Raw genomic sequence first — 60,000 nt, forward strand, 5'->3', positions numbered from 1 at the left:
CGTTCATACATGACAGTCAGTGACCACAAATGACCAGTGATGAATAGCCCAGTTGTGGTACTACTGACCTAAAAAATGGAAGGAAAACGTTTTTGACATATGCTCGTTTCTCTTTCAGCCTCAGGACTTCAAACACACGCAGTCCTTCATGCTGTGAGGACCCCGCCTTCTTTAAAAGATATCAACCCCGTCTGTCCGTCCGTCCGTCACCGTGGCAACACTGGACATTTTCTTTGACAAATGAGCTGCCTGTCCCGAGACATGCTCTAGGCCTAGATTGCACACAACACTCAACACTCCAAAAAAAAACAGGACAGACAAAAAACAAAAAAACTATGCCCCTCCTCGCTGCTTTGCTCTATGGGAAATCTTTCCTACGCCTTTTCTCCCAAGAAAGTTCTATGGCACTCTGCTGCCCTCTGCTGACGCATTCATGAAATTACAGCTCTCCTCCCAAACCCGTGGAATTACATCCTACACAACTATTAACGTCCTCCCTCTACTGGCCAAAACATGAACTACCTACATCTACTTTTACCAAAGACTTGAAACATGGCACCTGAGAGTACTGTGTGTCTCTCTCCTAGTCCTATGACTAGACATTGATTCTCTATAAAGGGACAGTTGTGTGTTCAAGGGAACCGTCACATGACATTGTGTAGTGCCATAACCATTGGAGTGCGTCCCAAACGTCCAGAGTGGTGGCATCCTCCCTCCTGTCCATTCCTTCTTCTTCTGAAATGTCTAACACGCAATGCAAATTCATAACAAGGCATCCATCACATTACTTCCCTGAGAATTGAGAAGCCACTTTGACCTCTGGTCCCTCCGCTGTGCCTCCGTGGTCTCTGATACCCTGTGCCTTTGAAGAGTCGTCGTCCCGTCGTCTATTATGTAAAAGGGTTATTTTGTAAAAATATGTTTGCCTTGCTTACTGTGTTCTTATTTTTGAGCTTAAGTATTCTTGTGCTACTGCGTTTTGTTTTGAATCAAAATGGAGTGTATGTTTTTTTTAGGGTGTGTGTGAATGAATGGGTTGCTGTATAAGTTTATTCTTTCTAAGATCGTTATTAAAGATTTTTTTATCAAAAAATGTTTGCTGGATTTTGGAATGTGCAGATTGGCATGTCGAAAAGGAGTAAATGATCACTAGTCCGATGAATCCAGATGTCATTGTGTACGCAAGGAAGGTTGAACATGGTCTATCAACACCAACACACAGTGACAGTATAATAATACCTTCACTGATTTACAGTATAATAATGCCTTCACTGAAAACAAAACCTCATTTAAATCCAATATCATTTATTAAATAATACATTATAGAGGTGACATGTAGGACAGCGACTGGATCATTGTCAGTGTTCACTTGGCCGCCTCCTCCAGCTTGGGCTCTGAACAAGAAAGAGAGAGGGGGGGGTCATGAATGATTGTTAAAAGACATGTTTCAGCTATATAGGGAGAGAGAGACATATACAGGACAGTATACATTAGAATAGTTTCCGGGTAACCACTCACTATACCATGTCATATACAGAACTAAGGATAATAAACATGTCAGCCGAGCAAAATAAGGCCCACACGCTTATAACAAACCTGTGAATTTGAAGTTGGGGAACTTGATGAGGTCACCACCCCCGTATAACCTCTCCAGCTTGGTCATCTCCTCTGCAAGGTTCTTCTGGTAGACGGGGCCTCCATCAACGATACCACCTGTGGACCTGGGGGTGAGAGAAGAGAGGGAGGGAAGGAAGGAAGGAGAGGGGAGTTTGATGTTAGAGAGAGAGAGAGAGAGAGAGTGTGTTGGTTATTGAATCTGTCTTTGTAATACACATTTCTCAGCCACTGAATAGCAGCCATACACACCATTACCATTCAGTCACAAATGGCCAATCTTGCAGAGCCAGACAGTGTCTCTGAATATCGTAAATTGAACACGGTCGTTCTCCCAACACGTTCTGCTGAAGGACTGTTAGACTCATCCTTCCCTACTACACCACCAGGAGGACCCCATGAGCACTGAGTCATGGGCAGGTCAAGGATATTAACGTGATTAAGATCACGCTAGAACATTCAATGTCGACAGAAACTTGCGTCCTGTTTACATACTTACATACATCTTTCCTTTGATGCGAACTCTGATAATAACATATGATTTAATCGTTTAAACAAGCCTTTCACTGCATTGCTTTCACCTGTCAAGTCTTGTCAGTCAGACCAGTGGTTTGTTTCATCGTGGAAGGAAGGATGCGTTTTTAGAAATATCTAAACAAGGATTCAAGGAGGCCGGTCAGGTGTGTGGTTGTTGTAGTGTGGTGTGGCACTACTCACTTGCTCTTGACGGTGTAGTCACGGATCTTGTCCAGGAACAGCTTCTGGACGGGGTCCAGGTCGGTGACCCGGTTGAAGGCCACAGCGGACAGACCCAGGTTCCTGCGCAGGGTCAACGACATGGCGGACCGGAGCAGGGAGGACAGGCGGAGCAACCGATGAAGTGCCATGATGCTGTCAGATACACAGAGAGAGAATGACAAGTTAACAACGCTCATGTATATACTAGGCTGGATGGATCAGCCAGCTGACATGTCCTGCTAGCGTGGTGTCAGACACTGCGTGAGCTTAGAATGATCAGGTTCTATCTCCGTTTAGAATGATAAGGTTCTATCTCCGTTTAGAATGATAAGGTTCTATCTCCGTTTAGAATGATAAGGTTCTATCTCCGTTTAGAATTATAAGGTTCTATCTCCGTTTAGGGCAGTTCAGAGATATTGAGCGTCAAATTTTTTACATTCCATTATGTTCTGTGAGATGGAACCTTTGTATTTTATTAATTACTAACTAAAAAATGTCAATTTTAAGAATAACACCACACAGGCATTAATAAACACCTAATGGATCAGATTATGTAAAAAAAACTCAATTTTGACAAAAATGGAGATAGAACCTTATCATTCTAACGTCACGACTGGCTCCTCCACCTAGCCGCTGTGGTTGCTAGGAGGATAACCGCTTAGCAACCTCCTGCTAGTTTCTCCATTAACTATTATATGGATCTGAGGCGAACACAACCACAGGAGGTTAGTTGTTACACCTAGTTACACTGTGAATGAGACATAGCTACACGGTGGTTGACTGACAGGCTAGCCGGCTAGCTGACCTGATCTGCCCCCAACCAGCCGCAGGATGTCATATATCATCTCTTTTGTATCACTAAACACCAAATCAGTGATGCTACATGAATAGGACCCACATACAGACTCGCCGTTAGAAGTCATATAAAGAAGAAAATAATATAAACTTAAGTTGTCGTGATTCATGAAGAGCGCCGCTCACCTTGGGTTTGACTTGTAAATCCACACAGAGCGATCACATCCAGGGTGCGTTCCGAAATACGCTCTGGAAATATGATCAGCACTCGTGGAATGCCTCTTGTCCAATCAAATGACTAAGGTCCCGTTATGACGTTGACCCAGTGTGCGCTCCGGCGCTCTCAGAACAGATTTACGAACGCAAGCCCCCGATTTAATGAACCGCGTTGGATTGTGGGTAGCTGTGATGGCTCGTGTTCGCGGGCGTCAAGAGCGCGTTTAGTCTGCGCATTGCTGATCTGGTCTCATGCTGTCGTCCGTGTAATTAGACTCCTATGGTAATGGTATGACATGTAACAACCCAGAGGGCTATATTGTAGTGTTGTCATTAGCTGAGGTGCTGTGCTGTCTGTCATTGGCTGAGGTGCTGTCTGTCTGTCATTGGCTGAGGTGCTGTCTGTCTGTCATTAGCTGAGGTGCTGTCTGTCTGTCATTAGCTGAGGTGCTGTCCTGTCTGCCTGTCTGTCTGTCATTAGCTGAGGTGCTGTCTGTCTGTCATTAGCTGAGGTGCTGTCCTGTCTGTCTCTTTGCTGAATGGGAGTTTCTTGTAGGAAAACTCAAGACAGATTAAACCCAATTGAATTGTATAACAATAGTGAGTTTTCCCAGCGGTATAGTTGTGGGGTGAGGAAGAGGAAGAGGGGGGGTTAAACTGACCCTGGATCTGCGCCTAAGGAGTGTTCATTCAACCACCCACTACGACTCTACACAGGATGTGGTAGGGACTAGAGAGAGAGAGAGAGAGAGAGAGAGAGAGAGAGAGAGAGAGAGAGAGAGAGAGAGAGAGAGAGAGAGAGAGAGAGAGAGAGAGAGAGAGAGAGAGAGAGGGAGAGACTAGGACTGGAATGGTGGAGTATTAATCACTTGGGAGGGAGTTTCAATTGACACATCAGACACATGACTCACCAACAACGCAATCACTGGTGTTTATACAGACCACACTGAGAACACCAGATAGAAGCTATGGTGCAGAGGGAGGTGGTGGTGGTGCGGAGGGAGGTGGTGGTGGGGGGGTCAGTGAAGACATGCCATTGAAAAAAGCTGTGTGCTGTAGTCAGGGGAATAGGCTTACACTGGTTGCAACAGCTGGCTTACTCAGAGTCTTGGAGGTCCTTGAGTGTTGCTTGATAGTCTTGGGGTGACAGTATGTTCATAGGGCGATACTCTTACAGAAACAGTGTGCTTCTAATGCAGACTGTTAGCTCCAGAAGGACTGCAGGTTGCTGTAAGTATACCAACATGTTGAGTGGCCCATTCACAATAATCCAAACAAGAATAGATGAAGGATGAAGGTTTAAATCAAGGACAACTGACCTACAGCTCAGCATCCCTTGGCTAGCTGTAACATTACCCTCAGAGCTACGCTCCAAGTTCTCACAGGAGCGGACGAACATCAGAAGCTGTCGCAGCGCTTTGATTAAATCATGTCTTTTTAAAAATGACAGCGCCTGCCTTTAAAATTCAGTAGCAGGCAGCAGCTCCCGGCCCCATGGCAGTGAATTCCAAAGTAGTAGCTATGTTGTCTCGGTTTCAAACACCATACTATAGCATGCACACTATGTAATTTATGTTTTAGAACGACATTTATCAGTTCAAGTAACAGAAATGATGGCTACATTTCTGTTCGAGCTTGTTAAAAATACTGACTCTGAAATATTCTGGGGAAAAAACTGTTGATATAACTACAGCAAGTAGGCGCATGCATTGCATCTCCGTGACTCAGACATGAACTCAATTAACTCTCAAAGCTGAGGGGTGATGGTAAATGTTTAACCAACACCGCCACCTAGTGGGCATCGCAGGCTATGACCGAAAAACAGTTGATGCCTCTGCTTTGCTTTCTTACTCTGGATGGACGACTAGAAGTACAAGAATGAGGTATAAGGGGTGGTATTTGTTGAAATTAGTAGTTTATTGTCGTTTTAAGGTCAAAAACAGCGACAACATAACAGGACAACTATTTTACTAACAAAATAAAACCGAAAAAACTGAATAATAACAATAATAACAATAATAATAATAATAAAAAAGGGATGAAAGCGAAACACAACAGTCACTCCTCATCATTACTCCTCAGCGTCATCGAACTGGCCGTCCACGATGCAGCCGACGAGGCGGACCCTGGGGATCGGGCGGACGTGGTGGCGCGCTGGTCTGTAGGCATAACCTGGCAGGCGGAGGTGGGGCTCGGTGTGTTGCAGGCTCCCCGAGCCTCCCCGGAGGTCGAAAGACACCACATCCTCAGGGCCTATGGGTGGGACGGACAGGGTGGTTGTGGGGTGAAATGGTTGTGGAGGTGAGGTGGTTGTGGGGTGAAATGGTTGTGGAGGTCAGGTGGTTGTGGAGGTGAGGTGGTTGTGGAGGTCAGGTGGTTGTGGAGGTGAGGTGGTTGACTATGGGTGCGTTCGTAAATACGCTCTGGAAATCTGCTCTGGTTTTTAAACTGAAATCAGTTAATTTCCGAACGGTCAGAGAGCACAGGGCGTATTTATGAACGCACCCTATATGACAGTGAGTGTATGACAGACAGCACCTCCTCAGGGCCTACGGGGTGGGGTGGTTGACTATACCAAAAAACAAAGTGTCAAGAATCCTGAATCCTAGTTGGCTATGAACTACTGAGGAGACTAGTGTGACGGTGCTGTTATAAGTGAGGACATGGTGATACACCAAACAGTCCTGTGATTGGCTCTATGGTTAAACAGTATTGGTATTTTATGCCATAGACGGCGACCCTGGAGCAATTAGTGGGGTTCAGTGTCTTGCTCAAGGACACCTCGACACGTGGCCAGCCGGGGGTTCGAACCTCGTCGACCTCGCGATCATTAGACGCCGGCGGCTCTACCTCCTGAGCCACAGCAGCCGCCCCGACCCGCCCAGTAGTACATTAGTAGGGGAACTCTCGTGACTCCTGTCTTACCGTAGGGATCCAGTCCATACAGCCCCGGTCGGTAGTCCGGGGGTGAGAGGTTGCTCGTCTCCATGTCCCAGTCCTCTTCCTCGAGAGGGGGCGCGGGGGGGTTCGGGGCTTCAAGTTCAGGGTGGGGCGGATCTATTACTCCACCCCCACCCCCACCCCCGCCAGTCGTTACCAACTTCTTCCTGAATGAATGAATGAATGAATGAATGAATGGTCTTTATTGTCATTGATATAGTACAGGTACCAAACAACGACATTTGGGAGGGGGGGGCTCCCCTGGTGCTAGGAAAAAAAAACTAAAAACAAGAAGGGAAAAGAGCTGGTTTACATAAATCTGCCGCTCCTGCGCCGCCACCAGTGATTCCTCCATCTCCTCTTCTTCTTCTTCTCCGTGGCGTCCTTTGGCGGTGCGCTGGCCAGGCTCATAGGGTCACTGACTGTCTGGGGCATCCTGTATGCGGCTGGCTCCATCCTCCCTCACAAGACTACTGTTGGCCTAGGAGACAGTTGTATTTCAGCTAGTGCTGAGGCACAAACATGTACATTTCAAGCCTGCAAACTGTGACACTTTAAATAACGTGAAAAAATACTTTTGTGCAATATGACAACCCTAGTTGACTATCTGTGCAGTATAGTACAGTGGATTGTGTACATAGCCTTTATTTATGTAAACCAGCTCCTTACCTTCTTGTGATTTTATTCTTTTTCTAAAAGTTTTTTTTTTTTTTTTTTTCCTAACACCAGGGGAGCCACCCCTCCTAAATTTCGTTGTTTGGTACCTGTACTGTAGCAATGACAATAAAGTCCATTCATTCATTCATTCATTCATTCAGCGTTATTCACACTTTTGACTTTGTTGTTGTTTTCTACTTTATTGTTGTGTCGGGTATGTTTCTGTCAAAGTGTGAGACGACCAGGGGACGTACAGTTGTGATAAACCCTCAACATCATCATGGATTTAATAGGTGGGTAGCTAATCCCTAACGCAAATAATAGACCCATCAGACAAGGTGGGAACCACCACTACTTGAGTCTCTGTAGTAATGTAACCACTAGCCACATTAAAGCACCTCTTTACCTGACAACTGCGACATGAAAATGTGTTGAGACATTCAGAACCCACCATAAACTTGGTGACATTGAGAAAATTCGTTGTATTTTTGTGCCAATGGTGGCACAAACGGTAGTCTACTTTATGCTGTGACATTTTTTATTTCTTTATTTTATAAAAAATGTTACAGATATTTCAATGACCCTAGCCAACAGGTCAAAGAAAACATCCTAGATTTGAAATGCAACTGTCGATATATAGCAACATAGCAACATATAGTCAGTTTCACTATGTTTCAATTTAAACTTTCGTGGGAATTTTTGGGGGATTTGCTAATCTATACATTTTTGGAAAGGGCATTGTATGAGGAATCAGAAAATATATGTTTCCAATTTTGCAGGGGATCCAATTAGCCTATGGATCCTGCAGAGCAATGGCTGCCTGTGCCCATATACTTTTTTATTTTTTGAAGAAGAAGAAGAAGAATACAAAAAATAGCTTTGTAACTACAACCATTTGATTCCTTGACCCTGAAAATGTAGGTTTAGCAGTTAAAATCAATGTTCTAGCTTATTTAGAAGCCAAGATATTACAAAACGTGTATTATGGCGGCCATTTGGTAAATGCCAAGTAGGACGCCTTTCAGACATTCTGTGCAAATGGAAACATATATTTTCTGATTCCTCATACAATGCCCTTTCCAAAAATGTATAGATTAGCAAATCCCCCAAAACATTCCCACGAAATGATATAACAAACCTGACTAATAGCAACACACTGACATTACAATGTTTGCAATAATGGAGTTCGCTACATGCTAATACGCTACATGCTAATTATCCTCCGGGTGCTGCTAATTGACTGAATCATGCCCAACTGATTAAATTACTTCTTAGTTTAGTAGTACACGACTGGACCACATCCCACATTAACTTATAGTGTCCAACCGTGACCACATACGTTTGAGTTCCGGAAATATGCATTTAGAAGAGCTAAAACGGACATAAACGATTGATAATTGTTGAATTGTTCGTGTGCTTACCTTACTTCTCTGCCTCTCCCTTGCTTGGACAGCAAACGCCAACCAGTAGGTATGTTGTGCGAGTGTCATCCACTAGGGGGCACTGCTCTGACATCCTTGACCCATGACCCTAATGACCCATGACCCCAATATTTCAATATCATGAAAAACGTCATAGTAAAACACACACACACACACACGCAAATATTGACAGTAGAGCTTGGCTTGATAGTGTATATCCCCACTGTGCTGGGTCGCCTCCACACCTGGCACCACAGGGGCCCGTTAATAAGACTGCTGTCTGTGGATTAGTTCGAAAAAAATTTGTCCAATACAACGTTGTAGTTGTTTAGTACAAATGGGGCAGCTAGGTAACATTAGTCCTGTATCAGAGTTGTGTTGTTGGGTCTTGTAGCAGGGTTGGGTTAGCTATAGCAGCTAGGTAACATTAGTCCTGTATCAGAGTTGTGTTGTTGGGTCTTGTACAGTTGCTCAAAATGCAGATAAGAGAAAGTATAGGCTAATATCAAACAACAATCCTAGAGATGACTAACTCAAACGTACGCATAACTAAATAAAAGCAGGCCAACTAACGACAGCTACACGCCCTCAACTGGGAACATAAAGGATAAATGAATTTTGCAATCGAACGTGTCCTACAGCGACAGCTGGTCGTGCAAATCAGGTTCTGGGAAGATTTTTTTAGCTTTTTTTTTTCATCCTACCTCTAGTTTTGGTTGAAATTAGGTCGTTGTTTTGAGCGCGCATGCGCGTGCACGCGGGAAAAAATCGCGCCACTAATGTAAAAATTCCTGGAGGAAACACTGTACAGCCATGTTGGTACAGCCATGCGTAACGGCGAAATCCTGTGGGCAGAATTAATTCCTACAATATGTTGGTAATTGATGTGTATAAGGGTCAATGACGTGACGCCTACTTTTTCTGTCCAACTGAATTTTTTACCTTAAAAAAAACATCAAAATACATAAAAAGATAACATGTATGTCTAATACCTTCCCCATATACATACCCACTCTAACTTCTCCAAACATTTTAGTTATTGGTAATTTTTCAGCTATCTGAAGTGTCAAAACATCATCTGGGGCGACCGTCCAGCCTTGACTTATATTTGGACAACCGGTTTAAAATCACTTAAAATCAATTTAAATATATCCCTCGCCCTATTTGGCATAATTTCAAACATGTTTTACATTTATTGACAAAACTATGAAGCATTTGCACATATATTTCGATCATAATATACAAACGAATGTTGTCCGAATATGTTCATTTTATGAAATATCATCTCGGGCGACTATCAAGAAAACACAATTGTGGGACTTTTATTTTGAAACCACCTCAAGGACAATGACTTGCCAAGACTGGGTAAAGTTCAGAAATGCCTGAGGGCTCATTTATAAAAATGTACTTGAACGTCATCTTTAACTTGCACGTAAGCACATTTTTCTAAATGGACGTAAGCATTATTTATAAAACGGGCTGTGCTTGTTTAAAATTGCGTAGGTCTGTCATACGTACTTCCGTCTATAAATAACAAATATACTTGAAATTGAACGCAGGTGAATGAGCTTTGTATTTACGCCCTGTGATAGCGGCTCAATTATAGAGGCTGAATTAAGCCAAGTGCTATAAATAGGCTTGATTGAGGTGTTGAGCAGCACCTTTGACGAGTTCACACGATGGTAGACAAACAAAAGAAGAGAAACTTTACTGAGGAGGAGATCGACTGTCTAATCAGAAATAGACGCGCGGTCGCAAACGCACGCCCCCGAATTCCCCCGATCACATCAGGCAGGATGCGGCTGAAGGAGGGCTGGGATATACCCGACCGCCTTTATCACGCCTCAATTTAGAATGATTACACCATACAATAGCCTAATGGCATATAAAGGAAGACTGAAATACAATCATAAACATCAGTTCCCTTTAAATCTTGAATTAAACTAATTTTCTCGGCTGATAACAACATTGTTAATTTTATTACGAGCCACTTTCACTTCGCATGAATTACAGTTTAGTAGGCATTAACGTGTTAGAGTGCGGCTCACATGCCTGTAATAACTTTGCATAACTAGTAGGTAATGTGCGTATGTCAAGTCAAGACCTGACGTAGAGCTACGATCGTTTCCACTGTCAAATTGACTCACGTTGAAATTTTATGATTCACTATTTTGACATGGTTTTCTACGTACGCCAAGGGTAAGATCACATTTTATCCATATTCTATAAATGAGGCCCCTGGTGTTAAAGAAATGCCTGCAGTTTACCATGAGTCTGGTCACAATGATTACATGGTCATTGGTCACAATGCAATGAGTAAGGAAAATGAAATGGCAATACAATGGGGAAATAAAGGAACGAAAAGAAAATGGAAGTGACAAATGAGAATGAAATGACAATAGCAAAGACAATGAAATTACAGTAACAATGAAATGGAAATAGCCTAGTTTGTTAAATGCTGATGTTCCTAAACATTGTTTTAATGTAACAAATGATCCACTGCTCCAACCAGCCTGTGTTGTAGGTCATATATGGGGAACTGATACAACTGTGTTTAGCGTTGATTTCATCCATGCAACTATGTTGGTGTTTATTGACTCTATAGAACAGTGTTGGTGTTTCATTTTTATTCCATACATACAACTGTTTACTTTTTATTGACTGAAATTGTTAATCCCTGTTCAATGTGACTACCAGGGTCCACAAAAGTGATGCTACTTAACCCTCCTTCTCTCTCTCATAGATTGACAAAACCAAAGAGGAGATGACAAGGACATGAAAATGGACATTTGTGAAATGTTTGTTCTTGAAGAAGTTCCTGAAGCATGTAATGTCCATTGCACTTTAACTTTTTAAATGTTTAATGTTTTTAACATTTGTGATATTTGAATGTTCCTGACGAAACTTGTAGCATACCATGCGTTTCACGTTTTAAAACTTTTTAGTTCTGTGATATTTGAATGAATTGAAGAATATTTTTGACTTGACCACTTGAAAAGATTGTAATAAAAACTTTGTTCAGTTTTCTTTCGTCTGAACTGTATTGTGAACATTTCAAATAGACTTTTAACTGTCTGCAGTTTTCTCATCATTTGGGGCGACCATCTGTCATGTGGGGTAACCAACGATTGGCAATAACTGTACTAAATTCAAAATAGAATATCCATCAGTTTTGGCTCAAATATTAATCAACTGTATACCATGCTTAAGTGGATATTATCTGTACACATTTTAAATCAGTTTTATGGGTTTTAGAGCAAAAATTGTTATTGTAACTGCATTACAAGGGAGACACTGCCATTATAGAATAAACTTGTCAAATCGTGGTTCACAAAAAATGAAAGGGCACACAAGCCTGTCTTTCTTAAACTGTTTATTTAATTACTGATACTTGTTAAAATATTAGTAATGTTGAGGAAATATATTAATTTTTAGATAAATTACGGTCGCCCCAAATGAATTTTTGTAAGGCTGTGTCCTATTAATTCAACTTTAAAAACACAAAAATCTCTTAATTTTGAGTTTTTGCATAAATGTATATGTACACTATACATTCCAAATGTTTGAACAATGGCCAAATATATCCTTATTTTTAGTATTTAAAAATTGGCCTGTTCAAAAGTCTTGACCCATAAGGATTCTTAATGAACTCACCGACACCGCCCCTGGTGGCCCAGTCTCTTGACCGGGTGCACGACCGCTTGGTCTTGCTCTGGCCGCTCGACCCGTCATTTTAGGGTTTGGTTAACTTAACACTGGAGTGGAACTGGAAGAAACATACAAATTAAACTTCTCATTCTACAATTTTAACATAGCAAAGTTTGACATGACTACCACGTGTACATTTGAAACACAATTAAAGACCGTCACGAGCACATGTCGGGACCACAGTCGTGACCACATACTGGCACAAAGTGCTGCTGCACCAAAATTAGTGAAACACTTAAACGAAGATCACAAAACCCACTTTGAGAAAATTAAAAAACAATGCAACAAACTATGCAATCAGGTAATTACCATGACCAAATCTGCTAAGAAAGAATACCTCGATAACAAAATCGAAGAAAACTTAAACAAACCACGTGACCTTTGGAAGCTACTTAATAGCCAACTAGGTTGCAGTCAAAAACTCAAAACCAGGTCTACAAACATCAGCATAAAATCTGGAGATTCTCTCTTTACAGACAAGCTGGATGTGGCTAAGTGCTTAAACACTTTCTTTACAACCATAGCCACTAAATTAGTTAACAATCTACCACCCCACTCAGGGCGTTATGGTGTAGAGCACATCCGTGCGTTCTACAATTAACTGGGTGTACGCAAAGATGATTTTAAACTCTCCATGGTGTCAAACGATGAGGTGTTTAAAAAGCTAGGCGCTCTACACTCAGAAAAGGCCACGGGCCATGACAATATTCCAGCCAGATTTCTAAAAGACTCAGCTGCCTCCATTACCCCAATCATCACCCACATAATAAACCTCTCCATCAAACAGGGACACGTCCCCCTTGACTTTAAAATAGCAAGGGTAACCCCACTGTATAAAAAAGGAAGCAAATTAGACCCAGGCAACTACCGACCTGTTTCTATTCTTAATTCCATCTCGAAACTTATGGAAAAAATAGTTTATGAACAGGTCGATAGGTACCTTACGGAAAAAAATCTGATATATGAATTTCAATCAGGATTCAGAACATCCCATTCCACTGACACATGCCTTCTCTATTTGAACGACCACATCAACCATGAGGTGGACTCGGGCAAGTACTGCGGCATGGTCATGCTGGACCTCCAGAAGGCCTTCGACACAGTAGATCACCACATATTGTTAGATAAACTGAAAGCAATTGGGTTCGATAGAACATCGGTGAGCTGGATGCAATCCTACTTAGAGGGGAGGGAACAGGTGGTTAGTGTGAACGGAACACTGTCCCCCCCCCTCCCAGTGACCTGCGGCGTTCCACAAGGAAGCATATTGGGACCTTTACTGTTCCTAATATATGTGAATGACATGTCATCAGCATGTAATTGCAATTTGTTCCTGTTCGCGGATGACTCGGCTCTGCTGGTCTCTGACAGGGACATATTGCAGGTGGAAAAAGCGCTAAGCACTGAACTGAGTAGAATCTGCATCTGGCTACATCTACTGGACAATAAAGCACTTATAAGACATGTTATTGGGAAATGTTATTGAGAGATGGGGAAATGTGACTTGAAATATCTGTCATATTCATAGACGGAGCTCTGCATGCAAGCACTCGGGACCAAGAGTCCATGATATTGAAATGACGTGAAGCTTTATAATGTTTTTGGTTTTTACAAAGAAATAGTTCACAAACAATGAAGTAAAACAACCTTATATGTTGGTTTCTAATAAGGTCAGACAGTTAATCAGCTCATTAGGTATGTATACAGTGGTAAGTATTTGACCAGTGAAGCATTGTCTCTCCTTGTGGCTCTATGCTCCAAAGGTTTGGATTTGAAATCAAACAATTAATATGGGGTTAAAAAAAACGATTGTCAGCTGTTATGTGAGAGTATTTGTATACATATTAGTTTCACAATTTAGAAACAACATCAGTCTAAAGAGTATGAATTAGGTTATTTATTATTAGGTTATATAAGCCTCAGTGGTGAACATGTTTGAAGTAGACCAACATACAGCCACTGTAGCAGGTGTCAAAGCCGTGTGCTGGTAAACCTTGTTAGTGCATTAGTTTTTACATATTCTCCCTGGCTTAGGCATGTATGGCTGCCACTGGAGCTGTCTTTATTGACGGCAGCAGCAGTCAGAGCAGCAGAGTTAACTCTAAATGTAGAGTACAGAAATGTCTGCTTGACGTGGCCTGGGGTGGTCCAGTGGTCCAGAATATGACACCGCGGTCTACAGTGCACACATATGCCCATGGGACGGACTGATTTCCAGGCGTCGGGCGCTCGTGTCGTTTTTCAGAAGCGCACTGCTCCGAGATAACGACCGTGTTTGAGAGGATCGATTTGAAACAGTTATCAGCGCCTTTTCAATAAACGACGCATAACGGGGCTCATCTAATCACTAATCGACGCAGTGCCGTGTTCAAACTGATCCCCTCGAACGCGTAAGTGTGATTCCGGCTGTCCTAATATGGTCAGAGGCGTCGCACGTGTGCCCACTCACCTGGCGCAGTTTGGAGCCTAATTAATTTCAGAGCGTGCGAGGAGGAAAGTTTGTACATTTAGGTAACTACCATGGCACACGCTAATACTCAGTAATAACCTAGATATTCACCGAGCTTTATTACACCCAGGGACCATATCTCTCACACGTTCATGCATCGCATCCAGTGTTTCTGATGTTATTATCTGCAAGTTGTCACTGTGTACGACTACTTTACAATCCACAGCCAAAGAAAGAAAGTCAACCAAAAAGATGAATTCCAGCTGCACGCAGGAGCATCCAGCAGGTAAGAGAATATCATTTCTAGAAACTTGCATTATGATTTAAACTAGTAAATGACAAAAATGTGATTAATACTGTGTTATATTTGTTTTACAGTCAAATGGTGGCCCACCACTTGTTTTTGTGTAAAGAGATAAAAGAGATTAGGCTGGGGGAAATGTTCTTATATTCATAGACAGAGAACATTGAAATATACACATTTTTATAAATAGCAAATTGCATAACCCTTCCCTCATGTATAAAACACATATAACCATACCTAGACTGAAATTGAAAATGGACGACCCTCTCCAAATCCCTCCATGTGGACCATCTACCCCTCATGATAAATAATGACAACAGTCCATTATATTGAAATTATAGTTATAACTATACTTTACAGCTATGCTTTGTTAACCATAACTTGTGTACAACAACCTTATATTTTAGGTTTTGACAGAGCAGAGACACTCCAATGCAGAGACACACAAAGTGTTTAAATGATGGGCTCCAAACATGATCCTTTATCAATTTCATAATGAGGTAATAGCCTGTGCTTGTGTCTCCACAGGTCTTTATAATGGCCATGAATACGAGCTCTCCTTTCCCTTCGAGGAGAGCGTGGAGCGGCCCTGTTACCTCAACCAGACTGAACACGTCTTGGGAGGTAATCTAAGGTTTAAAGGGGCGATCAGGGATTCAAACTACAACAAAGTCAGCCTCCCCCCGCCACTGTTTTTGGTAAACAGCTGAGGGACGAGGCTGGGGGGAAATTTAACATTTAACCACTCTCAAATTCATAGACGGAGCTATATGGTTGCAATGACTGACCATCCATGAGATCAAAATGATAGTTAACTATGTTTTGAAGCTCAGCTGTATTGGTACCTGTTGGTCCGGCTCTGGATACTAGATACCTTTTCACAGATGGTAACAGAGAGAACTGGGCATGCCTGGGGTGACTGGGGTCCTATATGATCTTCTCTTCCTTCCTCTTACACTTTCAGAGTAGATGTCATCAGAGAGGAGGGTACTCTCAACGGTGCACCTGTAGACATGTGAGGAAGAGTGGCGCCAATGAAGGGGTCCATTTTCTATTGGTCAACACCGAATAGTTCCTTTACATTATACCAATAGAGCATGTTGCCAGGCAACAAACCAATATCAACCAAATCAATATTGGGTAAATCAGGACAGTTTAACCAGGATGCTAGGTGAAACTATTTGACGCTCATTGGCACCACTCTCTCTTCTTCCTACCATAACACATCATGCATCCCCTCTGACTTCAGATCAGTCCTTCAACTCATTCAGTGCCGATGATAAATAAAGTAATCCAAACTGTCAACATTCTAGAGCACCAAGGGTGACTTTATTCACCAGAAATGCATAAATGATGAAGCATCATTTTGAATGAATGAATGAATGATCTTTATTGTCATTGTACGGGTACAACAACATTTAAATGCAAACCCTAGGTGCTAACAATCAACACAGTCCTAACATAATAAAAAACAAGAATGAGACATAAATAGACATAAATAAGGGGATACGTGATCGGTAGGAATCTGAGAATGTATCTATTATGTAAACTTATATACACTATATGGCCTATTCACAGGGGGGTATATAGACAGGGGGAGTTAGCATGTAACTGTGTACTTATATAAACATATAAACTAGTAAACTTATACAGTGTATGAAAACCTAAACACAAGAATATAACATATTTTGTAGCCAGTGTTGTTGCTAGGTAAATACTACAAACTGATCCCCTCGAACGCGTAAGTGTGATTCCGGCTGTCCTAATATGGTCAGAGGCGTCGCAGGTGTGCCCACTCACCTGGCGCAGTTTGGAGCCTAATTAATTTCAGAGTGTGCGAGGAGGAAAGTTTGTACATTTAGGTAACTACCATGGCACACTCTAATACTCAGTAATAACCTAAGATATTCACCGAGCTGTATTACACCCAGGGACCATATCTCTCACACGTTCATGCATCGCATCCAGTGTTTCTGATGTTATTATCTGCAAGTTATCACTGTGTACGACTACTTTACAATCCACAGCCAAAGAAAGAAAGTCAACCAAAAAGATGAATTCCAGCAGCACGCAGGAGCATCCAGCAGGTAAGAGAATATCATTTCTAGAAACTTGCATTATGATTTAAACTAGTACATTACAAAAATGTGATTAATACTGTGTTATATTTGTTTTACAGTCAAATGGTGGCCCACCACTTGTTTTTGTGTAAAGAGATAAAAGAGATTAGGCTGGGGGAAATGTTCTTAAATTCCTAGACAGAGAACATTGAAATATAGACACATTTTTATAAATAGCAAATTGCATAACCCTTCCCTCATGTATAAAACACATATAACCATACCTAGACTGAAATTGAAAATGGACGACCCTCTCCAAATCCCTCCATGTGGACCATCTACCCCTCATGATAAATAATGATAACAGTCCATTATATTGAAATTATAGTTATAACTATATTTTACAGCTATGCTTTGTTAACCATAACTTGTGTACAACAACCTTATATTTTAGGTTTTGACAGAGCAGAGACACTCCAATGCAGAGACACACAAAGTGTTTAAATGATGGGCTCCAAACATGATCCTTTATCAATTTCATAATGAGGTAATAGCCTGTGCTTGTGTCTCCACAGGTCTTTATAACGGCAGTGAATACGAGCTCTCCTTTCCCTTCGAGGAGAGCGTGGAGCGGCCCTGTTACCTCAACCAGACTGAACACGTTTTGGGAGGTAATCTAAGGTTTAAAGGGGCGATCAGGGATTCAAACTACAACAAAGTCAGCCTCCCCCGCCACTGTTTTTGGTAAACAGCTGAGGGACGAGGCTGGGGGGAAATTTAACATTTAACCACTCTCAAATTCATAGACGGAGCTATATGGTTGCAATGACTGACCATCCATGAGATCAAAATGATAGTTACGGTATATATAACATATTCTACACTCAAACATTACATAATTACGGTATACTGAAATACACTCAATTTAAATGATAGGAGAGAGGGAGGAGGCGCCTGGTTGCAGCAGTGAATCACTGGGCTCTTTAAAGCAGATGAATAAACATGTTTTATGCCACTTTTAACTAAATAATAAAGTGAACCCTTATTTTGAACATGGTATGAAAAAAATGCCTACATTATCAGAAGTTGTCGAGCTGCCTTTTTCGTGCCTCCCGTCATAGTTGACAGAGAAGCCAAAGTGCTCCCATACATGGCATTTAAATGGAGGGAGGCATTTCGAGTTCTTCTCCGCCGAACAACGTAACATGATACACTTGGGCCGCGTTCGTAAATTCGCTTTGAGAGCGACGGAGCGCACACTGGGTCCGACGTCATAAAGGGACCATGTAATTTGATTGGACAAGAGCGCTCAGCGCTCAGATTCCAGAGCGGATTTACGAACGCGGATTTACGAACGCAGCCTTGTTGTTGTGGATTCCCAGCTTCACGTGTAGTGAGCAAACAACGGATTATTTTTCTTTCGCATTATCAACCTATCATTGCGCTTTAGAGTAAAACAAACCCGCAACTGTCGCGTCTATCTTTTCATGGCAACTCTACATTGTGATTTATAAGAGATATTAAGTAAGATATTAAGTAATATTATTACTTGTTAACATTTTGCAATTGATCCGCGGTACACATGCGTTCCGAACCGTGGAGGGCGATCCGAACGGATCACGGAATTTCCGTGATCCGTTACACCCCTAGTAACTATCTATTTCACAGACACATGATGGATGATGATGATGGGTGATGGTGGTGGTCAGTAGAGTACAGTAACTATCTATTTCACAGACACATGATGGATGATGATGATGGGTGGTGGTGGTGGTCAGTAGAGTACAGTAACTATCTATTTCACAGACACATGATGGATGATGATGATGGGTGGTGGTGGTGGTGGTCAGTAGAGTACAGTAACTATCTATTTCATAGACACATGATGGATGATGATGATGGTAGATTGTGTCTAAGAGCAGGTGTTGTGCCCCCCCCCCCCCCGTAGGGATGCTTCCTGACATGCCCCCCCCCCTGATGATGCACCCCCAGCTGGCCCTGGCCCCCGCCCTGGGAGCGCTGCAGCTGCCAGAGTGGACCGAGTACAAGACCGCAGACGGCAAGACCTACTACTACAACAACCGCACCCTGGCGTCCACCTGGTACCAGCCCCAGGAGCTGAGAGAGAAAGGTAGAGTTAGACACCTGGGACAAGCCCCAGAGCTGAGAGAGAAAGGTAGAGTTAGACACCTGGGACGCAGACACATGATGGATGATGATCATGATGGGTGGTGGTCAGTAGTACAGTAACTATCTATTTCACAGACACATGATGGATGATGATGGGTGATGGTGGTGGTCAGTAGAGTACAGTAACTATTAGGGGTGTAACGGATCACCTAACTCACGGATCGGATCGTGTCACGGTTTTTGAGTCACGGATCGGATCATTTTTCGGATCAACACAAAACATTTTTGTTTTTATAAAAACTGCTTTTTCCTTGAATTCTGTAAAAACACCACTTTTACTATGTGACAAAAACCAACAACATTCAAGATGTCAAAACTGGTAATATATATATATATATATACATATATATATAATATATATATAACATATTCTACACTCAAACATTACATAATTACGGTATACTGAAATACACTCAATTTAAATGATAGGAGAGAGGGAGGAGGCGCCTGGTTGCAGCAGTGAATCACTGGGCTCTTTAAAGCAGATGAATAAACATGTTTTATGCCACTTTTAACTAAATAATAAAGTGAACCCTTATTTTGAACATGGTATGAAAAAAATGCCTACATTATCAGAAGTTGTCGAGCTGCCTTTTTCGTGCCTCCCGTCATAGTTGACAGAGAAGCCAAAGTGCTCCCATACATGGCATTTAAATGGAGGGAGGCATTTCGAGTTCTTCTCCGCCGAACAACGTAACATGATACGCTTGGGCCGCGTTCGTAAATTCGCTTTGAGAGCGCCGGAGCGCACACTGGGTCCGACGCCATAAAGGGACCATGTAATTTGATTGGACAAGAGCGCTCAGCGCTCAGATTCCAGAGCGGATTTACGAACGCGGATTTACGAACGCAGCCTTGTTGTTGTGGATTCCCAGCTTCACGTGTAGTGAGCAAACAACGGATTATTTTTCTTTCGCATTATCAACCTATCATTGCGCTTTAGAGTAAAACAAACCCGCAACTGTCGCGTCTATCTTTTCATGGCAACTCTACATTGTGATTTATAAGAGATATTAAGTAAGATATTAAGTAATATTATTACTTGTTAACATTTTGCAATTGATCCGCGGTACACATGCGTTCCGAACCGTGGAGGGCGATCCGAACGGGTGATCCGTTACACCCCTAGTAACTATCTATTTCACAGACACATGATGGATGATGATGGGGGATGGTGGTGGTCAGTAGAGTACAGTAACTATCTATTTCACAGACACATGATGGATGATGATGATGGGTGGTGGTGGTCAGTAGAGTACAGTAACTATCTATTTCACAGACACATGATGGATGATGATGATGGGTGGTGGTGGTGGTCAGTAGAGTACAGTAACTATCTATTTCACAGACACATGATGGATGATGATGATGGGTGATGGTGGTGGTCAGTAGAGTACAGTAACTATCTATTTCACAGACACATGATGGATGATGATGATGGGTGGTGGTGGTGGTCAGTAGAGTACAGTAACTATCTATTTCACAGACACATGATGGATGATGATGATGGGTGGTGGTGGTGGTCAGTAGAGTACAGTAACTATCTATTTCATAGACACATGATGGATGATGATGATGGTAGATTGTGTCTAAGAGCAGGTGTTGTGCCCCCCCCGTAGGAATGCTTCCTGGCATGCCCCCCCCCCTGATGATGCACCCCCAGCTGGCCCTGGCCCCCGCCCTGGGAGCGCTGCAGCTGCCAGAGTGGACCGAGTACAAGACCGCAGACGGCAAGACCTACTACTACAACAACCGCACCCTGGCGTCCACCTGGTACCAGCCCCAGGAGCTGAGAGAGAAAGGTAGAGTTAGACACCTGGGACGCAGACACATGATGGATGATGATCATGATGGGTGGTGGTCAGTAGTACAGTAACTATCTATTTCACAGACACATGATGGATGATGATGGGTGATGGTGGTGGTCAGTAGAGTACAGTAACTATTAGGGGTGTAACGGATCACCTAACTCACGGATCGGATCGTGTCACAGTTTTTGAGTCACGGATCGGATCATTTTTCGGATCAACACAAAACATTTTTGTTTTTATAAAAACTGATTTTTCCTTGAATTCTGTAAAAACACCACTTTTACTATGTGACAAAAACCAACAACATTCAAGATGTCAAAACTGGTAATATATATATATATATATATATATACATACATATATATACATATACTGTATATATCATATATATATAACATATTCTACACTCAAACATTACATAATTACGGTATACTGAAATACACTCAATTTAAATGATAGGAGAGAGGGAGGAGGGGCCTGGTTGCAGCAGTGAATCACTGGGCTCTTTAAAGCAGATGAATAAACATGTTTTATGCCACTTTTAACTAAATAATAAAGTGAACCCTTATTTTGAACATGGTATGAAAAAAATGCCTACATTATCAGAAGTTGTCGAGCTGCCTTTTTCGTGCCTCCCGTCATAATTGACAGAGAAGCCAAAGTGCTCCCATACATGGCATTTAAATGGAGGGAGGCATTTCGAGTTCTTCTCCGCCGAACAACGTAACATGATACACTTGGGCCGCGTTCGTAAATTCGCTTTGAGAGCGCCGGAGCGCACACTGGGTCCGACGCCATAAAGGGACCATGTAATTTGATTGGACAAGAGCGCTCAGCGCTCAGATTCCAGAGCGGATTTACAAACGCGGATTTACGAACGCAGCCTTGTTGTTGTGGATTCCCAGCTTCACGTGTAGTGAGCAAACAACGGATTATTTTTCTTTCGCATTATCAACCTATCATTGCGCTTTAGAGTAAAACAAACCCGCAACTGTCGCGTCTATCTTTTCATGGCAACTCTACATTGTGATTTATAAGAGATATTAAGTAAGATATTAAGTAATATTATTACTTGTTAACATTTTGCAATTGATCCGCGGTACACATGCGTTCCGAACCGTGGAGGGCGATCCGAACGGGTGATCCGTTACACCCCTAGTAACTATCTATTTCACAGACACATGATGGATGATGATGGGGGATGGTGGTGGTCAGTAGAGTACAGTAACTATCTATTTCACAGACACATGATGGATGATGATGATGGGTGGTGGTGGTCAGTAGAGTACAGTAACTATCTATTTCACAGACACATGATGGATGATGATGATGGGTGGTGGTGGTGGTCAGTAGAGTACAGTAACTATCTATTTCACAGACACATGATGGATGATGATGATGGGTGATGGTGGTGGTCAGTAGAGTACAGTAACTATCTATTTCACAGACACATGATGGATGATGATGATGGGTGGTGGTGGTGGTCAGTAGAGTACAGTAACTATCTATTTCACAGACACATGATGGATGATGATGATGGGTGGTGGTGGTGGTCAGTAGAGTACAGTAACTATCTATTTCACAGACACATGATGGATGATGATGATGGGTGGTGGTGGTGGTCAGTAGAGTACAGTAACTATCTATTTCACAGACACATGATGGATGATGATGATGGTAGATTGTGTCTAAGAGCAGGTGTTGTGCCCCCCCCCCCCCCCCCGTAGGGATGCTTCCTGACATGCCCCCCCCCCTGATGATGCACCCCCAGCTGGCCCTGGCCCCCGCCCTGGGAGCGCTGCAGCTGCCAGAGTGGACCGAGTACAAGACCGCAGACGGCAAGACCTACTACTACAACAACCGCACCCTGGCGTCCACCTGGTACCAGCCCCAGGAGCTGAGAGAGAAAGGTAGAGTTAGACACCTGGGACAAGCCCCAGAGCTGAGAGAGAAAGGTAGAGTTAGACACCTGGGACGCAGACACATGATGGATGATGATCATGATGGGTGGTGGTCAGTAGTACAGTAACTATCTATTTCACAGACACATGATGGATGATGATGGGTGATGGTGGTGGTCAGTAGAGTACAGTAACTATTAGGGGTGTAACGGATCACCTAACTCACGGATCGGATCGTGTCACGGTTTTTGAGTCACGGATCGGATCATTTTTCGGATCAACACAAAACATTTTTGTTTTTATAAAAACTGATTTTTCCTTGAATTCTGTAAAAACACCACTTTTACTATGTGACAAAAACCAACAACATTCAAGATGTCAAAACTGGTAATATATATATACCGGTAACTATGTTTTGAAGCTCAGCTGTATTGGTACCTGTTGGTCCGGCTCTGGATACTATGATACCTTTTCCCAGATAACAGTAACAGTAACAGAGAGAACTGGGCATGGCTGGGGTGGCTGAGGTCCTAGATGGTCTTCTCGGCCATCCTCTTGCACTTCCAGAGTAGATGTCGTCAGAGAGGTGGATCCTCTCAACGGTGCACCTGTAGACATTTGTGAGGAAGAGTGGCGCCCATGAAGGGGTCCATTTTCTATTGGTCAACACTGAATAGTTCCTTTACATTATACCATTATACCAATGTTTCCTTGTCACCTCATCACCCACTGTGATCTTGAAATAATGTGTTGTATGTGTAGTTTACTAACAGTACTTCACATTACAACTTTCATTACACTCTTTAAAGTTGTTTATTATTGTTATAAGCGCTGTAAGGGTCAACTAAATGCCACCTCTGTCTTCCAGTGAAGGATCCTGATGGAGTGCTGCATCGCTACCAGAAGATCCTCCACACCTACCAGAGACTGCGGAGCATGTCCAAAGCCTTCCAGGTCCACAGGGTGGACCGCAACACCATGGCCTCCACCTCCCCCATCGCTGAGCTGCTGCTGGTGGCCCCGGAGAAGGTGGGCGAGGTGGGCGAGTTCGACTCCTCCAAGGAGAAGCTTCTGGACTACGCCCGGCGGTGCTACAAGGCTCTGGACGAGCCGATGCACGTGACGGTGCAGGGCATGAAGAAGAAGCACCTGCTGCTGCCCATCACCTACAGGTTCAGGAACTGAACCACCCCACTATCCTCCCTCCTCATGACCTCTGACCTCTGAAGAGTGCATTCTCACTTGTTGTATTTGTTCATCAGCAGACTCCTTTAGTTCTACTTCAGCTTTTTATTTTATTTTTATTAAGTCATTTGTTTTGGGATATTTTAGTTTTTCGATTTGTTTGTCTCCGGGGGAGTTAATGCTTGAAACATTTGCCGATGGTGGATAATTGTGTTGTAGGGCTTTGAGAGGAGGGTTTATTGTTTATTGAGAGGGGTCGACTGGTCCCGGAACGTCATCACATCAAGTCCAATATGCTATTAATGGAGTCTGTGTCAGAGTTTTCTGGCTTTAAGTTTGGTTTAATGCTTACTGATTGCCATCATAGTAGTTATCAACTGTAGCCAACGACACGTGCTCTTTGTAGGGAAGGGCAGCCCATACCCAGTTAAGGGGAAGAAATGTCATTTTCCTAATATTTCAAACGCATAATATTTTGGTTGCTGCTCAATTGGCTTTGATGGTATACATATTTTATATCGAAATTAAAAAGTTGTCAAACCACAGAGAATAAGGAGAATAGGGAAGACATTTTTCCACGAGGAAGAGGATTTTGTACTAAACTTTTGTTCTAGTATGTTGTTGAATGTAAACAGTTTTTTACAATCATTGGTTTGATTCGTGGCTCTCAGTGTTGAATTCAGTCATGCAGTGCAATAGAATCCAGCCTTACCCAGGATGTGAGGGGGGAGCAGGGGAGGCTGGTGGAGGTAGAAATGGAGGACAGGTTCTCATGTTTGATACCATTCGTCATTCCATTTCATGCATTACAGTGAGCCTGTCCTCCGATTTCTACCTCCACTGGGTGTATTAGAATCCAGCCTTACCTAGGATATGAAGTGTGAGCTTTGCAGCAATTAGTACTGCCCCTATTGCACAATTAAAATAGAAGCACTGAACATTTGGAAGGGAAATGTCCACTGTCTAGAGTTTGTGCATACGTCAACTGTTTTGTTTTGATGGTAAGGAGAGAGAGAGGAAATGAAAAAAGCACTGGTGGGTGTAAGGAAACTCAGGAGTCAATTTGTTGGCTATATTTGATTTTGTTTAAGTTGAACTCTGACCTCTATCTGATCCTCAACAACAATCTTTCTGTTTATATTTTTCCACTTGAGTTGTTGCACAGTTGTGACAGAATGTTGAGATCAGTGAAACCAGTGTTGCCATCTACTGGACAATAAAGCACTTATAAGACATGTTATTGGGAAATGTTATTGAGAGATGGGGAAATGTGACATGAAATATCTGTCATATTCATAGACGGAGCTCTGCATGCAAGCACTCAGGACCAAGAGTCCATGATATTGAAATGACGTGAAGCTTTATAATGTTTTTGGTTTTTACAAAGAAATAGTTCACAAACAATGAAGTAAAACAACCTTATATGTTGGTTTCTAATAAGGTCAGACAGTTCATCAGCTCATTAGGTATGTATACAGTGGTAAGTATTTGACCAGTGAAGCATTGTCTCTCCTTGTGGCTCTATGCTCCAAAGGTTTGTATTTTAAATCAAACAATTAATATGGGGTTAAAAAACGATTTTCAGCTGTTATGTGAGAGTACTTGTATAAATATTAGTTTCACAATTTAGAAACAACATCCGTCTAAACTAAAGAGTATGAATTAGGTTATTTATTATTAGGTTATATAAGCTCAAGTCTCAGTAGTGAACATGTTTGAAGTAGACCAACATACAGCCACTGTAGCAGGTGTCAAAGCCGTGTGCTGGTAAACCTTGTTAGTGCATCGTTTTTACATATTCTCCCTGGCTTAGGCATGTATGGCTGCCACTGGAGCTGTCTTTATTGACGGCAGCAGCAGTCAGAGAAGCAGAGTTAATTCTGAAATGTAGAGTACAGAAATGTCTGCTTGACGTGGCCTGGGGTGGTCCAGAATATGACACCGCGGTCTACAGCGCACACATATGCCCATGTCGGCATGGGTTCGAATCCGGCCCATGCCCTGCTGACATGCCCTCTCTCTCCCTTCTTCTCCTTACTTTCCTGTCTGTCTTCACTATATTTGTCCATTAAAATGAAAAATATGAGTGGGACTGACCCACTCAGAAAAATAACTAACTAAGAAATGTGTGCTTGAGTACAAGCAAATGCCTCCAAACCCATTGGACAGCAACTTTATCATACAGCAAGCTTGGAATGGATTGAAGAAAGGTTTTGTGTTTGATACCATTCCTTATTCCATTCCATGCATTACAATGAGTAATTTGTGGACGAATGTGGTCAGTAGTTTATGGAATAAAACAGAAATGTGTTACTCAAACGCATACCTATAAATAGACAAACCAGAGAAACAGATAATTTTGCAGTGGTCTCTTTCTGAACTTGGTGAGCCTAAAGACAGTAGTATGACAGATGTGTACCAAATTCCAACATGACGGGTGAAAAACATGGCTGCCACATGCCACTCAATATTCTGCCATTTAAAAAATAAAATTAAAATTAAAATCTTCTTCTCATGAACCGCAAGTCTGATTGACACAAAAATAGTTGCGTAGTATGCTTGTAACCAGTCCCTGCTAAACTTGGGACAAAGGACAAGTTCCTACTCATAAATACAAATATGAAGCTACAAGCAAATGAATATACTAAATGTTTACTTTGACAACCTTCTCTCAACAGTGCAAATATCAGAACATAACAATAAACACACAATAATAGCACAATATAAATAATAACTGTAAAATAAGTGAAATAGGCATAGGCCTAGGTGTAAATACGTCAATAAGTGTAAGATTGCTCGCATAACGACCTATCCTGAATATGATTTATGTTTATTTGAGTACTGACTAATTGTGTGGATACCAACGTTTGACTTGGACGATTGGAGTCTCATCTCAGTCTTACAACAGTGACTTGCGCTGCGATGGGAAGTGAACATGAGATGTGATAACCCCAGAGACTGTAATTATGCATTTAGACTGATGACAGTAGGCCAAGCGAGGCTGGTGGAGGTAGAAATCGGAGGACGGACTCATTGTGATACATGGGATGGAATGATACCATTCCTCATTCCATCTCATACATTACATTGAGCCTGTCCTCCGATTTCTACCTCCACCAGCCTCCACTGCAGTAGACGTACATGACATCATACTTCTTATGATGTATGATCATACTTCATAATAATCTATCAAAAGTGTTGTATGAATATGAATAAGCATGGCATTCAGTTTTGTCAACTCAGCCATGATTGTTGTTGTTGTTGTTGTTGTTGTTGTTGTTGTTGTTGTTGTTGTTTGCATGGTCAGTGGTTAGGTTGGAGACAGCCAGCCAACAACCTCGATTAAAACCGAGAACTCATGTTTACCTTTCACCTTTTAAAGAGATCCAATCACATTGGGACTTCTGCGGAAGTAGTAAACATCTCTCTCCTGAGTGACGGGGACCCTTGGCCAGTGGCGAGTCCGTGTTGAGGGTAAGGATCCAATGGCGTGCGGAGGAGGGCGGGGCTCCGGTCCATCAGAGGCAACAGCGGAGGGAGGTGTTCCCGGCGGCCATCTTGGATGTGCGGAGTGATTGTTTGGCGAAAAAGAATTAATACAAATTAGAAAAATAGATTGAAGACTCGGGCAATTAAGATTTATAAGAGAGGTGCATCTACGAGAAAAAAAAGGTATCTCGGAAAATCCAGGTAAATTATTTGTATGCGGAAAGAAAACTAATTTATGAGCCTTTTTTCTTCTCCCTTTTCCAATGTGTGTCTCAGATCTCTCACATCTAAGCTCGAGAGCTTAGCCGGTGGACCTACACACTCACGTTAGACTGGCTACACAGTGCCAAAACTGACATGAGGTGATGTTTAACATGGAAATTCAACAGTCTTTGCAATAATCCATTGCAACTAGTTGTGTTCAGTTGCTTTGTTATTGAGTGGATGAAAGAAAGTGGGACTACTTCTTAAGCCTACCTTTGGTTTGATAGTGGCAGCGAAGACAGTAAAATAGTATGGCTTATAAACACGCATGCCTCATGTTTACTAATTGATCATTAAGTCGTTACTACTAACTATCCATGCAAGATGTGGCAGATACAAGTTCTTACTTGTTAGTTTATTATTGGGAAACGTTTCAGTAACATTGGAGAATGCACTCCGATTTAATCACTTGGCTTGTAAAGCTTGGAGCGTTTGATGAGGTGATGGTAGATGGCCTCTGGGGAGCGTGGCCTGCCTGCGCGAGCTGCTTGGTTACATTGTTACAAAAGTGAAGCTCAGCAAAGTAGTAAACCTTTGTTGTTGTGTGACAAAGTATCAACAATAAATGTTTCAAGCTTTGAAGAAGCAACACGAATTCGGTGTCGTCCACTGTCAGGAGGACACCTGAACTCACTCTTGTACGTTGCCATTGATGATGCATAATTATTGTGTCAGTTTTTTTAACCTGTACATAGAAAAATGCATATGTGACGTTCGGTGTTTGGAAACATACAGTGCCTAATGTATTTGTCTCCATGCTCAGTCAGTCTGGATTTGAAATCAAACACCATTTAAGGTCAAGAAGAAAACGATTTAGACAGATTCATATTACGTCCAAATGAAGCATTCATATATAGTATAGTATAGACTTCCTTGGCTTTCAGTGACACCGCTTTGGTCCTGTTGACAGACACCAATAACACTCCATAGACTCCCAAAGGCAAACAGAAGGCCTGGAATCAAGACTAGACATTGAACCGCTCTCACGCTTTCCTGCACAAATGATGCGAAACAAACAACTTGTCAAGCCAATTGTCCAAATACTGTTAGTGCCTTGAAAAATGGGCACTACATTTGCCCTGTGTAAGTATTTGCACACTGAAGCGGATTTTTTTCTTTTGGCTCGATACTCTAAAAGTTTGGATTTTAAATCAATAAAACAATTACTATGAGGTTAAAGAAGAGATTAGGCTATCAGCTTTTATTTGAGGGTATTTGTATAAATATTGTTTTTACTATTTGGTAACAACATCATTCTAAAGAGTATGAATTAGGTTGTTTGAGAAAAGCTTACGCCTAAGCCACCTGGCCAGTGGTGAACATGTTTGACACGTTAGACCAACATACAGCCACTGGAGCAGGTGTCAAAGCTGTGTGCTGGAAAACCTTGTTAGTGCATAGGTGAAGTTATGGTTTGTGGTGCTTATTTAGAATTGTCTGCGGTCCTTTGCAGCTTTTGACAACCTAGCCTATAACTGTTTTTTTGTAAACATATGTAGCCTGTTTGAAACCTGTTCATGACATTGCACATGAAACACTTATATTGCACAACACTCACTTTTGTGTGGGCCCCCCTTTTTAGAGACTCTTTCCCTGTCTGTGATGGAATGGTCTGTGATGTGTTGTTTAATGACCCACGTCAGACCCTGAGTGACTGAGTTGACCCTGACTGACTGACTGACTGAGTCGACCCTGACTGACTGACTGACTGAGTTGACCCTGACTGACTGACTGACTGAGGTGACTCTGACTGACTGAGGTGACTCTGACTGACTGAGTTGACCCTGACTGACTGAGTTGACCCTGACTGACTGAGTTGACCCTGACTGACTGACTGAGTTGACCCTGACTGACTGAGTTGACCCTGACTGACTGAGTTGACCCTGACTGACTGACTGAGTTGATCCTGACTGACTGAGTTGACCCTGACTGACTGAGTTGACCCTGACTGACTGAGGTGACCCTGACTGACTGAGGTGACTCTGACTGACTGAGTTGACCCTGACTGACTGACTGAGTTGACCCTGACTGACTGACTGAGTCGACCCTGACTGACTGAGTTGACCCTGACTGACTGACTGAGTCGACCCTGACTGACTGAAGCACGGCAGCCTGTCCATGGACCTGTCCACTACCCTCATCAAATGGAATATTGTAAGACCCCGTCCTGATAGTTGTGAGCATTGCCACTTTTTAAATTTGGCAATGCTGGATTTGTTTTTAATCTGTAAGAGTATCTCGTGAATTCAGTCGATCATGAGACTTTAGATTCAGTATTGTCTATAATGGTGCTTCCCACAGGCTATATATATATTTTTTTTTTTAAAAACGTGTATCATTCAGATGCATTTCAATATATAATAACTGTGTGTGAGTGACGTACTCTGACGTACCGGTACTCTGTGTGTGATGAGTAATTCATGCTAGTAAGTAATTGTAACGAGTTCCCAACTTTGTAATGCAAGCTGGCAGTTGTGCCAGAACTAACGTGAAAATGATGTACTGCACACATTCCCTCTGTATTATAGCCTAGGGCTCAGCAGGCTGTGTGAAACATTACTCTGGTGGGAGCTGAGGCAGGAAAACTAAAGGAAAACTTACTTCACACTGCTATGTCACATTCAAGCTTTGTCATGGCTCTAAGTGACTTACGTTGACCATGTTCAATCAGTAGCCGTCAGGGAACGAGATATTTTCTTACGAACGCTGGTCCTGCGAAGCAGCTTTTCTAAAACCGTGTGTCTAAGGAGGACAGCTCGGTTTGTTTACTATTGACCAGGGGTGTTCTAGGGGACTGGACATAATGATTTTGGCCTGTCTGTCGCCGGTTGGCTGCCTCTTCAAATCGAGCGCGGACGCAGAAACACGGCGGCTAATGTCCGCCACGGCCAGTCCGTCCCTGGGGCTGATATGATTAATAGGGAGGATGTTGTTCGGAACTCCAAACGGGATTTTTCTTTCTCCGCAGTGGCCAGAGGTGGCAGATTTCCAGCTCACTTAAATCTCTGTTCCTTTCACTTCCTTGAACTAATTTAATCTAATATGCGATGACAAAGTAATGCGGTAGCCTACGTTTGTCAAGTTTCCTGTCATCACAATGACTCTATTTCTGTCCCCAGGGGAAAGAAGGCATGAAGACAACATCCTAGTCAACAGTCATGGCTGATAAAAGAAAACTTCAAGGTGAGATTACGCAACGGTTCCAGTGGAGGCAGAAACCCGGAGAGCCCATGTTCTGCCTCCCCTGCGGACGTCATCATACTGGACCCCTTCTGTACTTTTAGCAATATCACACGAGAGGGAGTGCCGTTATACTGAATATCAGCACGGCTGTGATTTGGTTGTAGGTACGAGGCCGCAGACCAAGTACCGAAGGCGATCACAGCCGTGCTGATATTCAGTATAACAGCACGACCTCGAGTGTGATATTGCTTTTATACAACAGTTCTACAGCGCCATTTATTAGTTAACAGTAATACGCGACTTATTACATCATATATTTAATCATTTATTTTGGCTCCGCCAACAAAAAATAGTTCTGCAAATGAACTTCAACTGTTCTGTTGCCTAGTAACCCGAACACAAACATCCCCAGGCTAGCTACTTTGTATTAACGGTAATTTAATAGAACACCTGTGCGACGGAGTGATACATATAGTTAAAAGTCCCAGTGCTGTTATACTGTATATCGGCACTCATGGAATGCCCAATGTCCAATCAAATGACTTGGTCGGAACTAACTGTTGTAGAAATGTCCTTTAGAACCCGGTCTCTTCAGTAATGTCTAATATCCACTTGTGATGTCGGGATTTATCACTTTATTTTAAATCTGGCATTCTATAACCTAGTATTACTGAAGGTGTACTTATGCCAACAGTGAGAAGCCAGCAACAATGTTCATGGGCGATGTTTAAGGCCAAAATCAGACTCAGTTTGTTGAGACAGCGCCGCTCAGATGCAGTTGCAACTGCCACTCTAGGAGTTGCTCACCTATTCATAGACCGAAACCCATAAACATACGGTTGCCCAAATACACACTGTTTCCCAGAAATCCTTCTTGTTTGTTGTTGTTCCTGCCTGTGGATAGTTGAAATGCAATATAAGTGCTCACCAGAAGATGTTTCATCCGTTCTTTCCTCTGGTGGTGGTGGTGGTGGTCGAGCCAAGAGCAACCCTTTCCCCTCAAATCGTATGTCAAAATACTGCCATCTAAATAATCCTCATCAACCATTGTTAGAAGACTGACAGAAAAGTCTTAAGGGGAAAGGGTGCGCTTGACATTAGTTGGTATCCGGAATACACCACCACCAGCACCACCACCACCACAGGCAGAAAATGTATAAAACAACTTCTGGTGAAAGTATTTTGAGTTCACCTCGAGAGTGTGCCAATTCCAACTAGCTGAGATGAGGACTATAGTGCATCCTATCGCCCAGCGCTCATGGCATTACATAATTAACCCGGTTTTTGGAATGACACATTTATGCAGGACTGCCCTACAAGCACGCTTTTACTGCATGCATCTTTGATGAGCCGCCCCAACCACATTTGTGAATGTAGGCCTGCTTATGGGGGTGAGAGCTAGGCATTCGGACTGTACATTATTCATCCTGAGTGCGATGCTGTGTGAAGGGTTTAGACGTGGCGTGTTTCCCAGCCCTGTTGTTGTTTTGTGCCGCCAGGTGAAATAGATCGATGTTTGAAAAAAGTCACAGAAGGAGTAGAGCAGTTTGAAGACATTTGGCAAAAGGTAAGTAAAATATATGACATCCTCTTTAGCTGGAAGTGGCAGTTATACATATCTGATACTGTAGAAGAAGATACATCTGAGTTCATATCTGCTATCTAGCATGCCATAATAGTTGTGAACGTTTGAACATTTTCCCTGTCCTCAGATTCACCAAATGATTAAACATTTAACATCAGTTATACACGTGGAGGTCTTGAGTACTGCATAACGGTTGATTGTTTGCGAGTCTTCATTAGTGATTCACTGCGGGAACAGAATGGAAATGTGTGTTGTGTACTGCACCATGCAAAATTAACGGTGTTGAATTGTGTAAAGACGTCATTGAAGCAATACTGTATGTATGGTGCATGTTGCTTAGAGACATCATGCATGCTATTGCTAACCCTCTGTGACTGTGCCTCTCCTAAAAACCACAGCTTCACAATGCAGCCAACGCCAACCAGAAGGAAAAGTATGAAGCTGACCTTAAGAAAGAAATTAAAAAACTACAGGTGAGAAGAAGTTATGTCTCAGCTGCCATAGTAGGCCTGTAGGGCATAATATGATCTGTTAAAATGTCAAGGCAATCCTTATTGGCATTACACTTGGTGTGTGTGTGTGTGTGACTGTGTGTGTGTGTGTGTGTGTGTGTGTGTGTGTGTGTGTGTGTGTGTGTGTATGTGTATGTGTGCGCGAGCGAGCGTGTGCATGTGTGCGAGCGTGTGCATGTGTGCATGCTTGTTCGAATGAAATATGAAGGCCTGCCATCCTCATAACCAGGCAAAAGCATCTGTGTTTCTGCGTCAGTAATTTGTGTGTGTGTGTGTGTGTGTGTGTGTGTGTGTGTGTGTGTGTGTTACCATGTGGACCAAAGTTACCCCAAGCCAAGCTTGCTTATGTGTTTTTTTTGCGTGTTCACCCTGTTGACCGCACAGGGCGAGTCCCTGCCTGCTGCAGTAAGGAAACTTACTTCTCTCTCTCTCTATCACTTTCTCTCACTATCTATCTGTGTGTCTCTCTCTACCCCTCTCTCTCTACCACTCTCTCTCTATCCCTCTCTCTGTTCCTCCACACACTTCCCCCCAGCGTCTTCGAGACCAGATCAAGACGTGGGTGGCGTCCAACGAGATCAAAGACAAAAGGCAGCTAGTAGATAATCGCAAACTCATTGAAACGGTGAGTTTGAGTGGAACACCTACGAAAGTATTCCTGGCTCCTGTACGCTGCTGGTGCGTTAACCCGCTTCTGCGGCCACAGAGGGTGACCGATGAGGTGATTGAGACAGCTAACACAACGAGGAGTGTTCATCTCAGCCTGGATCAAAAAAAAAATCCAGCCTACACTTTTTTTAATGTTCAGCTGTTTCATACAAGTGCGTGTGCAACTTGTACGGTTGTTTGGTCGGTCTACTATAGGGTTGGATATTGAGACTTTTCTGTCCAATTTTGCCTGCTGTGACGGAGACACCTGATGCAACCTTTTTTACATTGTGGGTGACCAGCCAGTGCAAAATGGAAAGATGTTTTTGATTAATTTGCTTCTTTTGTTCAGACATGTAATAATAATAATAATAATAATAATAATAATAATACATTAGACTTATATTCGCTTTTCTAGACACTCAAAGACGCTTTACAAACTGAAAAGATCGAGTAGTAATAATAAAAAGAAACAAAAGAAAGTATAGGGGCTTAATTAAGGTAGTGCGGGGGACACATGGGAAGGGGAGGAGGAGAGGGTTAACTGGTAAAGGCAAGCTTGAAGAGGTGGGTTTTGAGGGCCTGTTTAAATGTTGGCAGGGTGTTGGCCTGTCTGATGGTTGGGTAGGGCGTTCCCGAGGGACGGGGCTGCGGCTGAAAAGGCCCTATCACCCCAGGTCCGGAGCTTGGTCCTGGTGGTCTTGAGGGCGGTTTGTTCGTCAAACCTGAGGCAACGTGAGGGCGTGTGGAGGGGGACGAGGTCGGCAAGTAGCCAGTCAGTCAGCTAAGTGCGTCAAACTCGGCCTTCATTTAACTAATGGAAAGACCGGGGCGGAAACTGCCGGAAGCACAGCCGTCGGCTTTAACCTCGCATCAGTGACCTCCGGCAGCACTCGTGAGCTGCATGTTTTAGATTCCGAGCCACGTGTGTCGCTAGTCAAGTGATTCATGGAAATTGAATAATGACAAATGCTCTCCTCCTACACTGCTGCTACTACTGCTACTACTCTACTCCTCCACTCCCACTAAGGCCAGGTTTTCTGAGGCCATTGTTGTTATCGCAGGAAAAACGCTGTAACACAACAGCCCGGGGGCGATGTTATGCTCTAGATATATCGGCCTGTTGTCTCCTCAGTCCCAGGGAGAGACAGACTGAACCGGTTTGGTCTGGATCACGACGGTTTTAGAATCTTCTAGCTTTATTACTTTCCCCAAAAGACAGGAAAGGATCATAATGATGGAGGACGTGGTCGTCTCCGTACACCTCCCTCTGTGGGTCGGCCAGTTCGGTGTTCAGAGTAGAGTACTAGATGGGGTTTTGGTTTTTTTTTAAGTTATTTTTTCTGAGTGGGGCAGTCTCACTTCATTTTATTGGACAGGTATAGTGAAGACAGACAGGAAAGTAAGGAGAAGAAGGGAGAGAGAGAGCATGTCAGCAGGGGCCGGATTCGAACCCATGCCGACATGGGCATATGTGTGCACTGTAGACCGCGGTGCTAAACCACTGGACCACCCCAGGCCACGTCCTAGATGTTTTTTTTCCGAAGGAGCAACTCCTTCGTGGAGCAGGCACCTCCACACACCTCCTCCTAACGGCACACAAGCCTCAAAGTGAGAAAAACAGATCGCTCCCGCCATAAGATTTGTTAGTTAAATTAATAGTTAAATTCTCAGTATTTAAAGTAACGTTCACAAACAGGTCAGACCGTGTTATTAATGCCTAGAAAGGACATTTTGTTGAGTGTTTTTAAAAAATGTCGGTTGAAATCTTTGAAACTGAAGATTCTGTGAGAATCACAGTCAGCAGCGTCCGTCAAAAAGGCTCTGCGTGTGTGGAGGCTTTGGAGTGACCAACCTTTTGTCTGTGTCTCAGAGGCGAGCGCCCGGTGTGTAGTCCCATCCACTGTGGCGTTGCTGTGTGACAGGGCCTGTCAGGACAGCCTCCGTGGTGCGCAGCACGTTGACAGCACGTGACAATTAAGCGTGTTACGAGGTACACGGATGCCGTGATTTTGCCTGAAACGAGTGTTAACCGAACCAGTCGTTGACTGGACCTCTTTAACCAGCGGATAGTCTTTCATGAGCTTTTATGAGGACGACTTTAAACTGTGAGGACTCCCAGGCTCCTATCACCCAGGGTTTGATTGCATTTACATTTGACATTTAGGGCGTTTAGCAGACGCCTTTGTCCAAAGCGACTTACAACAATAATAAACTTTCATCAAATAAAATAGTACTCGCTCAGGATAAAAACAACAGTAACATAATTAAAATGTAGGAAATAAGACCTGATGAATAAAGTGTATTATAAACACAACAGACAGGAGGAAGGTGAGGCTTCAGGAGGGACAGCTAAGGTGCAGCCTGAAGAGGTAGAGGTCTTCAGTCTACGATGGAAGACAGGGAGAGACTGCAGTCCTGTCAGCGGTGGTGAGCTTGTTCCACCAGCGAGGCGCCAGAACGGTGAGAAGCCGTGATTGGGCAGCACAACCTGCTGCAGCCCCGTGGTCACGCTGCCTGGCCACGGCTCTTCACTGTGATTGGCCCAGGATTTGATTGGCCTAGGATTTGATTAGTCCAGGATTTGATTGGTCCAGGATTTGATTGGCCCAGGATTTGATTGGCTCCTTGTGTGCCATGCTTTGAAAATTAGTGATTGAAAATGTATTACTCATAACAGGATCAGACATGTGACATATTAGGTCCGGAAATGTTTGGACTGTGGCACAATTTCCATAATTGTTGACTCTGTATGCCACCGCAATGGATTTGAAACAATGAAACAATCGAAATGCAATTGAAGTGCAGACTTTCAGCTTTTTTTTCAAGGGGTTGAACAAAAATATTGTATGAAACGTTTAGGAATTGCAACCGTTTTTATACACAGTCCCCTATTTTCAGGAGCTCAAATGTAATTGGACAAATTAACATAATAATGAATAACATTTTCATTTGTCATACTTTGTCGAGAATGCTTTGCAGGCAATGACTGCCTGAAGTCTGGAACACATGGACATCACCAAATGCTGGGTTTCCTCCTTTGTGATGCTTTGCCAGGCCTTTACTGCAGCTGTCTTCAGTTGTTGTTTGTTCGTGGGGTTTTCAAGTCCAGCAACTCAGACCTTTTACCTGCTTAGTTGATAAATAAATAATGAAGGAATAGCCCTCACTGGCCCACGAAACAGCTTTTGAGTCAATTGTCCAATTACTTTTAGTCCCTTGAAAAAGAGAGAGCTACATATTAAAGAGCTGTAACTCCTAAACCCTTCCTTCAATTTGGATGTGAATACCCTTACCCTAAAATTGAGAGTCTGCACTTTAATTCCATATTCATTATAGACCTGTAACTTGAACACGTTTTGGTAAACCGCTAAAAAAGAATTCTGTCTGTGTCCAAATATATATGGACGACCTAACTGTCACTCAATGGTGACCTGACAGCAATCCAATTTACAAGGCCTAAAAAGGTCTCAAATGTCAGTTATTCGGTCTAAAAATGAGTTGCTAGGTCTTAAAAAAGAGATCCTGCAAGGAAATCAGTCCGACCACATCTATTTACACAGAAATGAATCAAGCTGGAACCCAAAAAAAATCCCAATTCGCTTCCTTCTTTGTCTGTATGGCAGTGAAATCCCTAATTTCATCACCTCGAGGATGACAAAAAGCAATCATATGGTGTCGCGAATAGGTCAAAAATTCAATCCAAAGAGGTCTAAAAAGATCTTAAATTTGACTTGTTGAAACTTGTAGGAACCCTGAAAAAGAGTCTCGCCTCTCTCTCTCTGTAGCAAATGGAGCGGTTCAAGATAGTGGAGCGAGAGACGAAGACGAAGGCGTACTCGAAAGAGGGGCTGGGCCTGGCGCTGAAGATAGACCCGGCCCAGAAGGAGAAGGAGGAGGTCGGCACGTGGTTGACGGTAATTTATTTTTATTTCTTTAATTATTAATCCTTTATTTAACTATCCTAATTAATTTCAGTGATGTGTGAGTGGTGTTTCAGTGATGTGTGAGTGGTGTTTCAGAGATGTGTGAGCTCTGGGGCCTGTTATTATTATTATTATTATTATTATTATTATTATTTATTAATCCTTTATTTAACCAGGGTAGTCATATTGAGACAGTAGCCTCTTTTTCAAATGAGCCCTGGCCAAGAAAAGCAGCACTTAATTAAAAAAGACATCACATACAGTATAAAAACATACAATATACAACATAAAATAACAACAAACAAGCAACAGAAACAGTGAGCAGATACAGCTTATAAAAGATAACCTAAGCACATTTGCATGTATGATTCAAAGTCTCTGTAACACACAGTTTAAGGTCAGAGAGTGGAATGAACATGCTACGTTTCAACTTTTTCTGAAGAACATTCCAAGTTGGCCAGGGCTCTTTTTAAAAAAAATATTCACTTTATGTCCTTATTCCTGTTGTAAAGCACTTTGAGCTGCATTTCTTGTATGAAAGGTGCTATATAAATAAAGCTTTACTTACTCACTTACTTCTCCCTCCTAGAACACGATAGACACTCTCAACATGCAGGTGGACCAGTTTGAGAGCGAGGTGGAGTCCCTCTCGGTCCAGACACGCAAGAAGAAAGGATCGGACAAAGACGTCAGTAGGCCCCTCCGTCTTTCCATCCACTCCCCGAACCCCTAATCCTCAACCCTCAGCCCCCTACCCACAATGCACTTGCGCAGGTCTGTGAGGACTGGCTAGGTGTAATATATTGCTATCTATATATGTGATTTATTGCATCCAATCCTCACAGATCGACACAAGTTTGTAGGGAATAGGGGTTGATACGTCCTTGTTTTGATATATAGGAAATCCGTTTTTTTCTCTTTTTTTTCATTTTTTTTCCCAGATTTTATCCCTTTTTCACCCAATTTGGTATCCAATTGAACCCAACCTAGCATCCAATTATCCCCTGCCTATTGCGTAGGATCCGCCGCCCGACCCCGTAGCCGGCAGCCCCAGAGGAGATCGCCAGGCAGACTAGCTGACTGGCTCCTCGAGCCCGACACCGTTATTCCGGCACCCAGGGGGCGGTGTTGCGCGACGGATCCTTGTCCGGAAATATTCCTATACCGCCCTCGGGAGCGGCCGCTCAATATGCCGCTCCCCGTGTGTGCCCCAGCCATATTCGGGTCTGGCGAGACCGGGATTCGATCCCAGTCCCCGTTGGGCAGCTTGCACTAGTGGCTAGTGCTTAGACCGCTACGCCACCGCGGGGCGACCGTTTTTTCCGTTTTTTAACGTGTTAACTAAATCACGAGTCGATTTGATTTGTGAACCTCTACAGTCCTGAGGTTGAAGTCGGAGGACTGGCTGCTTGTAATGCATGGTATCATTCCCTATTTCATTACGTACAAATGAGCCCGTCCTCCGATTTGTCCTCCCCTGTCCTCTCCTGTCCTCTCCATTCCCTATAAATCACCCTACTCAATCTGTCTAGTTTCTAGGCCGGGCTGCATTATCCAACACAGCAGAATGTAAAGTAGACACCAGCGTAAAAAAATATGTCCATCTCCATGCCTTCCACACACAGACTGTGGAAACTGCCATTTCCAAACACTCCCTTCAGTGTTCAGTGCCTTATATCTGTGTTTCACCAGTCGTCCATATTAGTCACACACCAGTGGAGGCTGGTGGAGGCAGAAATCGGAGGACGGGATCATTGTAAAGGCACGGAATGGAATGGAATGGAATATCGAAACACGTTCTTACCTCCACCAGCCTCCACTGGTCTCACACACTGGTCTCACACACGTCGTGCACACACACACACACACACACACACACACATGGACACACACCCACGTTCATTCATTCACGCTGTTTTGTGTTGTCACACTGCAACAACCCTTTGACAGAAGCAGGACCGGATAGAGGAGCTGAAGCACTTCATCGAGAAGCACCGGTACCACATCCGGATGCTGGAGACCATCCTGCGCATGCTGGACAACGACTCGGTGCAGGTGGACTCGATCCGCAAGATCAAGGACGACGTGGAGTACTACCTGGACTCCTCCCAGGACCCCGACTTCGAGGAGAACGAGTTCCTCTACGACGACCTCGACCTCGAGGACATCCGTAAGTGTGGCCCGTCTGTGTGTGTCCGTCCGTGTGTTTATATACCTTAAAGGGACAATCTGAGAGCCACAAAGCGGTCACTCTGCCACTGTTTGTGGTAAGCAGCTGAGGGACAGGCCTGTCACCGCTCGTTGACGACAAGCTTCTTTCGACGGGACACGGCAGTTGAATTTAACTCATGAGTTATTCTTATATTAAGAGGATCAGTGGCTAAATATCATGAATTCAAAAGATGAATTCAAAACCCAGATTGCCCCTTTAACGTCCTTGAGATGTAAAATTGACCGTATCGGTCGTATAAAGAAATGGAATCGTAAACTTTGTTCAAGTTCTGTGTGTTGTTGCATCTTTCCAAGTGCCCTCTTGTCTAAACTGCCTTACTCACTCTCTCTCTCTATATTCAACTTTTTTGTTTTTTTATGTAGCTACCTCTCCCTCTGTCTCCCCCAACCCATCTCTTGTCTCTCTAGCCCAGTCGCTGGCGGCCACCTCCCCGACCGGAACCTCGCACCTGGAGGACGACATCTTCACACTGCACTCCAGCAGCACGCCCACCTCCACCACCTCCTCCTCGCCCATCCCCCCCTCGCCCGCCACTTGCACTACGGTGAGGAGAAGAACCCCCCCCCCCCCCCCGCTACCTCCCCCTGCTTCATCCCCCCCCCTGCTACCTCTGCTGCCTCCCTCCCCACCGCTACCTCCCCCTGATACCTCCCTCCCCCCCTGCTTCCTCCCTCCCCCCCTGCTGCCTCCCTCCCTCCTGCTACCTCCCCCTGATACCTACTCCCCCCCTGCTTCCTCCCTCCGCCCTGCTAACTTCCCCTGATACCAACCCCCCCCCTGATACCTACCCCCCCCCCATACCTACCTACCCCCCCGCTGCCTCCCTCCCCCCCTGCTTCCTCCTTCCGCCCTGCTAACTCCCCCTGATACCAACCCCCCCCCCCGATACCTACCTACCCCCCCGCCCCCCCGCTGCCTCTCTCCATTGTCTCCCCACCAGCCCCGTTCTTCAGAACCACCCACTCCCCAATCTGTAGCGAGATGTAATAATTACCCTGCAGGCCTCTCCCTGTCTCTGGGCTCCAACGGGACGCTCGCTGTTCCCTCCATCATCTGGGGGTTTAGATGAAGGAGGTGGAAAGCGAGGGGGTTTGGGGCACCCAATGTGGGAGTTTGTTGGCGAGGAGCCTTACCGTATGTTCAGTACGGTTTTACACTACTGTGATCAGTGGAGGAGGCTGGCGGAGGTAGAAACCATTGTAAAACGCACGGAACCGAATAAGGAACATGCGCACGTGTTTGATACCTACATTACAGTGAACCCCGTCCTCCGATTTCTACCTCCACCGGCCTCCGCTGACTTAGATCCGTCACGATACACTGCGCTGTACTGAACAGGTGATTGGACTCGAGTCTTGTACAGAGAGCACAGTGCTTATTGTGTGTGTGTGTGTGTGTGTGTGTGTGTGTGTGTGTGTGTGTGTGTGTGTTGTTTCAGGAGAACTCGGAGGATGATAAGAGAAGGGGCCGTTCGACAGATAGTGAAGTTAGTCAGGTGAGATCATTTTCATCCACATTCATGGGAACGGGGCTATTCACCGGTCACCATGGAAACAGGGTTATCCATGGGTCATCACCTGCGATTTGGTTCCATATTTACTGTTGACATCACTGCTGACCTTCCATCTGTATTAATATATGCTATGAGAATTGTACATAAGGTCGGATTTTGTGATCACACAAATAACTTAATGTCAAATGCCTTAAAGCTCATGGACTTATTCAAATTTAAACTGGCACAGTTAATGTATAAAGCAAAGACTCAAGAACTCCCAGGTAACATTCAAGAATTATTTCTAGAGAGGGATAAGGGATGTTACCTCTCAAATGACATAAGGGATGTCATTTGAGAGGTAACCACAACTTTAACAAGGGTTATGCTCGCACCCATCTCAGGAGCATATCATTCTACGGAGTTACGATGTGGAATGGGCTAGAGGAAAATATGAAGGAAATATTGCTCTATTTAAAAAAAGCTTTAAAGGAATGATTTTTGTTAACTACCAAAATGAGGAAAGGGAATGTTGTTAATCTTCTGGATACTAAGGTGTGGTTTTCTTTGTCTTTTTCTTTTGTATTACATTGTGGATACTGATGTTTGTTATTTATTTATTTTGTGTTGTTTCAGTATTAAGAATGGAAAATTATGCTTATTTATTTATTTTGTGTTGTTTAATATTAAGAATGAAAAACTATTAGTACTGTTGATACTTATGAATTAATTAACTGGATTATATAATTTAAGTATAATTGTTCTCACTTGAGAGTGACGGATAGGGGTAGGACAGGATAAGCTTAGGCTTCATCCTACTCCCTTTCCAACATTGATAGGCCTGTACTCTTCATATTAGTTATTTGTTCTTTTATTATTTTAAATCATGTTCGAAATAAAAGATTCATTCATTCATTCATTCATTCATTCATATACACACTCAGACACACACACATACACAGTCTTGCAGAATATGTTGGTTTACGGATAAAGTATATCCGGTTAAAGGATACATTTGTTAATTTTGTAAAAACTAAATCAACATTTTGGATGTATATGGCATGTTGTAGAAGGGTACAGACTTGGTTTTGAGAAAGTTACTGGGCACTAGAATCTAATTTAATTTAATCTAATAATCCCCCCAAAAATCTAATTTAAATGGAGATTCTCCCTGTAGGCCTTTTAGTTTAGCAGTAGGCTCAAACTGTGTCTAAGAAACTGGTCCTGTATACCACTCTACTTTCAGACGAACCTCCCCGCGTGGAGCCCTGATCTAATGTGTTTTATTCTCTCTCTTTCAGTCGCCTGTCAAAAACGGAACCCCCTCGTCTTTATCCTCCTCCTCCTCTTCCTCCTCCTCCTCCTCCTCTTCCTCCTCTTCCTCCTCCGCCTCTGGAGCCTCCTCGTCCTCGCTGGTCCCTATGGCGACCATCGCCGGGGGTGGCGGTGGTGGTGTGCCCCTCCTCCCCAGCAGCACCAGCAGTCTCCTGGGTAACATCGGGGGGCTCCTCTCCGCCTCCACCGGCAGCTACAGTAACGCCACCCAGCAGCAGTCGTCCTCTCTGCACCAGGCCAAAAACCTCCTCGGTCTCGGCTCCTCCTCGGTCTCTTCCAACGCTGCCAACAACCCCTCCAACAACCTCTTCCTCCCCCCCCGCGCGTCGGTCTCCTCGCCCCCCAACTCCTCCAGCATCATCTCCAGCGCCCCCGCCCACCTCCTCGCGCCTGGCGGCGGCACCCAGCACCACCCTCCTCGAGCTCCGTCGTTGGGGCCCTCGCCGGCCTCCAGCCTGGGCCTGGGTCTGGGTATGGGTATGGGTCTGGGTCTGGGGAAGGTCGGCATGACGGGACCCGGAGGCGGAGGAGGAGGAGGAGGAGGAGGAGGAGGAGGCGCCAGCCAGATGTCCGGCCTGGGCCTCTCAGGGATGCCGGCGTCTCTGAACACCATGGCCGGGCTCCTGGCAGGCTCCACCCCGGCCCCCTACTCTCAGGCAGGCTCCGCCCCCCCGTACTCTCAGGCAGGCTCCGCCCCCTTGACCCCGTACTCTCAGGCCTCCGCGGTGGGGGCTGTAGGGAGCGGGCTGGCGGGGGCGATTGGCAGCATGGGGGGCGGCAGCATCAGCAGCAGCATCAGCTCTCACTTAAGCGGAGTGGGGGGCCAGGTGGGCCTAGGTGGGAACATGTTCAGCGGTGGGGGGGGGTCCATGGGCCTGTTGGGCTCGGCTCCCGGGGTCGGCGTTGGTGTCAGCGGTGGGATCCTCGGCCTGGGGTCGGGCCAGTCGCTGATTCAGGGCCCTCCCCTGCTGGCCCCCAGCCCGGTGGTGGGAGGCCTGGCCCCTGGGAGCGGCGTGGGGGTCATAGGGAACCACGGAGGGACCTCCTCTGGTTCAGGGGCTCCAGGAGGAGGAGGAGGAGGAAGCTCTGCGATCACCCGGCCGGCCAGTGGACAGAAGCAGAATGGCAGCACAAGTAAGACATTTGTGAAACGATCGTCCGCTTGTTGTAGGTCGACTGCAAAAATGATGTCCTGTCAGTGAATTTGTGAGTACACTATACCATACTATGTTTGTTTAAATGATTGGCAGAAGCCCTTTTGGGGGTTTTTGTTCTTTCACTGTGATGAGGTGTGTGTTTCGGTGTGTGTTTCAGTGTGTAATCTATTATTGTGTCTGTCCCAGGTTACAGCGCTGTAGTAGCAGACAGCACACCAGACTCCGCCCTCAACAGTGACAGCCAATCACAGAGCAGCCAACTCTCGTCTTTAACCTCCACAGCCAATCAGCCGTGAGTTAAAAAACGACCATCACAAAAGTTTGATTAAATTGCTGACAAAGCCTTTGTGACGCGGTCTGCAGCCGATTTAATGTTCAGACTTTTATTTCGAAAAATGTGAATACATTTCCGCGTTGTTGAAAATCAATGACACCTTCGCTAGTCAACTGACACAGTTTGTTTTGTCAGCCTGTTAACAATGTAGAGTAGTGTTGTAGTTAACTAGGTAGCAGTGGGGGTTACTCACCCAATCCATTGCGTTGCAGTGTTTTGGCTTGACTAGCGAGTTTGTGTTGTGATTCTCAACAAAAGTTGACTCCTCAAAAAAAAAAACGGAAACGTTTATCCGATTATTCCTCCCCTTTAATAATACCAATTGGTATTCTATTTTATATCGTTGGAAAGCCTGATTAGTCACCTTTACAACAAGGTACAACTTGTAAGGATCATGCATTCGTGGGATGAGCAGCACAGCTAAATGTGTGGGTAGCGGCCCCCCAAAGAATTGCCAAAATCCCCTGCAATATTCTTCTAAATATATTTTAGAAATATTTTCTCTGAAATAATGTTTCAGAACTTTTTGGGAGGAGTTTATTTCTGTGTTTCAGCCAGAACATTTTGATTGGCATTGCCATTGGTTGCCATTCTGTTGACCTCAGAGTGTCCCCCCCCCTCTCCCCCCAACTCTCCCCCCAGTAAGGACAGCGGCCCCAGCCTCCTGGGCTCCATCATCCTCCCCCCCAGCTCGCCTTCACACTCCTACAGTGAGAGGGAGAAGCCAGCAGGGGGCAGCCTACTGAACGGACCCCTCTCCTACACACAGGTTTCAGATGGCATGAAGGTGAGAATAAAGGCCTGTCTACTAGGGTTAATACGGTAATACGGCAATACCATAAACCGCTGTATTTTTTAAAAATTGCAACGTGTCAATACCAATACACCCCCCCCACACACACAACTCAACCCTGTCTTTCTCCCGTCTGTCCTCTCCTAGCCACAGGAACCTCTAAGCTCTCTGAAGTCGATGGCAGAGCGAGCGGCTCTAGTCTCAGGGATGGAGGGAGAGATGTCCGCCCTGCACCTCACCACAGGTGAACTACTCTACTTCCTGTTCCTTGTGATCATGTGACTCACACCACCAACGGGTTGCAGAGGACCGATCGTAGAGTGGCACATTCCACTACATTCCACATTCCACTACATTCCACATTCCACTACATTTCACATTCCACTACATTCCACATTCCACTACATTTCACATTCCACTACATTCCACATTCTACTACATTCCACTATGTGGTTGCAAACATCTCAAAAGATTGTTTGGGTTAAGGGTGTCATCAATTAACATGGGTTCCTTTCAATCCTTGGACCCTTTTTTGGAAACAATGTCAAGAAAGCAAAAACATTTGAACCCGCCTTTTTTCCCGAATTTTAAATTCATTTTTAATCGTCTCTCTTTCTTTTTTGTTTCTGCCTTCAGACATTTTCCCCGGTGCCTCGGTGCCCCCGGGGCCTCCCACTGCTCCCCAGGCCTCCCTCTCGGAGGTCAGCATCCCCCCCTCACTGGGCGTGTGCCCCCTGGGGCCCGTGCCCCTGTCCAAAGATCAGCTCTACCAGCAGGCCATGCAGGAGTCAGCCTGGACACACATGCCCCACCCCTCAGACTCAGAGAGGATCAGGTACGGATCCGTGTCGTGACGTTAGAATTATAAGGTTCTATCTCCATTTTTGTCAAAATTTAGTTTTTTACATAATCTGATCCATTAGGTGTTTATTAATGCCTGTGTGGTGTTATTAAAAAAAAAAAAAAATGTTAGTAATTCATAAAATACAAAGGTTCCATCTCACAAAACATAATGGAATGTAAAAACTTTGACGCTCAATATCTCTGAACTGCCCTAAACGGAGATAGAACCTTATCATTCTAAACGGAGATAGAACCTTATAATTCTAAGCTCACGGTGTGTAGAAGAACTCTGTGTAGAAGAACTCTGTGCCGAAGAAGGCTTGATGCCGAAGCAACATCCACAGTGACCACTAGTTGACCGCTTGTAAATTGGCCTGCATCCTACACAGACAAAACTCAAAAATAGCTTTATACTAACTAGCTTATCCTGAAGTGATTTTGAAAATGTTAAGGATACTGGGGTGGTAGAACCTAGAACATATCTAGGAAAAGTCATGAAAAGAGGGTCCTGAAATGTGATCGAGTGCAAAGATATTAAATAAAAATCTTTACTCACATGTATGGCAATCATGTCTGATTAAGTGCTTAACTGGTGTGTGTGTGTGTGTGTGTGTGTGTGTGTGTGTGTGTGTGTGTGTGTGTGTGTGTGTGTTGCTCCCTGCAGACAGTACCTGATGAGGAACCCCTGTCCAACCCTGCCCTTCCACCACCAGGTCCCCCCCCCCCACTCCGACTCTGTGGAGTTCTACCAGAGGCTCAGCACAGAGACGCTGTTCTTCATCTTCTACTACCTGGAGGTGAGTGAGACACCGTTTTATTTTTTATTTTATTTTTTATTTAGCCTTTATTTAACCAGGTCGGTCCCATCGAGACACAATGATCTCTTTTCCGAGGGAAGCCTGGCCAAGACAGCAGCTTAAAACATTGAGTTTCGACAGTTAAAACAGACAATGCAGAATTACACAATAAAACAACACCAAACTAAACTTGGCGGGAGGATGTGCGGACCTCCCTGCACACTGACCCATGCTCCTCCAGGGTCACACTGACCCATGCTCCTCCAGGGTCACTCTGACCCATGCTCCTCCAGGGTCACTGACCCATGCTCCTCCAGGGTCACTCTGACCCATGCTCCTCCAGGGTCACTCTGACCCATGCTCCTCCAGGGTCACTCTGACCCATGCTCCTCCAGGGTCACACTGACCCATGCTCCTCCAGGGTCACACTGACCCATGCTCCTCCAGGGTCACTCTGACCCATGCTCCTCCAGAGTCACTCTGACCCATGCTCCTCCAGGGTCACTCTGACCCATGCTCCTCCAGGGTCACTCTGACCCATGCTCCTCCAGGGTCACACTGACCCATGCTCCTCCAGGGTCACTCTGACCCATGCTCCTCCAGAGTCACTGACCCATGCGCGTATGCACATAAACAGGAGAAATTAGCAACTGCGACTGATGGCAGAAGGATGACACTCGAGAAACGCTTTGAAATGTATATCATTGTGTAAAATAGATCGAAATATTACCTCCCAAGTAGTATTATATATGAGGAGTTCCCTGGAGTGCCCCCCCAAAGAAGGATTTAGGATAAATACAAACAGAGATATCTGTTGTACAGTTTAATCGGGAATCATATTTAATTGGATCTGTAATTATTAAACAATACTTGCATGTTATGAAATCATAAATTATGAGGTGAACAGTAGGACAAATGAATTTCATATTGTTATCACGTGTTCATTGTGCAGAACTGTTGCACAGAATTTCACTTGGTGATTATTATTTATTTTTTTCCCTTTCTGTGGAGATTTGCCTTCATTGTCGTCATGCAGTCAGTATAGATTAATACTATTTAGGGGCGTTTCATGCATCATTTATAGGCAACTATGGGCGTTAAAAGGCTGGGACAAGACGCTCGCTCGTGGGCAATATTTAGAGTTGATTGTGATTTATAAAGGGAAACTGGCATAGGACGTGCGTACGCACTGTGTTATAAATCTGAATATTTGTGTGCGTAAACGTTCTGGTTTTCGTACGTACGCACCTTTTCACACCAGTCCTATGCTCAGTTTTATAAATGACCCCCCTGGTCTCTGAATACTGAAATGTGTGTGTGTGTGTGTGTGTGTGTGTGTGTGTGTGTGTGTGTGTGTGTGTGTGTGTGTGTGTGTGTGTGTGTGTGTGTGTGTGTGTGTATGTGTGTGTGTGTATGTGTGTGTGAGAGCGAGGAAGAGACCACAAGCCTTACCATAAATTGGAAGAGGCCACAAGCCTTAGCATAAATTGTGTGTATGCCCTTGGAGCGGCGGGTCTTATGTTGTAGGAATGACAAAAAACGTGTGCAAGAGGTGCGGTTTCATTCTTCTTTCGCTTTATGTTCATGTTCTGTCTGTGACCTGTGACCCCTGACCCTTCCTTCCTCCCCCACAGGGCACTAAGGCACAGTATCTGGCAGCCAAGGCCTTGAAGAAGCAGTCATGGAGGTTCCACACCAAGTACATGATGTGGTTCCAGAGACATGAGGAGCCCAAGACCATCACAGATGAGTTTGAGCAGGTGAGCTTTGGAGGTTCAACAATATCTAAAGATACAGTGTACACCTCTGTAAGTGATGGGACAGTGACAAATGTTTTTCTTCTTCTTTTGGCTTCGATACTCCAATAGTTTGTATTTGAAATCAAACAATTACTATGGGATTTTTAGGGTTAGGGTTAGTATGGAGGATGGAGTCTCAGCTTTGGTGTTTGTTTGTATGCTGGTTTCATTTAGAAATGACACTTTTTATACATAATCCCTAGGGCTGCAACTAACGATTATTTTGATAATCGATTAATCTGCCGATTATTTTTCGATTAATCGGATACAAATAAAAAAATAAAAATAGAAATTTATTTTGCACATTTTATTTTATGTTTTCTAAATCAGCCAGGCCTATACATATACATGTGCAAAATGAATAAGTATTAATAAAAAATAATAAATAATATAAATAAAAAAGGCTTTGCTACATCAAATAGGTTTAACAACAGGCCATGGACTATGGCGGTAGATTGTTTCAATAAAGTAGTTGAACTCTAGCTCAATACATGCATTGTTTTAGGTAATAACTTTGCTTAATGTAACGGTCAGTAACCCAAAGTGCAATATAGGCTACAGACAAGACACTAATGTTTTTATATAACAGATATGCTCCAAAACAATGCAATATGTCCTCTCACTCCATACAATAGGCTAGGCTACAGTCAGTGCCTCACTCTAACAGTTAGAGTCTAACTCACGGGTAGCTTGGTAGGCTACCACTAGCTAGCCTTTAGCTCATCACCTCTGCTCTACCACTGACGTTAGCCAGCTAGCTAAATACACTTGTCATGCAATATTGAATTCATGAATGCGAGCAAACACTCACTGGCTATCGCATTACATTACAGTCATTTAGCTGACGCTTCGCCAGAACTCACAAGTGCATCTACCTTGGACGATTTCGGTCGAGTCGTTTTCTCCGGTTCCGGTCATAGGTTCTGCCCTTTCCGGCCATAGGTAGCGCTATGATTCGCTTTGCGATGCCTACACCGCAACAGCGTGCAAGACAGCGTGGCGTGCGTCAACAGGAAGTAGGTTTGTTATGGAACAAGACCCGTCCAGATTCGTCGCCAACGAATTTCATTATCGATTTTTTGCGATTTCATCGATTCGTTGTTGCAGCCCTAATAATCCCCACCATAGTCCCCCCCCAACCACAGGCCCTCAAAACCCACCTCTTCCAGCTCGCCTTCACCAGTTAACCCTCTCCACCTCCCCTTCCCATGTGTCCCCAGCACTACCTTAATTAGGCCCCTATACTTTCTTTTATTCATTACTACTCAATCTTTTCAGTTTGTAAAGCGTCTTTGAGTGTCTAGAAAAGTGCTATATAAGTCTAATGTATTATTATTATTATTATTATTATTATTATTATTTCACGGCACCAAAAGTAGGTCGAGGGTTGGGTTGGCTGGTTTGGCTTCTCAAGCTCTGACTCGTTGGGGCTCTGGTACGCCGTTGGTATTTGTTACTCTGAATCCTCAAGTAACCTAGAAGTAGTTATTTGATGATAATAATAATAATAATAATAATAATACATTAGACTTATATAGTGCTTTTCTAGACACTCAAAGACGCTTTACAAACTGAAAAGATCGAGTAGTAATAATAAAAAGAAACAAAAAAATAAAGTATAGGGGCCTAATTGAGGTAGTACTGGGGACACATGGGAAGGGGAGGGGGAGAGGGTTAACTGGTGAAGGCAAGCTTGAAGAGGTGGGTTTTGAGGGCCTGTTTAAATGTTGGTAATATAATAGTAGTTATAAAAGTTATAAAGTAATAAAATAATAGTAATTAAACTGTCGCTTACCATGACGTTTCTATCTAAGTGATTTCCTGCTGATGTAGGGACCGTAAAATAAAAGGTTACCAATGTTCTCTGGGTTCAATTTTCAGTTCTTTGTCTACATTTACCATTGTCCACTGACGTTGTTACTGGTTTTAATTGTCATCTACAGGGGACGTACATTTACTTTGACTACGAGAAGTGGGGCCAGAGAAAGAAGGAGGGGTTCACGTTTGAGTACAGGTACCTTGAGGACCGAGACCTCCAGTGACGGACGCAGGGGAAGTGAAAGACGGAGACCCAGAAGGGTGGGGTGACTCTCCTGTTGACATTCCTGGATTAGACTCGAAACGCTGGGAAAAGAGACAGAGGCAGACCCAAACCAGTCTTAGCACAGCAGGGTGCATCTGGAGCTCCTGCCTTGCCCTGCGAAGCCCCACCCCGACACGGAGGCCGTTTTTATTCAGACACGGAGGCCGTTTTTATTCCCCACAGGCCGTTTTTATTCAGACTGAAGCTTTTGAACTGGACCCCCCCCTTTTTTTGGAAGAAGATCATGACTACAGTCATGGCCAAAAAATATTGGCACCCCTGCACTTCTGTCAGATAATGCACCACTTTTCCCCAGAAAATTGCTGCAATTACAAATGATTTGGTATTCATGTGTTTATTTATTTTGTTTGCATTGGAACAACACAAAAAAGCAGATAAAAAAAAAGAAGCCAAATCTAATATCATTCCACACAGAACTCCAAAAATGGACTGGACAAAATTATTGAAAATTTTAAATTGTAAGAAATAATTGTATTTCAAGCATGTAATGGTCTTTTATTAGTATTTAAACTCACCTGTGGCAAGTTACAGGTGGTGGCAATATAGAAATCACACTTGCAACTAGGGTTGGGCGGTATGAAATTGGACCAAAATGCAACCGCGGTATACAGTATTACCGTGGGATTGAAAATCACATTGTAGGGCTTTGAGGGAGTTCAAATTATGAGTTTGTGTATGGACAATCTCAAAGCTATAAATCCATCTCCAAAGATCTTAAAGTTCCTGTGCCCACTGTGCGCAACGTCATGAATAATTTTTACGCCGATGGCACTGTAGCTAACCTCCCTGGACGTGGATGGAAGAGAAAAATTTGGTGGATAAAAATGTCTCAAACTAATTCAAGCTGACCAGAGTACAACAGTGTCAGCTGACCAGAGTACAACAGTGTCAGCTGACCAGAGTACAACAGTGTCAGCTCGTACTCTCCGTCACCATCTGAGAGAAATGGGATGCTATGGTAAGAGACTCAGGAGGACCCAACGACTGACACAGAGATATAGAAAAAGCCAGATTCGAGTTGGCCAAAACTTATCTGGGGAAGCCAAAATCCTTCTGGGAAAACATCCTGTGGACAGATGCGACCAGAATAGAACTTTTTGGTAAAGCATATCATTGTAATGTTTACAGAAAACGAAATGAGGCCTTCAAAGAAGAGAACACAGTGAGTCCCTACGGTCAAACATGGTGGAGGTTCACAGATGTTTTGGGGTTGCTTTGTGCTGCTTCTGGCCCCGGATGCCTTGACTGGCATCATGAAATCTGAAGACTACCAAAGAATTTTGGGGCACAATGTTCGGCGCTGGGTCTCCGTCAAAGGTCATTGGTCTTCCAGTGGGACAATGGAACCCAAAGCATACTTCAAAAAGCACCCAGAAATGGTTTAAGACAAAGAGCTGGAGAGTTCTGAAGTGGCCAGCCATGAGTGCAGATCTAAATCCCATAGGACACATGTGAAGCTCAAAAAAGCAGTTGGGAGAAGGCACCCGTCAAATGTGAGAGACCTGAAGCAGTTGGCAAAAGAACAGTGGTCCAAAATTCCAGAAGAGGTGTAAGAATTACATGGTTAGTCATGGTTACAGGAAGCTATAGATTTCGGTTATTTTTTTCCAAAGGGTGTGCTACCAAATATTAAGTTGTGGGTGCAATCATTTTGTCCAGTCCATTTTGTCCAGAGTTCTCTAGGAATTATATCAGATTTGACTTTCTCACCTCTGCTTTTTTGTGTTGTTCCAATGCAAACAAAAGAAATAAGCACGTGTAATGTTCTAGGAGAAGTAGTGCATTATCAGATGCAAGTGCAATGCCAATATGTTTGGTCATGACTGCATAATGTTTTGGTTGTATTTTCAGTTGTTTCAAGTCCCCCCCCTCCCCCCCCCCACACACACACACACACTCGCATGAGAACCAAGATGATTGGTCGAACCCCTCTAAAGGAGGGAGGGAGGAGGCTGTCATCTACCAAAGCCTACGCATTTCACCACAGCTGAGGTCATGTCTGGGTCTTACACAAGCTGAAGACAGAGAGAAACTTGTAGCTTTTCCCCAGCTACAACAAGGGCTTATTGGGGTTGCTCAGTGTTCTAAGCCTCGTAAATAGGCTATCTTCTGGGTCACAGCACCTTAAAACGAAAACTCATAGCATCTCATGGGTATATCCAGCATTCATCAGACTGCTACACAACTAGCTTACCCTACCTTCCATATCTCCAATGCCTATCACAAGTTTCATCAGATTTATTGCTGTTTTTTAAACAGCAAGCGAAGCAACACCAGCACTGAAGAATCTGGTTCCTAGTCTATGTTTACAGGTGCTAACCCAGAGACGAGCTTACAATAAAACCTTAACTGCCCAAATCAAGTCATTTACTTTCTTCCCAAGTTTGATAATGTATAACTCATTTCGTGATTGCACTTCCAGTTTCACTTCAACCACCAGGTCGATATTTCCTTTTCTCAGGAAGTGTTTAGTTAGTAGATAATCTGTGAGGAAATGTACCAGTCAGAAGCTCCTACCATCGCAGCACAAACGGAACAAATCAGATTCACACCCATCAATTATGTTTTCTTTGCCTCCAGAAAAGGCTTTTTTTCCTTTTTAACAGCCATTTCATTTCATAAGGCTTTTAAATGAATATCCTCCAATGTTTGGAGTGCCATCTTATATTTTGTTTTGTTTTTTTGTTTGCCTGAATGTGCCGTCTCCGATCGAAAGCATTTCAATCGTAAAGAAAGAGACCAAGTTTTTACAAAGACTCGTCAGGGGTGGGTGTTTGATAGCCAGACAACAAACGCACCGTTCACTGACAGTCCTGTTTTTAATTTCTCTTTCCTTGAAAGGTGTTGTATAGACTTTCATTTTCATCCTTTCTTTTGTCTGTCATTGTTGTCGTTGGGACAGCATGGTAGATTACACTTGCAAAGTGGAGCTGAGAAAAAAAATGGTAAATATGACATAACCATGAAATAAAGATTGTAAAATATTAATAAAATAATTGCTTTTCAGACATTTGGATGCTTGTTTTTTTATTGTTTGATTTTCTCAGTAATTTTCTCACCTTTTGTTATAGTGCTAGTTGTACCAATCTAGTAGTCTGACAGGACCAGTTTAATTCTCACAGGACTAGTTTATTATAATTTTCATACACATGTTCCAGTAGTAAACATAATCAGTAGTTGGTGTAGTTAATACCGTAAGTGCACTGTTATGGTAAACACTACACACTACATTTTTGACAAACAAACACGTGCGTACATGCAAACTGCTGTTCTTCCAGGCCCTCGAGAAGTCATTGTCTCTCTAGGGCTGATTATTATTGCATGTGTTCAGGACACACTGGCCCAGCGCGAGGTAAGTGCCTGGAGCCTCTGTGAGTAGTGCTGCTAAATGTAGGACATCAGGTAATTGCCACAACATACTCTGTAGTGATGCAGATTGCAATAGTCAGTTCCATCCAACAGTGGATATAACCCATGAATATTACATACTGAGTTGTATGGGGGGCATCATGCCTTTTAGGTTGTGTGAGACTGTGTAAAGACATGTTTTTCATGCATGTTATGTAACAATAATCAGGGTCAATCCAGTACGAGGGAGGCTGGTGGAGGTAGAAATGAGGACGACAGGCTCGTTGTAATGCATGGGACGGATTTAGGAATGGTATGAAACATGGCATGGAACGGAATGCATTTACAAGGAGCCTGTCGTCCAATTTCTACCTCCACCAGCCAAGTAGCTGAATGGATGGAAGTGGGGGTGCTGTGTACCCCTTGTTTCCATGGCCACTAGTATATCTTCGGTTTATGCACACTAAGAATGTACTGGCTTGAACCTTTCATCGTTTTTTTTTACTTGAACCACAAAGCAAGTGGCTATACGCCCCAACTCATTATAGCCTAACTAGGCCAGTGACATATGGTTGTTGATGCAACGGCATATGGTTGTTGATGTGTTTTGAAGATGGATGCTCAAGGCTCTCTCGGATGACAGAGTCTGTATACACAGTACACACTTCCTGCTAACAGGAGTTAACCTGGGTCATGGTCTCCTGCCTAGAGATGTTTTTTGCGAGCTGGAAGCACTTGACCTGTGTATCCAAGGTGCGGGTGTGACTGGAACGCCCAGGAGTCCTAAACACAGTTTTATTTGGTCGTGTGTGTGTGTCTGTCTGTGCGTGTGTGTGTGTGTGTGTGTGTGTTTGTGTGCGTGTGCGTGTGCGTGTGTGCGTGTGCGTGCGCGTGACGCACTCAGTCCCGGCCAGAGGACACTTTGACTCATCCTTCTCTGTTGACTGAACAGAGGTCTGGCAGGTCGACCAATGAGAGGGCCTGAGCTGTGATGGCGCCGCCGCTGTCTCTCCTGCCCGGAGACGTGGAATGGAGGAAGTGACGCAAGGAAGTGGGGATGAAGTAGTCCGTAACATCTTAACGCTCTCAGTCTCACACGTGCCTGTGTAGTCAGCTTGTGGTTATCTCTCGCCCATCTTCGCTTGACCTCGATTTTTAGATTCAGATTTGGGTTTGTTCATACTCTGTGCTTGACTGTGCTTTGTGATTGTGCCAGATAGCTATGAAACAAACATGCAATCTGCTTCTCATTGTATCAGGACATGTCCTGTTGACCAGGACATCTAGTATTTCTATATCGGGGTCGTCCAGGGGAGAATCGGAAGTAGTAATCGTTGGAGCTCAGGCTCATTGGGATGTAGGGAACAGAATGAGAAACGGTATGTTTGATTCCATTCCTCATTCCGTTCCATGCATTCCTATGATCCTGTCCTCTGAGTCCTGCTGCCGTCTAATGATCGCAAGGTTGGCAGATCGGCGGTTCGAGTTCCGGCTGGCCACATGTCGAAGTGTCCTTGGGCAAGACACTGAACCCCAAATTGCTCCCAGTGAGCGGGCCGGCGCCTTGCATGGTAGCTTGCCGCCATTGGTGTGTGAATGGGTGAATGAGAGGCCGTTGTAAAGCGCTTTGGAGCAGCAAAAAAGGCGCTATATAAGTGCAGTCCGTTTACCATTTCAAATCAAATCAAATTTTATTTGTATAGCGCATTTCTTACAAGATGCAACTCAATGCGCTTCACACAATGAAAATTTTCAGTCAATCAGTCAATCAATCAATCAATACTGACAGAGCCGCGAGCAGGCAAAAGTAAAAACCTGTACACTATGTAGCCAGGAAAATTTTACACATAGAGCGACTACTAGCCAGTTTGCCTACCAGTACCCAGCGGTGGGCCCCCACACCCCCCCCCGGGGAGCCCCCGCCGCCCCAGACACCCAGCCCGCCCCACCACCAGCACACCCGGCCCAGCCAAGCAAGCACAGACCAAAGAGGCCCCGCACAAGGACGGCCAAGCAGGTGCCCCGGCGGCGGAAAAGACCAGGCACACGGGGCATTTACCATCCCTTGTGGTCCCAGAGGAGGTTAACTAGTAGGGACATTTTTGGGACGTCCCAATATTTATATGAAATAACGCTACAAAATAACGTCATAAGTAACATACAGGGGACCCTGAAAACTCACTGTACCTGGGACTGCCAGGGTCGTCATAGCAATGTCAATGTGACATTCACTTGTCTGTAAGGAACATTGTTGCAATGCTCTGCATGGTCTCCTGCCTAGAGCTGTTTTGCGAGCTGGAAGCACTTGACCTGGAACGCCCAGGAGTCCTAACCACAGTTTTATTTGGTTGTGTCTGTCTCTGTGTGTGTGTGTGTGTGTGTGTGTGTATGTGTGTGCGTGTGCGTGTGCGTGTGCGTGTGTGCGTGTGCGTCTGCCCCTCAGCACTACGTCTCCTAAAGACACCCGCTTTCTCCTCTACTGTGTCCCTAAAAACTTCTATTGCCCCCCTTGTACTGTTTCTCTCTTTCTCCAGTGTAAAAAAAAAAAAAAAAAGTTTAGAAGAAGGTGATAGGAGAAGGTTTTTCCTTCTATCAATGGCCCCGGGCCTCAGCTAGATTACTCTTCCTGCTACGACTGGTGGACTGATGATTCACATGCTTAGTATTCAAATGTATTGATTGTAAGTCGCTTTGGAATAAGGCGTCTGCTAAATGCCAAAAATGTCAATGTAAAATGTGTGCGTGTGCGTGCTCGTGACGCACTCCGTCCCGGGCCAGAGGACACTTGAGTCATCCTTCTCTGTTGACTGAACAGAGTGGTATAGGCTCATCTGGGAATTATCCCACTTCCTGGCTCAGGAGGAAGTACGAAGTACTTGGCAAGGTGACAGGGGTGTATTTCACCTCACAATGAGATTGTAGATTTCAGGGCCAGGCGGTTCCTGGCTGTGGCTTAGTCACAGGGATCCTTTTCTAGAACAATCCTCATGTCAAGCAAAGCTGCCCCTGTCATTACCCTGGTATACAAGCCTGTTGGGAGAAGCCATTCCATGTTTGAGATGGTACATTCATTGATCTATTGATATTTCAACTCACATATTAAAACAGTATGCATGGCGCTCAAGAAAATAATATTAGTTTATGGACTTCCTTTATAGAATGTATGCAGAGGTAACTTATGGTTTGTAATGATGTGGGTATTGATATTTGAATATTATAGTATTTAATGTTTTATGTTTATCCTATTATGTTTATTTATTTTATTTGGTGGCATTTATGTTGAGCTGGTTTAAATCCTTCTTGAGGGATTTTGGGCGGAGTAAGACCTTGGTGTGGGAGGGTGGGTAGGGGGAATGTATGCAGGTATGAATGTTGTGTATTTTGGTAATTGTTTTGTCATTGTCCTTTGTGTGTTTGTACATAAAAAAAAAATAAAAAATTGATAAAAAAAAAAAAACTCACATATTAAAACAACGCATTTAGACAGTGGCTGCTGGACACAGTGGACAGACAGATACACTCTGGCTCAAGAGACCGACATGTGCTGTTTCATAGAGGGCCATCTGTGAGCGCCCAGACCCCACACAGTCCTGCAGGGTGGCTCTGTTATGGAACAGCGATCAATATCGCTTCCTTCCTGCCATGATGCAGGGGAGGGAGGGAGGGAGGCTGTGATGCCGTTCCATGCATTCAAATGAGCCCGTCCTCCGTTTTCTACCTCCACCAGCCTCCACTCCTGCCATGACAAAGCTTCCCTCCAATGAAAACAAATAGCGTAACTGCACACTTCCCAAACCACTGTTAGGAGGACAACACATCTTATCATGTTGAAATGCATTGTTGAAATTCAACATAGAATTAACCATTGACCACATTAATGTTATTAAAGGCATAATCCTAATCGTAGCTATGCACATGTTGTTATTCCGCTTCATAAGCATAGGTTACCGATGTTTATCATGTAATCTCTCAGATATTGACTGATTGACTGAAAATGTTCATTGTGTGAAGCGCATTGAGTTGCATCTTGTAAGAAATGCGCTATACAAATACCATTTTATTTTATTTTATTTGATAACATAATCCTTCCGATTTGAGAAACAGTTTCTGCGACAAATTGAATGGATTTGCGTTGAATGTCGTTGTCATTGAATGTCGTTGTGTTATGTTGACGTAATGTGTAATATAATACAAGGCTGACTGGGAAATGAAACGAGCCGATCGGACTCATCATAGTTACCAGAAACACAAGGACACGGTCGTTAAGGCAACTGATGATGACTGATTAATTAATTAATTAACTGATGATGAACACTTTATGATCTCGCTGTGCGCTGCTGTTCGCTCTTCTTCACATCCCCATAAAAACGGATGTACACATCGGTGAGTTAAATCACTTTTGTTCTCGGTGATAGATAGGAGAGAGATTCATTTAAGCAGATGCAGTTCACAATGGCTCACTAACGAAGCTTTTGTTGGGTCTGTAAGAACAGACGCGTGCATGTCAGAGGCGTGTTGTGTGCGCCTCGGCGCTCGCCCTTGTTGTGCGCGTTTGAACCATTCAATATTTTTCCTCTATTGAAAAGCCAATGGTTCCCCGAGAAAAAAAATAGCTCATTGGAAATAAAGCGTGTCGTCGATTGGTAGACAGTTTCCCCCACTTTCACAAATGAAAAACGTGGAGAAGTCACGTATTGTCCAATCAACGAATGAGCAGAGAGCGTTAGCGGACCTGGGTGAAAGCAGCGGAGCCTCAACGCTGTGCAACATCTAAAGGGGGGGAGCGCATTGAGTATTGGGGACTAGTCATCGTTAAGAGAAAATAGCAATACGTGATTACCTAAAATTGAGACGAAAAAAGGTGTTTTCATTCGCCTTCCCTCTCGTTTTTCTAACGCTGTACGTTTTCTATGGTTATTCGGAGATGAACATGCTCTACGAGACCAATTCATTCGCTCTTCACCTGGAATTACAACGAAAAATTTAAGACATGATCAATTATTTTCCGGGATTCACAATAAAGACTCTACCTTAGCAAAATCGACATCTAAGACATCTGGGTAAAAGCGAGCTTTGGAAGACTTTTTTTTTTATGAATTAAAAAAAATGTCATGTTTGATTTTCTCCTATTTTGCATAACTTCAAAGCTATTGTCACATCCGTCATTTGACTGGGGAAGATGAACACGACTCCCAATAGTGGATGGCAAACGAGATATTAATCTGATCGTAATCGTCTTTCAATAACAATTCTTTTTTTTCCCCACCGCGTATGATACCGCCTATCATCATTTTCTAGAGATTATATATTAAAAAAATGTTTACGTTTGTCTTGAAGATTAGAAACACGGGCGAATCCGCATGTGGATTGCAATCGTTTCGCTTTCTATTCTGAAAGCAGTTTAACTATTTATATTGACAGTCTTTTTATCGGCATCAGTAAGCAACCATTTATGCATCTGGTCTGTTCGATGAAGAAACGTGGTGAAGGACGGCCGCGTCTAACGGATCATTCTCCCGCTGCCCTCCCGAACCTGCAGGTAATAAAATATGTTCCTTCATTTTGTTTGGTGCTGCAACATTGCCTAACGAAACGGCCTATATACCCTCCCATTTTGTATATGTCTTGTTTGTTATCCACCTAAATTAAATCACCTATAGCAGTAGAAAATGGAAGTGTGTATGTGTGTGTGTGTGTGTCTCTGTGTGTGTGTGTGTGTGTGTGTGTGTGTGTGTGTGTGTGTGTGTGAGAGAGAGTGCGCCTGTGTGTCTATGCATTGGCCTATGTACGTACTGTACTGTCATGTCTTGTTTTATTGTGAGCATCGCCATATGGATGTTGACACAGCGGCCCTCTGCCTCATGGGCATCCAGGAGAAACCAGCCAACAACGTCCATGTGTCCATGATATTCTAGCCTTGAGTACAGTCGCATTTATAAACCTCCGAAACCTAAACGGCGGAGGAGAGGAGTTGCTTGTCAATAGGTCTGCTGCTGCGGTTAATACATCTGGACCGATGTGTCATCCGCGAGGAAAACATCTCTCACTGTGACACTACAAGTCGGTAAACGGTTCGGGTCGTTACGTCAGAGAGCCATTATAACCGTTATCAGTCTCTATCGTTGGAGCGGAGAGGAGAGGAGAGGAGAGGAGAGCACACACACACACA

The 60,000-nt window shown here is 43.9% G+C and overlaps 3 protein-coding genes across 3 annotated transcripts in view; 2 read left to right on the forward strand and 1 right to left on the reverse strand.

Moving 5' to 3' along the window:
• The window catches only part of jam2a (junctional adhesion molecule 2a), a 13,671-nt gene extending 12,640 nt beyond the window's left edge, over positions 1-1,031 (forward strand). Inside the window, exon 11 of the mRNA XM_080530931.1 lies at positions 119-1,031. Coding sequence (XP_080387057.1) covers positions 119-157 — 39 coding nt within the window. The 3' untranslated portion in view covers positions 158-1,031. The remainder of the gene's footprint in view (positions 1-118) is intronic.
• Positions 1,032-1,284: 253 nt separating this feature from the next.
• Positions 1,285-3,386, reverse strand: atp5pf (ATP synthase peripheral stalk subunit F6). The gene is made up of 4 exons (XM_080533107.1): positions 3,334-3,386; positions 2,332-2,505; positions 1,597-1,721; positions 1,285-1,394 (listed from the first exon to the last, which is right to left on the reverse strand). Exons 2-4 carry the CDS (start codon positions 2,499-2,501, stop codon positions 1,366-1,368), a joined length of 324 nt encoding a protein of 107 aa, XP_080389233.1. The 5' UTR covers positions 2,502-2,505; positions 3,334-3,386; the 3' UTR covers positions 1,285-1,365.
• A 24,180-nt stretch (positions 3,387-27,566) lies between these two features.
• Positions 27,567-53,493, forward strand: LOC308158306 (CCR4-NOT transcription complex subunit 3-like). Its single transcript, XM_080531898.1, has 18 exons — positions 27,567-27,679; positions 30,862-30,925; positions 32,425-32,492; positions 32,909-32,983; positions 33,558-33,647; positions 37,459-37,587; positions 38,186-38,284; positions 39,547-39,766; positions 40,237-40,373; positions 41,268-41,324; positions 42,623-43,790; positions 44,000-44,105; positions 44,790-44,934; positions 45,088-45,184; positions 45,577-45,775; positions 46,448-46,580; positions 48,215-48,340; positions 50,323-53,493. Exons 2-18 carry the CDS (start codon positions 30,901-30,903, stop codon positions 50,419-50,421), a joined length of 2,973 nt encoding a protein of 990 aa, XP_080388024.1. The 5' UTR covers positions 27,567-27,679; positions 30,862-30,900; the 3' UTR covers positions 50,422-53,493.
• Positions 53,494-60,000: the final 6,507 nt, after the last annotated feature.

This window comes from Nansenia antarctica (assembly GCF_963989245.1).
Source record: "Nansenia antarctica genome assembly, chromosome: 5".
Classification (NCBI taxonomy): Eukaryota; Metazoa; Chordata; class Actinopteri; order Argentiniformes; family Microstomatidae; genus Nansenia; species Nansenia antarctica.

Bases quoted from the DNA above. Each gene is read 5' to 3' on its own strand.
- atp5pf (XM_080533107.1), bottom strand. From the start codon at position 2,501: ATGGCACTTCATCGGTTGCTCCGCCTGTCCTCCCTGCTCCGGTCCGCC. The intron at 1,722-2,331 runs GTGAGTAGTGCC...TCTCACCCCCAG, and splicing joins GACTACACCGTCAAGAGCAA to GTCCACAGGTGGTATCGTTG. The intron at 1,395-1,596 runs GTTTGTTATAAG...TTTCTTGTTCAG, and splicing joins CCCCAACTTCAAATTCACAG to AGCCCAAGCTGGAGGAGGCG.
- LOC308158306 (XM_080531898.1), top strand. From the start codon at position 30,901: ATGGCTGATAAAAGAAAACTTCAAG. The intron at 40,374-41,267 runs GTGAGGAGAAGA...GTGTTGTTTCAG, and splicing joins CGCCCGCCACTTGCACTACG to GAGAACTCGGAGGATGATAA. The intron at 43,791-43,999 runs GTAAGACATTTG...TGTCTGTCCCAG, and splicing joins GAAGCAGAATGGCAGCACAA to GTTACAGCGCTGTAGTAGCA.